Genomic DNA, 72,089 nt, shown 5'->3' on the forward strand with positions numbered 1-72,089 from the left:
GTTAATCCAAACAACCATCTTTCACTTATTCACGCTAATGAACCAACACCTACTACTCAAATCGGTACCTTCAACAACCAATACATACACGCTAATAAGAAAAATAACTATACATAAATTTATCTCTAAAATACACACTGTATATATCATCAGCCAAACAAGTTTTCTTTTTTTTTGGTTACCAATCAAATCCCTGCATATGACTTTTAAACCCATTGTGAATCAATATATATGAATTTTCAACAAAAGCAATAGAGACAATCCGGATTATCCAATTTAGAAGAAGATGCAACGTGAATCAATTTTCCAAAACACGCAGATAAGTACAAGTATATATATATATATATATATATATATATATATATATATATATATATATATATATATATATATATGCCAACTCAAAAGGTCTGATTCAAACATCAGTAAATCTTGTTCATCAGAATTAAACTTAGATTAGGAATAAACCTTGATGATAACCCACGTGAATCTGACCTCTGGACCGATTCTTTGGATTAGATCAAGAACCCAACCTGAATCCAATCAAAACAGGAAAACACAGACTCAAATGTTTGCTCAGTTTAAACAGAATTTATTTACAGCAATGAGAAATAAAATCTTTTTTGTTTAGGTTGATTAAACTCAATCACTAATGATCAAAATAGTCAAAAAATCCAAAATTTGGTAGATAAAAATCTATGTATAGAACACAGATTTGATCTTCCTTAAACTCATTTGTGATTCGATTCATGCTGAGTCCCTTTTATCAATCGGTTTAAGAGAAGAACCCGTACCGTGCTTGCAGATTCACGAAAAAATATAAAAGAAGGAGATGCTGATGAAGGAGGACGAACGGTGAAAGCAAACATGCTGAAGAAAGAGATTCTATTCACGCCTCTCTCTCTTTCACAGTTCAGCCCTCTCTCTCTCTAAGTCGATGTTGAGAGAGAGAGAGGGGAACACCCCTTTTATAAATAAAAATAGGACTCCTCCTATTGATGGGACATTCCTTATTTTTGAAATAGAAAGTCTTTTATTTTTTTATGAAAATAAAAGTCAAATAGAAGTTTCTCCTAAACCAAACTCTTATATATATATTATCTTCTTACTATTTTATCAATAATATAATTTAGTTTTAAAAATTAATTTACTTTATCATAAATGGATCATGGATCTTGGCAATGGGTCTAGTATTCATAGCGGGATCAACTTTAACGTCAGCCACTATATATTACAATATACATATATTATATATATTATATTAATTCCAGACATCAAAAATATAATTATTTAAATAAAAAATTATATTTATTAACTCTAAAAATAAATGAAAAATTGTGAGATATTACAATTTGAGCACAAAAGAATACATGTATGTATCTGATCATGATAAAAAACCCAGGGTAAAATAGTAAATTAATTATATGAGCTAAAGCTAACACAAGGGTTAAACTCACGGTAGCTCGGAGTATCGGAGGCATTTGTTTAACAGCAACAACCTTTGGACCGATATTGAAAAGATTCACAAAGTTAGGTGTGCATGCTAATTAGAAAGAAATATTTGGCGAGTATTTGAAAAAAATCTCATTTTTTTTTTTACAAAGAAAATTTCCCCGTTTGTTTTTTTTGGTAACACCTTACTTTGGCAACTCACTGATACTGTGTTTCCATCTCAATGCAAAGCTCCAAACAGAACCCTCAAGTAATTGTATGTGATACATGTTTTAAAATGCATTTAAAGGAATCATGAGGTTAATAACATTTACCTTGTAGGATGTTAGAGGGACTCATAAATAAAGTCAGATGGTCAATATATTTTACCACCTAGCATGCACTATAGTGAGCAATATTGAAACCCCAAGGTCCAAAAGAGTTCAATAATCTGCATAAAAATGAAAAATGCCAAGGGAACCGTATTGTACGGCAAAATGATGTATTTTTCCAAATGGCTTAAAACTTTCAAAATTTGACTTATAAAATAACCTTTTCACCTTTCATACAAACTAATTTCCTTTAGATATGCAAATTTCTTTTCACATGTGAATTTTCTCTCAAACATGAGCATATGCCAATTTTCTCTCAAATATGCAAATTTATTTTTTCAAATATGTGAATTTTCTCCTAAAGGCTTTAGCATCTCAGGTAGCACCCTCAACGAGGAAGTCCTGTTAGCCATTCATTGTTTACCCAATTTAGTTCCCCAATAAAAGTTTTAGATTCAGGTAAATCATTGGTGGACAGGGCGAATTCGATCATCGAATTCAATCATGTTCAAAGGTCAGGGCATTCACAAATGTGACAATATTTAGTTAAAAAAATGTGTGCACATTTTGGGAACCTTCACAACTCATGGTTGCCAATGTCCCAACAATGTGCAAGCATCCTTTAAATAAAATCACATAAGGGGGCACAAACAGGAGGACATTTGCAAATGTATAGAAAAAAATTCACGTATTTGAGAGAAAAAGCACATATTTGAATATTTAGGAGAAAGTTTAAGAAGGAAATTTGCTTGTGCGAAAGGTAAAAAGGTCCTTTTACAGCCAGAACTTTGTGAATTTGAACATGGGGCAGATTTTGAAAATTATGTCATTTCGGAAAACACATTGGACGAATCAGATTATTGATATCATGATCAAACTACTTTCATGTAACTCAAAACAGATGGATGAATTGCACAACCAATTACAAAGAGAAGAACGTAACCTACATTAAATTGTGCCAATTGCAAAATCTCATGTTGGTCATCCCACTAACATTTTTGGAAGCAGTGACATTTCTGGCTTAATCTACTTGGTCCATGAGATATTTCCTAAATGAGTGAAAGAAGACCTCGACTCCCTGATATCAGTTTGCATGTAAATCCCCAGTGCTGTAAGCTGTTTACCGCTGCAAAGCTGAGTGAAATCTGCACTAATGTAGCAAAAGTGCAAAACAGAATGAAGTAGCAGCACCTCCCTAGGATCCCCACATACATATGATGTGGCAGATGCCCGGGGCGAAAGCATCATTAGATAGAAAAGAGTAGAAAGGAAAACGTTTCATGTAAAATATGCACAGATCAGATTTTGACCCGAATCTGAAATAGCACTGACTTATAATCCAAATCTGATAAAAAAACACAAATAATCCAATCTATCACATCTGAGTCCAATTTGGTTCGAATGCACATTCAGATCTTACTTTAAGGACCCAAATTCGGAGATAGCATGTTGGATTCAAACCGGATATCCAACTCGTTTGCACCCTAAATGATATTCTAAATGGAGTCCCTCAATCAGATTCAGAGACACCTTGGAGCAGTCTAGCAGAACGTTATATTTATACAACTTCAAAGGAGTAGAAGACCAAGATGGCATGAATTCACCTTGTGCCTATACCCTTACCATAAATAAAATTTCTTTCTACAGAAGCAAATTTATATATTGTTGGTCTGATTCTCCTAAGCACCCTGTTCCCATATTTCTACTTGTCTTGTGGAAATCTCCTTCCTCTTCAAGAATGAACGCAGAGATGAGGGTTCAAAGGGAGGAGGCAAAGTACATGGGCCTGTGGTTGATGCGCTCGCGACCATCGACTCCTTCATGAATCTGTTCACAAGGCCTCTTGCAGGGCAGGCCATCAATTCCGAGCAGTAAAGAACTGCTTCAGCAGGCACCGTGGGCTTATACTTCAAGAGCTTTGCGTACTCCACTAAGAGATGAAACATGTAATCATAAACGTACTCCATCTTTAGCTCGTCCTGAATGAAGCTGCTTGCTGCCCTTCCAATGGCTTGCGCCTGCACCAAACTCCGTGCATCAATTCACAAGGTCAGAGTCCGAACAGGATAACAATCGTAGGCCTAAACACAACATTTTCATTTCCTCTGTGATACTTGGGACCAAAAGGCGTACGGTAAACCATGCATTCAAGAGATTTTGTCTAATTTGCAGACAACATAATTAATTTTCATGTTTACTTTGAAATAATCACAAAAGATGCCAATCAAATGTTTAACTGCAAGTCTATTTTCTTTTTCCCTTTTTTTGTGTATTTTTACAAGCATGATCACTTCCCTAAGTATATGGTCCATAAGAAACTACTGTTAGGAATGACCACTTGCGTATGCCACACATTGTAAAGTCCACTTAAAAAAAAAAATTGTGTCACAGACGTGCCGGGCATGTGCCGATGCCGGACTCGGATCCGAGCCCGACCCAAACCCAGGTTCTCGAACGTTCGAGACGCAGGCTCAAACAGGCAAGGGGCAAAACCCCTCGCAACCCTCTCTCCTCCGCTCCGGCATCCTATCCCCCTCTCCCCCTCTGAGTTTTTTCGGCAGGCCACCGGCGACCACTGTCGCCGACGACCTCGCCCGACACTCTGTCCCCTTGCGGACGCCGATGACCTCGTCGATGCCTCACACCATTCACCCCCTTTGTCACCCTCTTCCTCCTTGTGTCCGGCAGACGCCGTCGATGACCCCGCCCCGTGCCTGACCACCTCTCCCCCTACGAGCGACCCCGACTCCTCTCTTCTCCCATTGCTCCCCCCATCGGCGACTTGCGGCCAAGCACCACCATCGCCCGACATCCCCCTCACTGGGGACGTCACCGGCGCCTCAGCCATGGCCACCCCGATCTTTCCCCCCTCTCATCGCTATTCCCGACCCTCTGCCACTGTCCCTCGACCCTCTGTCACCCCTTTTCCTCGCCTGTTGTCCGCACCAGACGTCGGCAATCCCAATGCCTTTGCTCTCTCTCGCTTGTCGTGTCCCAGCAGGCGACACCTCCAGCCTTCTTAGGTGATTTCTTCCCCCTTCTCCGTTGTCTTCTTCTTCTACCTCTTCTTCTCCTTTTTCATAAGGGAGGGGCCTAGCTCCCTCCCTGTTATCTTGGGTTACGAGGGAGGGGTTCGGCCCCTCCCCCGTTCAAACCCCTCAAGGTAGAAAAAAATTGTGCAAAGTACAATGAACGAACTTAACTTAAGCAATTAAAACTTAAAATGAGAAAAAAAAGGACTAAGGACAATATGTATACGTATATTTATATATGTATGCATTTAACTCAAGGATGCAGTTTCACAACCTTTATCCTTTTTACTTTTTCTGTACTTTACTTTTTTGTTGCCCCGCGCTTTATGTGCCATGGCTTTTTACTTTTCGTTTTTAATTTCTGTACTTTCTTTTTTGTTGCTCCGCGCTTTATGTGCCATGGCCTTTTACTTTTCGTTTTTAATTTCTGTACTTTCCTTTTTGTTGCCCCGCACTTTATGCGCCATGACTTTTGCTTTCTGTTTTTAATTTTTGTATTTTCTTTTCTGTTGCCCCACGCTTTATGCGTCACAGCTTTTACTTTCTGTCGCTTTTAATTTTTGTATTTTTTTTTCATTGTCTCGCACTTTATACGCCTAGGCCTTTCTTTTTCTGTCTTACTTTCCTGTACTTTACTTTCCTATTGTCGTCGCACTTTATGCGCCCAGGCTTTTATTTAGGTCTTTCTTGCTTATATTTATACTCCTGCATTTATTTACCGCATTTACTTTTTTCTATGCATTGTTTCGTCCTTACCTTGCTGCAACACTTCACGCATATGCTTTGCTCTTGCATGTGCTATTTTGTTCTTTGTCATCGTGCTTTGCGCATAGGCAGTGCTCTTACATTTTAGTTGCTTACGTTTTATGTTTAATCGATGTACGACTTTGTGCCTCGTGAGTCACCTTTCACACTTGCTTAGCCAAGGTATAATTCTGTACCTCGTGTGTTGCTTATACATTGGTTTGCTTGTGTATTTGGATGGTCGAGGTATGATTTCATACCTCGAGTGCTGCTTGCGCGTCTTACGCTCGATGTGCAACTTTGCATATCGAGTCTTGCTCCTCGTTTTGCCATTTCACTGTAACATGTACGGGCTTGCTCTTTGTTAGCTTGCACTCGCTGAGTGCAGCTTTGAGCATATTCCATCTTGTTCATTTGTCTTAAAAGACACGATGCACACTTATGCACTTTGGTTCTCAAAAAATGATGATTTTTAGGCGCAAACCTATTTTCAAAATGCATAGTTTTGTAAAACAGATTTTGAAAGCCTTTTGCAAGATAGCGGCTAGATCTCTCAAATCGATGTATTTGAGAGAAGTGTTTTACAACTTTGGTTTGCATATTCGATACAACTCGGATAACCCTATTTAGGAGCTTGTGCATGGGTTGGTCAAGGGTTCTATTGAGGAACCTGCACCATTGCTAGATCATTGCTATATCCCTTTGGTTGTGAGACTTTGTTAGGTCATCTTGTCACTCCTTTTGTGAGTTTTTACTGTAAAAAATCCATGCCCCTCTCCTTGTAGTCATACTTTTAGACATGTACAATATGTTAAACTACGAGGAGTATGATGAGAGGTTTGTGGTAACCTCGAAATGTGTTTTGGCATTATTGTAACCATGAAATGTTGATATTCGCCTAACAGGCATGAGGCTCATGACGGTCTAAAGGACCAGAGCATGAAAAGTTTGAACTTGAATGGTTACACCATGTACTTTTGACAAAGCAATGTTTGAGGATTTCTTTTGAGAAATCCATACCTCTCTTATCATGGTTATACTTCTGAACAGGTACATTGAGAACTACGATGTGTAAGATGAGAGGTCTATATTTACCTCGAACGTGCAATGGCATGTGTTTGAGACCATAAAATGGTAACGTTTTTACCCTCACAATAAGTTGACCCCTCCCATCGTGGTTGTACTTTTGAATAGGTATGTTGCATACTGCGGTGAGTAGGATGAGTGGTGTGTGGTTGTCTCAAATGTGCAATGACGCGTATAAATCATATTTGGTGATGATTTCGCCTTCGCAGGCAACATGCTCAAGTAAGTCTAGCAGACCAAAGCATGTAGAATGGAGCGGTGGTTAAGAAACTCTCGTCGTGCTCATTCGATCTGCTGACTCCCACCAAGAGAGAGGATGAGATGGTACAAAACTCTGATGGACAAGCCATTAATAACTATTTTGGGCAAAAGACTCAGCTTCCTCAGTCATCAGAGTTAGGAGAAATGAGCTACAAAAGATAACTTTCAGGCCACTTCTACAAAAGTTTGGATGCATCTACGGGCTACTTATGCCTTTAAAGATTTACTCTCTTGGTCACTGATCATCCCCTTAGGAGCAAACTCAGCTAGTTACCCAGAGTATCTAAAATACATGGCATAATAAACCTCTCGATTAGTCTCAGTTGTTTCTACGTTCGTGCTTTACGCATACCCGCCTGACCAGCTAATATCAAAACATAAGTTAACCTATTCACCTCTTTTGAGATGTGTGTGCTGTGACAGAACTTACTTGTTTGCTCTAAAGTTTGGTATACTGCTCATTGCATTATGCACGCCTGTTGTAGTGTTATACTAGTTCTTTGCTAGTAATAATCAATTGCTTGTACTAGTTAAATGCTTATGATAATAGTATTATGCTAGATGCAATATGATGTCGGTGACTTGCTTTACTACTTGGTTGAATTATTTGTGCTTGTTGTAATGTAGTACTTGTTAGCTCGAGTCTCTTATGACTAATGTGACTGCTTATAGCTCGTAATATACGAACTGTTCACATCTTATGGTTAATGCAATTGCTTGATTATATAACTGTTTATAGTTGGAATTTACGCATTGCCTATACCTTGTTATTGGTAGAATTGTTTGTAATATAATTGCTTACAACTCGTAATTTATGAACTATTTACAACTAAAACTAATGTAGTTGCTTGTCTTATGAGCTGCTTACATTTTATGATTAATATCACTGTTGTCGTGTGATTGCCTACCACGTATAACTTATAAACTGCTTGTAATGCAATTGCTTATAGCTTGTGGTTTACGAAGTGCATGCGCCTTGTAATTAATAGAACTGCTTGTTGTGTAATTGCTTGCATCTTATGAATAACGCATTTACTTGTTGTGAAATTATGCATGTCTTAGGATGAATGAACTCTGACCCTCTGATAGTTAATTGCTCACATGATTTCATAATTTATTTCTCACTTGCTTAACTCATTACTTGTTATAATTGCTTATTTAAGTTTCACATTGTCTCACTTGTGCACCTACAAATTTTTTGTGAAACTGATCAATTTTATGGGCATATGGTGTTTTGGGTTGCGATGGCACGATGACGTGATGAGATCAAGATGAGACTATTTTTCTAATGTTTCGCTCCTGAAGACATTTTGATAATTTTGGTATAAAGTTTCTTTGAAAGCCTCTTTTTTTATTAAACTCTAAATTATTAAAACCGTGTTACCAAAACTTTGTTTCTTCTTTTTATTTTAATAAATATATTGAGTTGCAAATCTGTCTGTGAGGAAAAGTTTGCACTGTAATGTGCACAAGGTCTAGGGACTTGCTATTTCAAATATGATTTTTTGCTTAACCTCTGTTTCAAACTCTGATAAATGATCAATTTCAAAGCTTTCAACATTTTTCATAAAAGGTTTCAAGTTCAGGATTTTTGGGGCGTTACACACATGTATTTGATTGGTAGAGAAAGGTAAACTCATCTTTATATGATATTATGATGCTAGCACCCATGCGACCATACACAGGCACAAAGAGAGAGAGAGAGAGTCTTACATGTATATAGCTGCATTCACTGAGATTAACTTAAAAATAATCTTGAATTATCTATAGTAAAAACAAGCAGCTGTTTGACACTTTATATTCAGTTTCACAGTAGTAGTCATGTGTGAGTCTGGTTATGAACTGTTGTTACACAAGCTAACGATGTTCCTTGCATAAGAATATGAAAGATGCAATATTTGTTGATTCCGAAAGAAAGGGAAAGTATATAGATTTATTAGAACCTACAGAATATTTTGCCTAAATTAAAGAGTTTAAGATTATGACATGCCATGAGATATTATTTACCTTTTGTTTGTGTCTATTTCCCCAGTCAACTGCAAATTTGATGGAGCGGCATTTATCATCATCCTTTATAGGCCAATAGTGATGGACAGGCATAAGAGACCTGGTGAAGAAATCATAGTACTTTGGCTTCACTAGCAGAGTTGTAGAATCGCATGCCAAAATATACTTCTCGCTCACAGACCATGCAGACCCTTCTATGTAGATCTTGTACCTGTATGAATATATGTTCAGAATTCATCATTTAACAGAAGGGTTTAGGGCCTTGACTTAGCTTGAATTGAGGTCTTTGAGTTTTTATCCTGAACTCCCACGATAAATTTTGAGACGGCACCTAAGGGTCAGGTGCCGAATACCAGGATTCATACTTGAGATGTAAAATAAGAATGAGCAATAGGAAGAGAAAGCAATTTCATATCTTCACACCTGTGAGCACACTGGTCGGTCAGGTTAGACTGTTTATATCCTTGTTTGTATTCTTTGATCCAGTCCTGGAAGCAGACAGAAGAAACTAAAATATTAGAACAAAGGTCATTTAGAATCTCAATTTTTTTTTTTCCATATTTCGCCTAGGGAAACCGTGTCCGAGACTACAGACTTTCTCTCCATCCCAGTGGCGTAAAACGCCTGGGCTAGTACCCTCACTCCCAGGGCCTATGCTTGCTTTGCCTAATGCAAGGAGGTTAGCTACCGCGGGAATCGAACCACAACAGATGGTCTAGCAGCCAAGGCTCGCTCCAACTACGCTAACCCCTTTGGGATCTCATTGCGGCACAAAAACTTCCAGCTTTTTGTTTTTAATTTTTCTGAATGAAAGTAAAAGTTTATTCATAGGAAAGATAAAACATGCATGAGAAAGCACATAATTCCAAGGATGAGCAATCATCCCATTAACGTGAAGCATTCAAAAAGAGGAATGCATTTAGTGGATGCAAACAACAAGACTGGACTATTCTTAACCAATTCACTAAATCAATATCTTGAATATTCTTTTAACCAAGCACAAGACCAATTTCTTGGCAAAGAGGTTGGTCCAATATTACCATGTAGAAAATAAAAGCTTCATCAGAAATAAACATATGATTAATCTTAAAAAGGGAGAAATAAAATTTGGTATAAGTTGTCAGGGAGAAATGAGGCAACCAAAACAAGCTAATGCAAGCATGTTAAGGAAAAGACTTGGTAAAATTCACATTGATGAATAGAGTACCTGGGTGTATACACGAGCACCCCAATCCTTTGCCTCGGAAACATTGCACTTGAGAAGGTCCAGTCTAGTTTCAGCAACATAGGGATTCCCCTTCCAATAAGCGGTAGGATCTCTGTCCATCCATTTGATCTTTTGGTTGCCTTCTTTCAATTCCTTCAACAAATCATCCCATGGCTTTATGTTTATCTCAGGCCTGAATATATATACATATCAACTCGTGTAAAGAATTTATGAGGCTACACTTGACAAAAAAATTAGTGGTTCAAGTCAGGCTAAAAGGGTTGCTAGTCTTCACAGAATGAAACGTTCTGGGAGGCATGTCCTGGAAATATGGGCACTAGTAGGGGAGCCTAATCCAAAATTTCCATGTAAGTGGATGCATCCAGAGTTATTAAACGTTGCAGCAGAACCCGATTTATTACCCGAATAAAAAAAAAAATGCCCAAACTTTGAAACAGAGAAAAGATTAATTGGGTGGACTGGAGACCGAAAGATGTGTTGTTTACCAACCCCAGAAGGACCAATCCGGGAACACGATATCCAGCGTGCGGTTGTCCCCACAGTAACGAAACAGTGGGGGTGGGGCCAGCCCTCCACTGCGGTAGTTCCTGGCCCTGACCACGGGCCAGTCCACGCAGTCGAACATGAGGTCCAGATCCGGGACCCGACCGGGGTACCTACGGAGCAGCTGGAGCACGCCCCACAGGGTGAAGACGTCCCTCTTCTGGAACGACCGCCGGTACCGCTGCACGTAGGCTCTCCCTTCCACGACGACAAGCCGGAAGTTTGCCGTCCGGCGTGCCCGCTCCACCATCTCCAGCGTGATCCCGCTCTCTTTCCATGGCAGCAGGTCCTCATGGATCCATCGAAAGTACTCCGGGCAGGTGGGTCCGGCCCGAGACGGCTCCGGCGATGAGGACGGTGGCGGGTATCGGCAGAATTCTGTGCTGTTTCTTGGGGGGCAATTTAGTAATTTCAGAACCGCTGGTGCTCGGGTGCTGGTTTTCCTGTTGGGCTCCTGCGATGAGGACGGTGACGGGTAGAACTCTGTGCTGTTTCTTGGGGGGCAATTCAGTAATTTCGGAGCCGCTGGTGCTCGGGTGCTGGTTTTCCTGTTGGGCTTCGTGTTCAGGTTGGTGGCGGGTCTCTGGAGGGTCCGAGTCGCTACAACCACGGCCGGTTGTGGGGTGCGCGGCAATGGCATTGACTGCAAAATGCGAGAGGAATCAATAGGGTGCGACAATCAAAACAACCAACCAACCAACAAAATCAAGTGTAATCATATCGTGCACTACTCCAACCAAGTAATATGCAGCACTAATTATAATAATAGACCAAGATTTTAAAGGGAAGACCTTCCCACTTGACACTTTACAGAAAATAGCACCAGATTGAAAATCAAAGAGACATATTCCAAAGAATTCTGAGGGCGTGGCATATCAAAAAATGAGTATATCATGAGAGTGCGGTGTATCTTCTCCCCCGATGATGCACTGAATCCCACGTCTGAGTTCGGGGGTCTGAATGAGCACCACGTATACAAGCACATGGGGCTTGTATTCCGGTGTATGTTGACATCACTTAGCATTGGAGTCTGATGTGGTTGCAAAGACTTCAGTACCCTTTCTTGCTATTTTTCTCATAAAGCGATGGTTTGAGAAAATGACAAAAATGCTCTTCATTCAAAAAAGAAAAAATAAACAGCTCAAAAAAAGGACAAACATGTCCTCCATCCAGAAAGTCGATGATGATGTTGACTCTTCAAAGTCTTATTCTTCTTTTTTCGTAAAATATTGTAAAACCCTCTCTCTCTCTCTCTCTAAAGAAGAAATCAAGGAAGACAAAGAGTTCTCCCTGAAGAAGACCATAAACATCAACCATCTCACTCTCTCTCCCTTCTCTCTCTACTTCTGTGCACATCCAACAGACGATCGTACATTGCTTCATCAAACACCGACTGACCTGCACACTGACTGTAGCATCGTTCAACTTGATGAGTTGTGGAGCCTAATTCATAGTTTTTGCCCTCACAGGAGAAGTTTGGGGGCTCCTCCCAGCGTGGGTAACATCATTCAACTTGATGAGTTGTAGAGCCTGATTTATAGTTTTTGCCCTTACAGGAGGGGGGTCCGGGGGCTCCCCCCCCCCCCCGGCGAGAATCCCAACAACAATTTGTAGTATTATCGGGCTTTCCTACAGCGATTTATAGTATTTTCGGGTCTCCAACGAGCCCCACAACGATTTATAGTGTTATCCAGCTTTTCAACAGTAATTTGTAGTGTCTTCCACAAATCACTATAGCGATTTATAGTGTTTTTGGGTCTTCAACGAGCCCCACAACGATTTATAGTGTTATCCGGCTTTTCAACAACAATTTATAGTATCTTCCGCAAATCACTATAGCGATTTATAGTATTTTTGTGTCTCCAACGAGCCCCACAATGATTTATAGTGTTATCCGGCTTTTCAACAACGATTTGTAGTGTCTTCCGCAAATCACTATAGCGATTTATAGTATTTTTGGGTCTCCAACGAACCCCACAACGATTTATAGTGTTATCCGGCTTTTCAACAACGATTTATAGTGTCTTTCGCAAATCATTATAGCGATTTATAGTGTTTTTGGGTCTCCAACGAGCCCCACAACGATTTATAGTGTTATCCGGCTTTTCAACAACGATTTGTAGTATCTTCCGCACATCACTATAGCAATTTATAGTGTTTTTGGGTCTCCAACGAGCCCCATAGCGATTTATAGTGTTGTTGGATCTCACTATAGCGATTTGTAGTGTCTTCTACAAATCAATATAGCGATTTGTAGTGTTATTTAGTAAGCAAATCGCTACCCGAATTAGGACCAACTTGTCAGGGTCATATCTCCCTAACCGAAGGTCATATTCCAAATCCGTAAAAAGTGGTATCTTCGTTATTGAGTCTAGTTTATTCCTGTAAATTTTCAGTGATTTCTATTGTCATTTTATTCTCCATTTTAACTAAAAATCAGACCCCTATTATTCTGTGTTATTTGAGTTGCACAACACCATTCTTGCTTGACATCCACATCTTGATTCTGGCATGCTCTTTGTTGGATTTTCCATTGATTTCTTCCAACCTTGCTTGGAACAAACATATGTCTTTATCACCACGACACCCTGTGCATTTTTTGACCACAACACCTGGGACCCATGCCGGGGGGAGCCCCTGGACCCCCCTCTTGTAAGGGCAAAAACTTTAAATCAGGTTCCACAACGAATCAAGTTGAACGATGCTACCCACGCTGGGAGGAGCCCCCAAACCCCCCTCCTGTAAGGGCAAAAACTCTGAATCAGGCTCCACAACGAATCAAGTTGAACGATGTTATCCACGCTGAGAGGACCCCCCAAACCCTCCTCCTATAATGGCAAAAACTCCGAATCAGGCTCCACAACGAATCAAGTTGAACGATGTTATCCACGCTGGGAGGAGCCCCCAAACCCTCCTCCTATAAGGGCAAAAACTCTAAATCAAGCTCCACAACTCATCAAGTTGAATGATGCTACCCACGTTGGGAGGAGCCCTCAGACCAATCTTTCTGTAAGGGTAAAAACTCTGAATCAATCTCCATAACTCTTCAAGTTGAATGATGCTACCCACGCTGGGAGGCGCCCCCAGACCCCTCTCCTGTAAGGGTAAAAACTCTGAATCAGGATCTACAACTCATTTAGTTGAATGACACTACTCACGCTGGGAGGAGCCCCTAGACCCCTCTCCTGTAAGGGTAAAAACTCTGAATCAGAATCTACAACTCATTTAGTTGAATGATGCTACCCACACTGGGAGGAGCCCCCAAACCCTCCTCCTGTAAGGGTAAAAACTCTGAATCAGGCTCCACAACAGTCAATGTACAGGTCAGTCGGTGCTTGATGGAGCAATGTAGGATCTTCTGTTGGATATGCACAGAAGCAGAAAGAGAAGGGAAAGAGAGAGTGAGAGGGTTGATGTTCATGGCCTCCTCCAGAGGAGATTTCTTTCTCGGATAATCCTGCAGTGCAGAGACTGGGTCTTAAATAATCATCTTCGGGGCACTTAAGTCTTTACAACCACTTCTTTTCAAGAATCGTCAATTTTTTGGCACCAATGGAGGAGAGGGTACTTAAGTCTTTGCAATCGCATCAAACTCCAACGCTAATTAATGCTGACAAACATGAGGATACGAGACATACATGCTTACATACGTGGTGCTTTTTGGCACCCCGAACATGAGATGTAGCTAACTCCCCTGTTGGGGGGGAACATATAACTTGCTTCGGTATATCATCGGCATATTGTATAGCATGGAGAACTCTTCCATATCCTTGCAAGCTCTCTAAGAAGCAGCAAGCCAAGGCTTTACGAAATAAACATTAAGACTTTCACCCATTATACATTGAAGATGAGCTGAAAAAGAGGGCAACCTTGTCCGAGTTCTCTCTCCATTTTAAAGAATTCTCCAATTTCCCCCCTTTATATTAATGGCCACCTATGTCGTAGAGATAATTAGCTCAATAATCCAAATGTTGAATTGTTGATCCATACCCATTCCAATGGCACTGTAAAAAGAAAGACCAAGTAACCGTATCGAATGCTTTATGAATATCAAGTTTGAGAACGAAGGTCGGCAACTTTTATGCAAAAAAGAGAGTGATGCCAGGAAGAAATGTGAATTAGAAAGACGAGATAAGGTCTTGTAAGACATCTTTCAATCTTTGGGCTAGGATTTTAGCAATGAGCACGTAGAGGCTTCCAAGCAAAGAAATAGGCCAAAAACTGAGATGTCTTCTATATTGAGGTCTTTGGGAATCAAAATAAATTAACTTATTTAAATCCTTAAGGGAACATGTGAAACTCACACAACAAATCTAGGAGCTCTTTCTTGCAATGATCCCACAATATTTTATAAAAAATGAGACCGACCGTCAAGCCCTCACCATATAGAGTTTGTTTTTTACCCGGACATAAATTCATAATTTTCTACAAAATCCAACTTTACCCTAAGTTGACGGAATGTTGCGGTAAGGTGGGGGTTTGGGGGTGATAACTCCAAAGGTAGTTTTATAATTTTATCTTAGACTTCTTGTTATATTCAACTATACTAGTAGACTCTTTGTAAAATTAGTAAGACTCTTATTTAAGGAGGCATCATCCTTTTATATTGTGTATTTCAATTAATAAAAGAAGAAGATTCAGTATGATTGTGGATATAGACAGTTTTTGTCGAACCACATCAGATTCTTATTTTCGTGTATGATTGTTTTTTCTTTTTTTTCTTTTTCATGCTTATTTCTTTAATCTATCGGTAGGCCGAAGGGTCACTTTTTCCTAACAACCTTAACCTCCTATTTAGAGAATGAATTCACTAAAGAGGATGCCTTCAAATGGACCACTTGTCTACATGAGAGGTACGACCAAGAGTCCCAGATTGAGCAAACGATTTTTGGAAAGTGCTTATGCTTAACGTAGCCTCCTCAATTCGAAGAAAAGGAATACAAATTTTGGAGTGCTGGTCTCCATACCTGAGCCATTGAATACGAGACAGCTGTCGCCATTTAATTTCATCAGCCGATAGTTGTGTCACTTGTTGCTTTATGGAATCGTCCCCCTCGCCAAAGTCGACGAGCTTACTTTGCAAGAACGTGAGCTACTCTTCCATTTTCAGAATTTGTGAGAATTGATGTCCACAATTGGCTTTAATCCAAGACGGAACTGAAGCAAACTTTTTGAGCTTAGAAGCAAACCGTGGCCCATTTGATTAAGATAGGTTTGGACCACCACACCAGGATGAAACAAATTTTGTAAATATTGGTATATGAAGCTACCAGGTTTTGAAACGGAACCTCTTGAGAGAGCGAACAAATGGCAAAACGCAATAATCAGTGCACCATGATCACGTGATCAGATACCCATTCAAGTCCTGGAATTCTTCAACAAATTTTGTCGAGATGAAAGCTCGATCTAGTTTTCGCAAACATGGTTCAGACCTTTTGTTGGACTATGAGAAGGGATGCCACCAAGCTAAACTTCATATAGATTTCATTTTTCAACAACAAATTCGTTGAACGACCTCATGGATCTAAAGGCCCTAACCGGAAGATTACAATAATCTCTTGCGGTGCACTAGGGCTCAGTAGGGGTGGCAAAATCTGACCCGACCCGCCAACCCGCTTCTTAGCCGGGTTAATTAGGGTTTGGCTGTTTACACGAACCTGCCGACCCGTTTATATATATATATATATATATATATATATATATATATATATATATATATATATATATATATATATATATATATATATATATATATATATATATATTAACTTATCTAACCCTAACTCCAACCCGCCAACCCGTTTGACCCGTTTAATAAACGGGTTAGGCAGGCGGGTCAACCCGTTTACACAAACCCGTCAACCCGTTTATATATATATATATATATATATATATATATATATATATATATATATATATATATATATATATATAACCCTAACTCTGACCTGCCAACCCATTTAATAAACGGGTCGCTGTGTCGTATAATCATGTCGTGTTGACCCGACCCGTTTATTAAATGGGTTAACCGTGTCGTGGCGGGTTACCCGTTTAATAAATGGGTCATGTTTGTGTTTGCCACATCTGACCTGTTTAATAAACGGGTCGTGTTCGTGTTGAGGTATTCTGACCCGCCAACTCACCGACCCGACCCGATTGCCACCCCTAGGGCTCAGGCACCCCAATAGAAAGGAATTTAGTGCAAACCAAAAGTGCCACCCAATAGAGCGAGAAATCAGGCCATAAACAACAATCAATAGGGAGATGTAATTATGGACAATAGAACATGATAAAAAAAGAAAACTCACCAGCAGAGACTACATCTCCCTTTTAAAGGTTAATTGTGGCTCGAATGAGTTCATTTTAGACTAAGACTCACCTTGTTACATAAATAAGTTTTTTTTTACTCTTGTTCATAATCCAGTATGAAATGAGAAATAAGAATCATATGAAGTTCTTTAATGGACAAGGACTCTATCTTTGAGAGTTATAAATAAAAGGTATGACCTCTTGAAAAATCTAAAGAAATATTTTTTGACTTAAGAGATGAAGAAAAGAAAGAGTATCTCTTTTTGTGTAAAAAAAGAGTGATTTTGTTCTTTTGGGTGGTTCTCTCATACTTAAGGCTTCTCTTGAATATTGATAGAAGGGAATGTAATAGCTTCTTCTTCGTGATAAAGAGGAAGGTTTGGATTGGACACACATCTATCTTTTTGATGGGTTCAACAATAAGTATGGTTGTTTCTGTTTATCACTTTATTTGTTCTTTTTTTATCGATGACTGATTATATTTATAAAAAATTTTGATACTCTTTTTTTTATAAATGTAGGTCATTTTGTCGGCCCACGTAAAAACCTCTTGTCTTGTGGCTGTATTTATTGTGTTTGTTTGTTTCTTAATTACATTAATATTATATTCAACCTAGTGTGATCCCAAGATAGGGCCCCAAAATTACAACTGACATAGTTCCAACAAATAGTTATTCCTCCTAAAGCACCCATTGTAACGCCCCAAAAGTTTGACTCGAGAAAAGAAAAGATTTGAATCGAAATACCTTTAAGGAAGAATCAGAGTTGCAGCAAGGATTTTCAAAGATATCAAAGGATTTTTAAAACACGAGTCAAATCTTCTGGGTACTTTTAGCAAAAAGACTCATCACAAATACAAGTTCACTTTTTAAGCCAAAATAGTGAGCAGAGAGTAAAAAGTACATTCATAACAGAAAGAGTTTACTTTATAAAGGGCAGAGGGGTGTCCACCCCCAAAACAACAAAAAGGTACAAAACGAAATAGCCAAGCGGGTCGACGAGAGAGGCAAAGCTTTGACTACGTAGCTTCTGCACCACCGCCAATAAGAAGAGCTACCTGTCACCTACACCCATAAAGAAATGGGGTCAGTCCTGAAAACTGGTAGGTGCGCAAAAGAAGTAAAATGAACTAATCTAAAGCATGCTTGAACAAAAGCAAGCAGAAACAGATACAATCTACGCAAGTGAATAGCAAAGCTAACAGGTACGTCATAAACGCAAGCAAACTAGTAGTACAGTGATATCAATACAACTGTAAGCAATCATACACAGGCTTATCATGCATACCTTCCAACTATCGTAAGCACAGACAGATAGTAAGGTAAAAGCAAACAGTACGAGAATAAATAAATGTGAGCATGCCATACGTGTGATCTGATTATTATCTGGACATTGTGGGTACGCACAATGTATAAACGTAGAAACAGCCAAAAACCTTTCAGGGGTCCATTATGCCACATATCTTATTATACCCTGAAGGACTGACTGAGTCCGCTCCTAAGGGGACGACCTGTGGTCGAGAGAGTAAGTCCCCAAAGGCTAGAAGGGGCCCACGGAGGCATCCAACTTCTGTAGAAGTGTCGAGCAACTACCACCTAGGATACTTATGGTGACGCCAACTCTCCTACCTTCGATGACTGGGGAAACCGAGCCTTTGCCCGTAATGGCCATGAATGGCCTGTCCACCGAAGGGTTTGTACCATCCATCCTCTCTCTCGATGAACCAACCCGAACAAGCACGATGAAGGGTTATTCATCATCATCGCCTTGCTCTATATGCTCTGGTCTATTCGACCCACTCGAGCATCTTGTCTGTGAAGGCGCATGTTTATCGTTTAGTGAGATGTTCAAAAGCCGATCATAAGGCCCATTCACTTTGCTCTACGCATCATAGCGTCGCATGCTCAGAGATATAGCTAAGTTTATAGCCACAAGTCGCCAAGAATACACAAAGGAGCTCAAGTACTGACAGCAATTTCTAAAAGCACCTGCAAAGCAGAACAATAGCATAATCGAAGTCTATATAGCATAGGCAAGAAATGAGTCAGCATAAGTAAGCAAAGCAATAAGTAGAGTGCACAAATATAATAGCCAAGGCGCATAAAGCGCGGGGCGACAGAAAGTAAGGTGCTGTAAAAGGAAATAGGACAAGGATCGCGAAACCGCATCCTTGAGTTTAAAAGACAAAAAAAGGAAAGCCTGGGCACATATAGCGCGGCGGCAGCAGAAAGTAAATGCTGAAAAGTAAACAGGACAAGGATCGCGAAACCGCGTCCTTGAGTTAAAAAGACAGAAAGGAAAGCCTGGGCACATATAGCGCGGCGGCAGTAGAAAGTAAATGCTCAAAAAGTAAACAGGATAAGGATCGCGAAACCGCGTCCTTGAGTTTAAAAAGACATACATATACGTATATAAGCAGGTTGGTTAATCATCTTTCATTTAGTTCAGTTTAGTTCATTCAAATCCTTTCACGCAACTTTCCCCTACCTTGGGGAGTCGCGGATCACTGCACGCCTGCGGGCGTAAGTTTGAAGGGTCTCGGGCCACGAGACACGCGAGCGCTCCGTCGTGCAACCTGTACACGCTAAAGAGGTCAGCAAGCCAAAAAGCAAAACAATCCCAAACGGCAAGCGGCAGCAAGGACTGAGCCCTGCTGACAAACAAAAGAGACGACAGGGGGCCTCTGCTCCCTGTCGGCAAACAGAACAATGACAGGGGGCTCCGCCCCCTGCCAGCAAAAACAAAGGCAAGGGGCCAGGCCCCTTGCCGCCAAACAGATAACGGTAGGGGGGGCAGGCCCCCTACCGACAACCAGAGGTGACAGGGGGCTCCGCCCCCTGCCAGCAAACACAAAGGCAAGGGGTCAGGCCCCTTGCCACCGAACAGATAACGGTAGGGGGGCCATGCCCCCTACCGACGACCAGGGGTGACAGGAGCTCCGCCCCCTGCCAGCAAAAACAAAGGCAATGGGCCAGGCCCCTTGCCGCCAAACAGATAATGGTAGGGGAGCAGGCCCCCTACCGACAAACAGGGGTGACAGGGGGCTCCGCCCCCTGCCAGCAAAAACAAAGGCAAGGGGCTAGGCCCCTTGCCGCCCAACAGATAATGGTAGGGGGGAACAGGCCCCCTACCGTCAACCAGAGGCGACAACAAACGGGAGGGGGCCAAGCCCCCTACCGATAACCAGAAAAATGGCAGGGGGGCAGGCCCCCTACCAACGCAACAGACAACGGCAGGGGGCCAGGCCCCCTGCCGACAACACGCCGGCGACAGGGGGGCTAAACCCCCTGCCGACCAAACAGACCCCAGCAAGGGGGGACGAAGCCCCCTGCCAACAACCGGCCGACGATAGGGGCTAAGCCCCCATCCGACAAAACGTCGGTGTCAGGGGGCCAAACCTCCCCCCTGACACACCGACGATGGCAGGGGGGAAGACCCCCTGCCGACAAGGAGGCTCGGGCAGGGGGGCGAAGCTCCCCCTACCGACGAGCGGTCGGAGACAGGGGCTAAGCCCCCAGCCGATCCAAGCACAACAACAGCGGGGGGGGGGCGAAGCCCCCCCTACCGGCGCACTGTCGGCGATAGGGGACTAAACCCCTGCCGGCCGATGAGTCCGCAACCCACGGAAAAGGAGAAGAGGGGAAAGCGCGTACCTCCAACAGTCCGACGGCAAGTCGTCGGAGAAGAGGGAGAAGCCGGCGGCGAATGAGCACGAAGGGGGGGGGGGGGAGACAACACCAAAGTGGCAGCCGGAGGGCGATCGGACCTTCGCCGGTCGGTGCGCCGCCGGAGCCGAGAACGAGAGGGGGAGAGAGAGAAAGTGAGAGAGTCGAGCGAGGGCAAATGCCCTCGCCCGAGGCACCCTACCCCCTTTTAAAAAAGGGGGGCGCGTACCGGCTTCTCGAATATTCGAGAAGTCGGGTCCGGCACAGATCCGGGTTCGGCCCGGATCCGGGATCGCCAACTGACCGGGACACGTGTCTGACACGTGTCTGGCGCGTGTCCGACACGTGTCAGACTCGTTTTTTTTTTCCAGGTATTACATCCTTCCCTCCTTAAAAAAATTTCGTCCACAAAATTTTATTACGAAAAGTCTGAAGCATATAATTCAGGGTATTTATCTCTTACATCAGCCTCTGGCTCCCAAGTACACTCATCGAAGCCATGGTGTCGCCATCGAACCTTAACAAAAGGTATCGTCCTGGATCTCGTCACTCGCTCGCAACGATCAACAATCTCCACTGGTCTTTCTTCGAAGGTTAGGTCATTTCGAACATCCACGTCGCCAAAGCAAACAACATGGGATGGATCGTGGATGTACTTTCGCAACATAGACACGTGCAAAACGTTGTGAATCTGTGCATATTGCGGAGGTAACGCCACCCGATAGGCCGTCCCACCTATCCGCTCCAAAACCTCGAAAGGTCCAATATATCGGGGACTCAATTTCCCTTTCTTTCCAAAACGGAAGACACCCTTTGTCGGAGATATCTTTATAAACACCATATCTCGAACTGCGAAGGAAAGCTCTCATCGACGGCGATCGGCATAACTCTTTTGCCGGCTCTGAGCAGTACGAAGACGCTCCCGAATACGATGCACTTGTTGGGTATAGTACTGGAGTACGATGGGTGACTCAAGCTTTCGCTCACCTACCTCTTCCCAGTAAATCGGTGCCCGACATAGTCTCCCATATAAAGCTTCGTATGGGGCCATGCCGATACTTGCGTGGTAGCTATTGTTGTAGGCAAATTCGGCCAAGCAAACGTGAGAATCCCACTCTCCATGCCAATCAATCATACAAGCACGTAACATATCTTCCAGGGTCTGAATAGTGCGTTCTGACTGCCCATCAGTCTGAGGGTGGAAAGCTGTGCTAAACTTTAGTTTAGTTCCCAAGGCTTGCTGGAGTTGCCCCCAAAATCTTGAGGTGAACCTCGGATCACAGTCGGATATAATAGAAAGTGGCACTCCGTGCAAACGAACGATCTCCCGAATATACATATCCGCAAGGCTGTCGAGCGACTGGCCGAGACAGAAAGGCAAGAAGTGCACGGACTTAGTGAGTCGATCAACTATTACCCAAATTGCATCATGCTTTTTCTTCGTTCGAGGTAACCCGACGACGAAGTCCATAGCGATGTCCTCCCACTTCCATAGCGGGATCTCCATTAGCTGCGTGACTCCACACGGTCGCTGGTGTTCGATCTTGACCTACTGGCAAGTCAAACATCGAGACACGAACTCTGCTAATTCACGCTTCATGCCGTTCCACCAAAAACTCCTTTGTAGATCTTTAAACATCTTTGTGCCTCCGGGGTGGATGGTATACTTCGATCCATGCGCTTCGGACAAAATTTCATTTTTCAGGGCAGGGTCACTAGGGACCCAAAGGCGATCTTTAAACCAAATACTACCGTCTTCCTTCAGACGGAACGAAGAACCGTCCTGAGTCGCACTCGACTTAAACCCCTCATAGCGTGGATCAAGCTTCTGCCCAGCAATGATTCAGGTAGACAACTCCGGAAGGACTATGAGGTTTGATAAACGCAACGAACCTGTTGGAGAAAGGAAAGGTTTCCATGAAACAAAATCCTCGATCATCCTCCACTCAGCAGCCATCGTGCTGACCACAACTCCAGAGGATTTGCGGCTAAGGGCGTCCGCAACAACATTCGCCTTTCCTGGATGGTAGGAAAGCGAAAAATCGTAATCTTTAAGAAACTCAAGCCATCACTGCTGACGCATATTGAGATCTTTTTGAGAAAAGAGGTATTTGAGACTCTGGTGGTCAATGAAAGCCTCGAACTGCACACCATATAGGTAATGTCGCCATACCTTTAAAGCAAAGACTACCGCGGCTAATTCAAGATCATGCGTAGGATAATTCTTTTCGTGCGGTTTGAGCTGACGAGAGGCATAAGCTATCACTCGACTATTCTGCATGAGAACCCCGCCCAGGCCCGTGCCTGAGGCATCGGTATAAATCACAAATCCCTCCTGGCCAGAAGGCAAGGCCAGGATAGGAGCAGAAGTAAGGCGCTCCTTCAGAGACTGAAAGCTGGCCTCGCAACTATCGTCCCATACAAACTTAGTCTCTTCCTTCAGCAGCTTGGTCATAGGTTGAGCAATCTTGGAGAAATCCTGGATAAACCGGCGGTAGTATCCAGCTAATCCCAGAAAGCTTCGAATGTCACGCACATTTCTTGGTTGCTGCCAGTTCAACACGGCCTCAACCTTCGCAGGATCTACGGACACCCCATCCGTCGAGATAACGTGCCCTAAAAACATCACTTCCTCGAGCCAAAATTCGCATTTGGAGAACTTAGCAAACAAGTGCTCCCTTCGCAAGGTCTTCAAGACAATGCTTAAATGCTCTCGGTGTTGCTCCCAACTCTCAGAGTAGACCAGGATGTCGTCGATAAACACGATCACGAAGGTGTCTAAGAAAGGCCTGAACACACGGTTCATAAGGTCCATAAAAGCTGTCGGGGCATTAGTGAGTCCAAAAGGCATAACAGTGAACTCAAAATGCCCATACCGAGTACGAAAAGTTGTTTTCGAAACATCGCCTTCCTTGATCCGAAGCTGATGATATCCGGATCTAAGATCAATCTTGGAGAAGACCCTAGCTTTCTGCAGTTGATCAAACAAATCCTCAATACGCGGTAACGGATATTTATTCTTGATCGTGACCTGATTGAGCATTCGATAATCAATGTACAACCTCAAAGATCCATCCTTTTTCACGAACAGAACAGGAGCCCCCCAGGGTGACACACTAGGGCGAATAAACCCCTAAATCATAAGCTTCTGAAGCTGCTTTTTGAGCTCTTCAAGCTCAGCGGGTGCCATACGATACGGAGCCTTCGAGATGGGTGCGGTGCCGGGCAACAAATCAATACAAAACTCCACTTCTCGGGGAGGAGGAAGACCAGGCAATTCTTGGGGAAAAACATTGGGGTAATCACATACTATATCCAACTCGCCAATGGGGGTAAGTGTCTCTACTGACTGAATGAGATTCACGAGAAAAGCGGAACATCCCTTTCGTAAGAAGCTCTGCGCTTGAAATGCTGAAATCAATTTGGTCTCCCGTACCGATCGTGGAATCCGAAATTCCACCTTCGAAGAGCCTGGAGGAGACAAAACAATTCTACCCTCACGGCACAAAACCTTGGCATGGTATTTGTGCAACCAATCCATGCCCAGGACAACATCAAACTCAGACATTTCGAGCAAAATGGCACAGACTGGCATATGTCGCTCAGCTACAACCACATCTAAATCTGGCAAGTAGGTGACGCAAACTGTATTCTTCCCAATCAGATTATAAACATCTAAAGCAGAGTCTAATTGAGATATAGGCAATTTCAATTGTGCAGCAAAACTTGCAGAAATAAACGTGTGTGTGGCACCACAATCGAAAAGAACGAAAGCTGCACGATCTGCAACTAAAATCGTACCTTGCACGAGATCTCCTTTAGTCAACTGCTCGGCCGTAGCGGTATAGACGCGCGCAGGAGCTTTCTTCACGCCGCTGGTCTGTGGCTGCTCTGGCTGGGTCGACGATGGCGCCTGCAGCTGCAGGGGAGGCTGGGACGCACCGGTGGCCTGCTTGAATTCGTTTGTCGCCTTCTTGCGGCAATCGCGAATGAAATGGCCCATCTTGCCACAATATAAACAGTCGCCTGTCTCACGAGGGCAAGGTTGACCCGCGTGAAACCTCCCACACTTACCGCAAGCTCCACTAGGAGGTCGCCGTGGCGGACTATACTGGTTTCACTGCCTTTTTGCCAGGGGACTTGACGGTTTCTCTCCTTCCACCTTTACAGGCAGAACTGGCTGCTTACCTCCTTCAACCTTGATGGGCAACAACAGTTGCTTGGCCTGACCGCGCTGCTGCGTCCGTCTTCGATCACCACCAGTCGTAGGTGGCTTCCGGGTCTGAATGCTCTTGGAGCGCTCCCATTTGTCATTGAGGAAAGCAGCTGTCTCGACAGCTGCCGCTAAGGTTGCAGGCATGCTAGTAAGAACTTTGTGCTTGAGTCCTTCTTTCAGACCTCTAATAAACTTCCGTGCCCGCTCACGCTCATCCTCGAAGAGGTTGGGACAATGCCTCTCCAGCTGTTGAAACTTGGCCGCATATTCATTCAAAGTCGAGCTGCCCTGACACAGCTCCAAAAACTCCATCTTCTTTTTCTCCCTGGCATGAGGGGGAAAATAATTGTCGAGAAATGCCTTTCTGAAGGTTTCCCAAGGCACAGTGCCAATGCTTGAAAAACGAATCCTGCGGGTGGTATCCCACCAAATACGAGCCTCATCCTTTAAACGAAAGGACCCAAATAGAGTCTTTTTCTCCTCAGGAACCGTGAGGACGTCAAAGACTCGCTCAATCTCACTGACCCAGTATTCTGCCTCATCCGGGTCCGCTCCACTGGAAAAAACAGGAGGGTCCAACTTTAAGAATTTCTCAAAAGAGACCCCTTGCTCTGGAGCCTGACTTCTCTGCGTAGTCCCTTGATTTCGAATTGCTTCGGCTAACGCATTTAGAGAATCCATAATGAATCCCCTACGTTCGAGCCCGTCCTCCGACAAATCCTCATCTGGTCGACGAGCCATCCTTAAAAACACATAAAATACGTTAGAATGCACCAAGACAATTAAGAAACAAAAGATATTTTATAGATCTTAAGTCACCACATATACAAAAATTCCAGCGATGCTGGTATACAAGCCAAAAGAAAACTTTATCCGCATGAGAGTTCACATCCTCTCTTACAAAAGATTTACAAATACTCCCTTCTAGGGACGTTCAAACTGGCGAAGGTATTCTCTCTTATTCCCCGTACGCCTAAACCTGCGTCGAGGGACAAAAGGGAGTGGCTCATCCGAGGGAACTTCCACATCATACATCGGAGTCGAAGGTGTATAATCCAATGAAGCCGAGCCACTAGTAGATGAATCTGAAATTTCAATTGGAAAATCAACACCAGGAATTGGGAGAGCAGGGCCCTCAGAGATTACTGGGGGCGAAGGTTCGAGGACTGCTAAAGGTAAATCTGGCATGTTAAGGTCAGGGATGACAGCTTCAGCAGACTCCTGAACTACGATTGCTCTATCTTGTTCTTCCTTAAGGAGGCAAAACTCTAAGGTGTGTCCGAAATCGCCACAAAAGACGCACTCAAGTGGTACAAGAGCGGGACCACTACCATCAGAAAATTTCGGCGTAGCTTGCCGACCTGCCAAGACTTGCGAGGGTAGATGTGCTCCCATCCGAACATATACCGAAGACCAGGTTGCTGCCAAAGGTAACTGAAATTCTGGAGGCAGTGGGCTACCTGTCTCATCTGTGAAAACCGGTGGGGGTGGGCGATTAGCCCAACACTCTTCACAGAAAACCATGTGTTCTCCCCTCTCAACATGGAGGCCCCTACCTCTAACCGAACGAGCGCGCATTCAGCGCCCACCCCTGCCGTGGTGGCCACTCGGACCAGCTGACGGATCCATTACACACAAGTACTGTTCAAGGTAAACGTAATGCATTAATTTTATCAAATCAAGAAAATTAAATGTCTACTTACAGTGCGGTGGGAAGCTCGATGGTCAAGGCTCAACCGGTCTCGTCCCTGCTCTGATATCAAAAGTTGTAACGCCCCAAAAGTTTGACTCGAGAAAAGAAAATATTTGAATCGAAATACCTTTAAGGAAGAATCGGAGTTGCAGCAAGGATTTTCAAAGATATCAAAGGATTTTTAAAACACGAGTCAAATCTTCTGGGTACTTTTAGCAAAAAGACTCATCACAAATACAAGTTCACTTTTTAAGCCAAAATAGTGAGCAGAGAGTAAAAAGTACATTCATAACAGAAAGAGTTTACTTTATAAAGGGCAGAGGGGTGTCCACCCCCAAAACAACAAAAACGTACAAAACGAAATAGCCAAGCGGGTCGACGAGAGAGGCAAAGCTTTGACTACGTAGCTTCTGCACCACCGCCAATAAGAAGAGCTACCTGTCACCTACACCCATAAAGAAATGGGGTCAGTCCTGAAAATTGGTAGGTACGCAAAAGAAGTAAAATGAACTAATCTAAAGCATGCTTGAACAGAAGCAAGCAGAAACAGATACAATCTACGCAAGTGAATAGCAAAGGTAACAGGTACGTCATAAACGCAAGCAAACTAGTAGTACAGTGATATCAATACAACTGTAAGCAATCATACACAGGCTTATCATGCATACCTTCCAACTATCGTAAGCACAGACAGATAGTAAGGTAAAAGCAAACAGTACGAGAATAAATAAATGTGAGCATGCCATACGTGTGATTTGATTATTATCTGGACATTGTGGGTACGCACAATGTATAAACGTAGAAACAGCCAAAAACCATTCAGGGGTCCATTATGCCACATATCTTATTATACCCTGAAGGACTGACTGAGTCCGCTCCTAAGGGGACGACCTGTGGTCGAGAGAGTAAGTCCCCAAAGGCTAGAAGGGGCCCACAAAGGCATCCAACTTCTGCAGAAGTGCCGAGCGACTACCACCTAGGATACTTATGGTGACGCCAACTCCCCTACCTTCGATGACTGGGGAAACCGAGCCTTTGCCCGTAATGGCCATGAATGGCCTGTCCACCGAAGGGTTTGTACCATCCATCCTCTCTCTCGATGAACCAACCCGAACAAGCACGATGAAGGGTTATTCATCATCATCGCCTTGCTCTATATGCTCTGGTCTATTCGACCCACTCAAGCATCTTGCCTGTGAAGGCGCATGTTTATCATTTAGTGAGATGTTCAAAAGCCGATCATAAAGCCCATTCACTTTGCTCTACGCATCATAGCGTCGCATGCCCAGAGATATAGCTAAGTTTATAGCCACAAGTCACCAAGAATACACAAAGGAGCTCAAGTACTGACAGCAATTTCTAAAAGCACCTGCAAAGCAGAACAATAGCATAATCGAAATCTATATAGCATAGGCAAGAAATGAGTCAGCATAAGTAAGCAAAGCAATAAGTAGAGTGCACAAATATAATAGCCAAGGCGCATAAAGCGCGGGGCGACAGAAAGTAAGGTGCTGTAAAAGGAAATAGGACAAGGATCGCGAAACCGCATCCTTGAGTTTAAAAGACAAAAAAAGGAAAGCCTGGGCACATATAGCGCGGCGGCAGCAGAAAGTAAATGCTGAAAAGTAAACAGGACAAGGATCGCGAAACCGCGTCCTTGAGTTAAAAAGACAGAAAGGAAAGCCTGGGCACATATAGCGCGGCGGCAGTAGAAAGTAAATGCTCAAAAAGTAAACAGGACAAGGATCGTGAAACCGCGTCCTTGAGTTTAAAAAGACATACATATACGTATATAAGCAGGTTGGTTAATCATCTTTCATTTAGTTCAGTTTAGTTCATTCAAATCCTTTCACGCAACTTTCCCCTACCTTGGGGAGTCGCGGATCACTGCACGCCTGCGGGCGTAAGTTCGAAGGGTCTCGGGCCACGAGACACGCGAGCGCTCCGTCGTGCAACCTGTACACGCTAAAGAGGTCAGCAAGCCAAAAAGCAAAACAATCCCAAACGGCAAGCGGCAGCAAGGACTGAGCCCTGCTGACAAACAAAAGAGACGACAGGGGGCCTCTGCTCCCTGTCGGCAAACAGAACAATGACAGGGGGCTCCGCCCCCTGCCAGCAAAAACAAAGGCAAGGGGCCAGGCCCCTTGCCGCCAAACAGATAACGGTAGGGGGGGCAGGCCCCCTACCGACAACCAGAGGTGACAGGGGGCTCCGCCCCCTGCCAGCAAACACAAAGGCAAGGGGTCAGGCCCCTTGCCACCGAACAGATAACGGTAGGGGGGCCATGCCCCCTACCGACGACCAGGGGTGACAGGAGCTCCGCCCCCTGCCAGCAAAAACAAAGGCAATGGGCCAGGCCCCTTGCCGCCAAACAGATAATGGTAGGGGAGCAGGCCCCCTACCGACAAACAGGGGTGACAGGGGGCTCCGCCCCCTGCCAGCAAAAACAAAGGCAAGGGGCTAGGCCCCTTGCCGCCCAACAGATAATGGTAGGGGGGAACAGGCCCCCTACCGTCAACCAGAGGCGACAACAAACGGGAGGGGGCCAAGCCCCCTACCGATAACCAGAAAAATGGCAGGGGGGCAGGCCCCCTACCAACGCAACAGACAACGGCAGGGGGCCAGGCCCCCTGCCGACAACACGCCGGCGACAGGGGGGCTAAACCCCCTGCCGACCAAACAGACCCCAGCAAGGGGGGACGAAGCCCCCTGCCAACAACCGGCCGACGATAGGGGCTAAGCCCCCATCCGACAAAACGTCGGTGTCAGGGGGCCAAACCTCCCCCCTGACACACCGACGATGGCAGGGGGGAAGACCCCCTGCCGACAAGGAGGCTCGGGCAGGGGGGCGAAGCTCCCCCTACCGACGAGCGGTCGGAGACAGGGGCTAAGCCCCCAGCCGATCCAAGCACAACAACAGCGGGGGGGGGGGGGGGGGGGGGGGGGCGAAGCCCCCCCTACCGGCGCACTGTCGGCGATAGGGGACTAAACCCCTGCCGGCCGATGAGTCCGCAACCCACGGAAAAGGAGAAGAGGGGAAAGCGCGTACCTCCAACAGTCCGACGGCAAGTCGTCGGAGAAGAGGGAGAAGCCGGCGGCGAATGAGCACGAAGGGGGGGGGGGGGAGACAACACCAAAGTGGCAGCCGGAGGGCGATCGGACCTTCGCCGGTCGGTGCGCCGCCGGAGCCGAGAACGAGAGGGGGAGAGAGAGAAAGTGAGAGAGTCGAGCGAGGGCAAATGCCCTCGCCCGAGGCACCCTACCCCCTTTTAAAAAAGGGGGGCGCGTACCGGCTTCTCGAATATTCGAGAAGTCGGGTCCGGCACAGATCCGGGTTCGGCCCGGATCCGGGATCGCCAACTGACCGGGACACGTGTCTGACACGTGTCTGGCGCGTGTCCGACACGTGTCAGACTCGTTTTTTTTTTCCAGGTATTACATCCTTCCCTCCTTAAAAAAATTTCGTCCACAAAATTTTATTACGAAAAGTCTGAAGCATATAATTCAGGGTATTTATCTCTTACATCAGCCTCTGGCTCCCAAGTACACTCATCGAAGCCATGGTGTCGCCATCGAACCTTAACAAAAGGTATCGTCCTGGATCTCGTCACTCGCTCGCAACGATCAACAATCTCCACTGGTCTTTCTTCGAAGGTTAGGTCATTTCGAACATCCACGTCGCCAAAGCAAACAACATGGGATGGATCGTGGATGTACTTTCGCAACATAGACACGTGCAAAACGTTGTGAATCTGTGCATATTGCGGAGGTAACGCCACCCGATAGGCCGTCCCACCTATCCGCTCCAAAACCTCGAAAGGTCCAATATATCGGGGACTCAATTTCCCTTTCTTTCCAAAACGGAAGACACCCTTTGTCGGAGATATCTTTATAAACACCATATCTCGAACTGCGAAGGAAAGCTCTCATCGACGGCGATCGGCATAACTCTTTTGCCGGCTCTGAGCAGTACGAAGACGCTCCCGAATACGATGCACTTGTTGGGTATAGTACTGGAGTACGATGGGTGACTCAAGCTTTCGCTCACCTACCTCTTCCCAGTAAATCGGTGCCCGACATAGTCTCCCATATAAAGCTTCGTATGGGGCCATGCCGATACTTGCGTGGTAGCTATTGTTGTAGGCAAATTCGGCCAAGCAAACGTGAGAATCCCACTCTCCATGCCAATCAATCATACAAGCACGTAACATATCTTCCAGGGTCTGAATAGTGCGTTCTGACTGCCCATCAGTCTGAGGGTGGAAAGCTGTGCTAAACTTTAGTTTAGTTCCCAAGGCTTGCTGGAGTTGCCCCCAAAATCTTGAGGTGAACCTCGGATCACAGTCGGATATAATAGAAAGTGGCACTCCGTGCAAACGAACGATCTCCCGAATATACATATCCGCAAGGCTGTCGAGCGACTGGCCGAGACAGAAAGGCAAGAAGTGCACGGACTTAGTGAGTCGATCAACTATTACCCAAATTGCATCATGCTTTTTCTTCGTTCGAGGTAACCCGACGACGAAGTCCATAGCGATGTCCTCCCACTTCCATAGCGGGATCTCCATTAGCTGCGTGACTCCACACGGTCGCTGGTGTTCGATCTTGACCTACTGGCAAGTCAAACATCGAGACACGAACTCTGCTAATTCACGCTTCATGCCGTTCCACCAAAAACTCCTTTGTAGATCTTTAAACATCTTTGTGCCTCCGGGGTGGATGGTATACTTCGATCCATGCGCTTCGGACAAAATTTCATTTTTCAGGGCAGGGTCACTAGGGACCCAAAGGCGATCTTTAAACCAAATACTACCGTCTTCCTTCAGACGGAACGAAGAACCGTCCTGAGTCGCACTCGACTTAAACCCCTCATAGCGTGGATCAAGCTTCTGCCCAGCAATGATTCAGGTAGACAACTCCGGAAGGACTATGAGGTTTGATAAACGCAACGAACCTGTTGGAGAAAGGAAAGGTTTCCATGAAACAAAATCCTCGATCATCCTCCACTCAGCAGCCATCGTGCTGACCACAACTCCAGAGGATTTGCGGCTAAGGGCGTCCGCAACAACATTCGCCTTTCCTGGATGGTAGGAAAGCGAAAAATCGTAATCTTTAAGAAACTCAAGCCATCACTGCTGACGCATATTGAGATCTTTTTGAGAAAAGAGGTATTTGAGACTCTGGTGGTCAATGAAAGCCTCGAACTGCACACCATATAGGTAATGTCGCCATACCTTTAAAGCAAAGACTACCGCGGCTAATTCAAGATCATGCGTAGGATAATTCTTTTCGTGCGGTTTGAGCTGACGAGAGGCATAAGCTATCACTCGACTATTCTGCATGAGAACCCCGCCCAGGCCCGTGCCTGAGGCATCGGTATAAATCACAAATCCCTCCTGGCCAGAAGGCAAGGCCAGGATAGGAGCAGAAGTAAGGCGCTCCTTCAGAGACTGAAAGCTGGCCTCGCAACTATCGTCCCATACAAACTTAGTCTCTTCCTTCAGCAGCTTGGTCATAGGTTGAGCAATCTTGGAGAAATCCTGGATAAACCGGCGGTAGTATCCAGCTAATCCCAGAAAGCTTCGAATGTCACGCACATTTCTTGGTTGCTGCCAGTTCAACACGGCCTCAACCTTCGCAGGATCTACGGACACCCCATCCGTCGAGATAACGTGCCCTAAAAACATCACTTCCTCGAGCCAAAATTCGCATTTGGAGAACTTAGCAAACAAGTGCTCCCTTCGCAAGGTCTTCAAGACAATGCTTAAATGCTCTCGGTGTTGCTCCCAACTCTCAGAGTAGACCAGGATGTCGTCGATAAACACGATCACGAAGGTGTCTAAGAAAGGCCTGAACACACGGTTCATAAGGTCCATAAAAGCTGTCGGGGCATTAGTGAGTCCAAAAGGCATAACAGTGAACTCAAAATGCCCATACCGAGTACGAAAAGTTGTTTTCGAAACATCGCCTTCCTTGATCCGAAGCTGATGATATCCGGATCTAAGATCAATCTTGGAGAAGACCCTAGCTTTCTGCAGTTGATCAAACAAATCCTCAATACGCGGTAACGGATATTTATTCTTGATCGTGACCTGATTGAGCATTCGATAATCAATGTACAACCTCAAAGATCCATCCTTTTTCACGAACAGAACAGGAGCCCCCCAGGGTGACACACTAGGGCGAATAAACCCCTAAATCATAAGCTTCTGAAGCTGCTTTTTGAGCTCTTCAAGCTCAGCGGGTGCCATACGATACGGAGCCTTCGAGATGGGTGCGGTGCCGGGCAACAAATCAATACAAAACTCCACTTCTCGGGGAGGAGGAAGACCAGGCAATTCTTGGGGAAAAACATTGGGGTAATCACATACTATATCCAACTCGCCAATGGGGGTAAGTGTCTCTACTGACTGAATGAGATTCACGAGAAAAGCGGAACATCCCTTTCGTAAGAAGCTCTGCGCTTGAAATGCTGAAATCAATTTGGTCTCCCGTACCGATCGTGGAATCCGAAATTCCACCTTCGAAGAGCCTGGAGGAGACAAAACAATTCTACCCTCACGGCACAAAACCTTGGCATGGTATTTGTGCAACCAATCCATGCCCAGGACAACATCAAACTCAGACATTTCGAGCAAAATGGCACAGACTGGCATATGTCGCTCAGCTACAACCACATCTAAATCTGGCAAGTAGGTGACGCAAACTGTATTCTTCCCAATCAGATTATAAACATCTAAAGCAGAGTCTAATTGAGATATAGGCAATTTCAATTGTGCAGCAAAACTTGCAGAAATAAACGTGTGTGTGGCACCACAATCGAAAAGAACGAAAGCTGCACGATCTGCAACTAAAATCGTACCTTGCACGAGATCTCCTTTAGTCAACTGCTCGGCCGTAGCGGTATAGACGCGCGCAGGAGCTTTCTTCACGCCGCTGGTCTGTGGCTGCTCTGGCTGGGTCGACGATGGCGCCTGCAGCTGCAGGGGAGGCTGGGACGCACCGGTGGCCTGCTTGAATTCGTTTGTCGCCTTCTTGCGGCAATCGCGAATGAAATGGCCCATCTTGCCACAATATAAACAGTCGCCTGTCTCACGAGGGCAAGGTTGACCCGCGTGAAACCTCCCACACTTACCGCAAGCTCCACTAGGAGGTCGCCGTGGCGGACTATACTGGTTTCACTGCCTTTTTGCCAGGGGACTTGACGGTTTCTCTCCTTCCACCTTTACAGGCAGAACTGGCTGCTTACCTCCTTCAACCTTGATGGGCAACAACAGTTGCTTGGCCTGACCGCGCTGCTGCGTCCGTCTTCGATCACCACCAGTCGTAGGTGGCTTCCGGGTCTGAATGCTCTTGGAGCGCTCCCATTTGTCATTGAGGAAAGCAGCTGTCTCGACAGCTGCCGCTAAGGTTGCAGGCATGCTAGTAAGAACTTTGTGCTCGAGTCCTTCTTTCAGACCTCTAATAAACTTCCGTGCCCGCTCACGCTCATCCTCGAAGAGGTTGGGACAATGCCTCTCCAGCTGTTGAAACTTGGCCGCATATTCATTCAAAGTCGAGCTGCCCTGACACAGCTCCAAAAACTCCATCTTCTTTTTCTCCCTGGCATGAGGGGGAAAATAATTGTCGAGAAATGCCTTTCTGAAGGTTTCCCAAGGCACAGTGCCAATGCTTGAAAAACGAATCCTGCGGGTGGTATCCCACCAAATACGAGCCTCATCCTTTAAACGAAAGGACCCAAATAGAGTCTTTTTCTCCTCAGGAACCGTGAGGACGTCAAAGACTCGCTCAATCTCACTGACCCAGTATTCTGCCTCATCCGGGTCCGCTCCACTGGAAAAAACAGGAGGGTCCAACTTTAAGAATTTCTCAAAAGAGACCCCTTGCTCTGGAGCCTGACTTCTCTGCGTAGTCCCTTGATTTCGAATTGCTTCGGCTAACGCATTTAGAGAATCCATAATGAATCCCCTACGTTCGAGCCCGTCCTCCGACAAATCCTCATCTGGTCGACGAGCCATCCTTAAAAACACATAAAATACGTTAGAATGCACCAAGACAATTAAGAAACAAAAGATATTTTATAGATCTTAAGTCACCACATATACAAAAATTCCAGCGATGCTGGTATACAAGCCAAAAGAAAACTTTATCCGCATGAGAGTTCACATCCTCTCTTACAAAAGATTTACAAATACTCCCTTCTAGGGACGTTCAAACTGGCGAAGGTATTCTCTCTTATTCCCCGTACGCCGAAACCTGCGTCGAGGGACAAAAGGGAGTGGCTCATCCGAGGGAACTTCCACATCATACATCGGAGTCGAAGGTGTATAATCCAATGAAGCCGAGCCACTAGTAGATGAATCTGAAATTTCAATTGGAAAATCAACACCAGGAATTGGGAGAGCAGGGCCCTCAGAGATTACTGGGGGCGAAGGTTCGAGGACTGCTAAAGGTAAATCTGGCATGTTAAGGTCAGGGATGACAGCTTCAGCAGACTCCTGAACTACGATTGCTCTATCTTGTTCTTCCTTAAGGAGGCAAAACTCTAAGGTGTGTCCGAAATCGCCACAAAAGACGCACTCAAGTGGTACAAGAGCGGGACCACTACCATCAGAAAATTCCGGCGTAGCTTGCCGACCTGCCAAGACTTGCGAGGGTAGATGTGCTCCCATCCGAACATATACCGAAGACCAGGTTGCTGCCAAAGGTAACTGAAATTCTGGAGGCAGTGGGCTACCTGTCTCATCTGTGAAAACCGGTGGGGGTGGGCGATTAGCCCAACACTCTTCACAGAAAACCATGTGTTCTCCCCTCTCAACATGGAGGCCCCTACCTCTAACCGAACGAGCGCGCATTCAGCGCCCACCCCTGCCGTGGTGGCCACTCGGACCAGCTGACGGATCCATTACACACAAGTACTGTTCAAGGTAAACGTAATGCATTAATTTTATCAAATCAAGAAAATTAAATGTCTACTTACAGTGCGGTGGGAAGCTCGATGGTCAAGGCTCAACCGGTCTCGTCCCTGCTCTGATATCAAAAGTTGTAACGCCCCAAAAGTTTGACTCGAGAAAAGAAAATATTTGAATCGAAATACCTTTAAGGAAGAATCGGAGTTGCAGCAAGGATTTTCAAAGATATCAAAGGATTTTTAAAACACGAGTCAAATCTTCTGGGTACTTTTAGCAAAAAGACTCATCACAAATACAAGTTCACTTTTTAAGCCAAAATAGTGAGCAGAGAGTAAAAAGTACATTCATAACAGAAAGAGTTTACTTTATAAAGGGCAGAGGGGTGTCCACCCCCAAAACAACAAAAACGTACAAAACGAAATAGCCAAGCGGGTCGACGAGAGAGGCAAAGCTTTGACTACGTAGCTTCTGCACCACCGCCAATAAGAAGAGCTACCTGTCACCTACACCCATAAAGAAATGGGGTCAGTCCTGAAAATTGGTAGGTACGCAAAAGAAGTAAAATGAACTAATCTAAAGCATGCTTGAACAGAAGCAAGCAGAAACAGATACAATCTACGCAAGTGAATAGCAAAGGTAACAGGTACGTCATAAACGCAAGCAAACTAGTAGTACAGTGATATCAATACAACTGTAAGCAATCATACACAGGCTTATCATGCATACCTTCCAACTATCGTAAGCACAGACAGATAGTAAGGTAAAAGCAAACAGTACGAGAATAAATAAATGTGAGCATGCCATACGTGTGATTTGATTATTATCTGGACATTGTGGGTACGCACAATGTATAAACGTAGAAACAGCCAAAAACCATTCAGGGGTCCATTATGCCACATATCTTATTATACCCTGAAGGACTGACTGAGTCCGCTCCTAAGGGGACGACCTGTGGTCGAGAGAGTAAGTCCCCAAAGGCTAGAAGGGGCCCACAAAGGCATCCAACTTCTGCAGAAGTGCCGAGCGACTACCACCTAGGATACTTATGGTGACGCCAACTCCCCTACCTTCGATGACTGGGGAAACCGAGCCTTTGCCCGTAATGGCCATGAATGGCCTGTCCACCGAAGGGTTTGTACCATCCATCCTCTCTCTCGATGAACCAACCCGAACAAGCACGATGAAGGGTTATTCATCATCATCGCCTTGCTCTATATGCTCTGGTCTATTCGACCCACTCAAGCATCTTGCCTGTGAAGGCGCATGTTTATCATTTAGTGAGATGTTCAAAAGCCGATCATAAAGCCCATTCACTTTGCTCTACGCATCATAGCGTCGCATGCCCAGAGATATAGCTAAGTTTATAGCCACAAGTCACCAAGAATACACAAAGGAGCTCAAGTACTGACAGCAATTTCTAAAAGCACCTGCAAAGCAGAACAATAGCATAATCGAAATCTATATAGCATAGGCAAGAAATGAGTCAGCATAAGTAAGCAAAGCAATAAGTAGAGTGCACAAATATAATAGCCAAGGCGCATAAAGCGCGGGGCGACAGAAAGTAAGGTGCTGTAAAAGGAAATAGGACAAGGATCGCGAAACCGCATCCTTGAGTTTAAAAGACAAAAAAAGGAAAGCCTGGGCACATATAGCGCGGCGGCAGCAGAAAGTAAATGCTGAAAAGTAAACAGGACAAGGATCGCGAAACCGCGTCCTTGAGTTAAAAAGACAGAAAGGAAAGCCTGGGCACATATAGCGCGGCGGCAGTAGAAAGTAAATGCTCAAAAAGTAAACAGGACAAGGATCGTGAAACCGCGTCCTTGAGTTTAAAAAGACATACATATACGTATATAAGCAGGTTGGTTAATCATCTTTCATTTAGTTCAGTTTAGTTCATTCAAATCCTTTCACGCAACTTTCCCCTACCTTGGGGAGTCGCGGATCACTGCACGCCTGCGGGCGTAAGTTCGAAGGGTCTCGGGCCACGAGACACGCGAGCGCTCCGTCGTGCAACTTGTACACGCTAAAGAGGTCAGCAAGCCAAAAAGAAAAACAATCCCAAACGGCAAGCGACAGGAAGGACTGAGCCCTGCTGACAAACAAAAGAGACGACAGGGGGGCTCTGCTCCCTGTCGGCAAACAGAACAATGACAGGGGGCTCCGCCCCCTGCCAGCAAAAACAAAGGCAAGGGGCCAGGCCCCTTGCCGCCAAACAGATAACGGTAGGGGGGGCAGGCCCCCTACCGACAACCAGAGGTGACAGGGGGCTCCGCCCCCTGCCAGCAAACACAAAGGCAAGGGGCCAAGCCCCTTGCCACCGAACAGATAACGGTAGGGGGGCCAGGCCCCCTACCGACGACCAGGGGTGACAGGAGCTCCGCCCCCTGCCAGCAAAAACAAAGGCAATGGGCCAGGCCCCTTGCCGCCAAACAGATAATGGTAGGGGAGCAGGCCCCCTACCGACAAACAGGGGTGACAGGGGGCTCCGCCCCCTGCCAGCAAAAACAAAGGCAAGGGGCTAGGCCCCTTGCCGCCCAACAGATAATGGTAGGGGGGGCCAGACCCCCTACCGTCAACCAGAGGCGACAACAAACGGGAGGGGGCCAAGCCCCCTACCGACAACCAGAAAAATGGCAGGGGGGCAGGCCCCCTACCAACGCAACAGACAACGGCAGGGGGCCAGCCCCCCTGCCGACAACACGCCGGCGACAGGGGGGCTAAACCCCCTGCCGACCAAACAGACCCCAGCAAGGGGGGACGAAGCCCCCTGCCAACAACCGGCCGACGATAGGGGCTAAGCCCCCATCCGACAAAACGTCGGTGTCAGGGGGCCAAACCTCCCCCGTGACACACCGACGATGGCAGGGGGGAAGACCCCCTGCCGACAAGGAGGCTCGGGCAGGGGGGCGAAGCTCCCCCTACCGACGAGCGGCCGGAGACAGGGGCTAAGCCCCCAGCCGATCCAAGCACAACAGCAGGGGGGGGGGGGGGGGCGAAGCCCCCCCTACCGGCGCACTGTCGGCGATAGGGGACTAAACCCCTGCCGGCCGATGAGTCCGCAGCCCACGAAAAAGGAGAAGAGGGGAAAGCGCATACCTCCAACAGTCCGGCGGCAAGTCGTCGGAGAAGAGGGAGAAGCCGGCGGCGAATAAGCACGAAGGGGGGGGGGGGGGGGGAGACACCACCAAAGTGGCAGCCGGAGGGCGATCGGACCTTCGCCGGTCGGTGCGCCGCTGGAGCCGAGAACGAGAGGGGGAGAGAGAGAAAGTGAGAGAGTCGAGCGAGGGCAAATGCCCTCCCTCGAGGCACCCTACCCCCTTTTAAAAAAAGGGGGGCGCGTACCGGCTTCTCGAATATTCGAGAAGCTGGGTCCGGGTCCGGCCCGGATCCGGGATCGCCAACTGACCGGAACACGTGTCTGGCGCGTGTCCGACACGTGTCGGACTCGTTTTTTTTTTTAGGTATTACACCCACTAACGGCTTGAACAAGCTGCAGTCCCTCCAAACAAAATTAGCATCCACTTGGTTAAGATTTTCAATTTTTGTTTCAACCAAAACTTGAAAGTCAAGGTTCCGCGAGCTCCTCTAAAAACATCTAGAATCAGAGTTCGAATTGGTTGCACGAAAAACTTGCCATACCTCACGATATTTACTTGAGAAAATATTAAGAGGTATGAAATTTTAAAAAATTATGCAAGCACGTGAAATATAAAAAGAAAAAACATAAAAAGCCTAGGCAATTTAAAAATTCTTAATAACCTGGGGATACAGCGTGTATACAGAATGACAGTCAAAATATTTGATATAGGGTCAAAGTGAGCTGGATGTGCACAGAAGTAGAAAGAGAAGGGAGAGAGAGTGAGAGGGTTGATGTTCATGGCCTTCTCCAGGGGGAACTCTTTGCCTCTCTTGATTTCTTCTCTAGAGAGAGAGAGAGGGTTTTACAGTGTTTTATGAAGAAGGAAGAAGAAGAAGAATAAGATGATGGCTCAGGTTCATTTCGCTAGATGACCATCGGATCGTCGGCTCACCATCGTTTCGCCGGATCACCATTGGCGAAACAATTAAGGTTTGTTTCGATGCTACTCACGCTGGAAGGAGCCCCCAAACCCCCCTCCTGTAAGGGCAAAAACTCTGAATTAGGCTTCACAACTCATCAAGTTGAATGATGCTATCCACGCTGGGAGGAGCCTCCAAACCCTCCTCCTGTAGGGGCAAAAACTCTGAATCAAGCTCCACAACTCATCAAGTTGAATGATGCTACCCACGCTGGGAGGAGCCCCCAAACCCTCCTCCTGTAAGGGCAAAAACTCTGAATCAAGCTCCACAACTCATCAAGTTGAATGATGCTACCCACGCTGGGAGGAGCCCTCAGACCCCTCTTCTGTAAGGGTTAAAAACTCTGAATCAGGTTCCACAACTCTTCAAGTTGAATGACGCTACCCACGCTGGGAAGAGCCCCCAGACCCCTCTCTTGTAAGGGTAAAAACTCTGAATCAGGATCCACAACAGTCAATGTGCAGGTCAGTTGGTGCTTGATGGAGCAATGTAGGATCTTCTGCTGGATGTGCACAGAAGCAAAAAGAGAATGGAGAGAGAGTGTGAGATGGTTGATGTTCATGGCCTCCTCAAGGGGAGATTTTTTTCTCGGATAATCCTGCAGTGCAGAGACTGAGTCTTAAATAATCATCTTCGGAGCACTTATGTCTTTACAACCACTCCTTTTCTAGAATCGTCATTTTTTTTAAACCAATGGAGGAGAGGGTACTTAAGTCTTTGCAATCGCATCAAACACAAATGCTAATTAATGCTTACAAACATGAGGATACAAGATGCAAATGCTTAAATACGTGGTGCTTTTTGGCACCCAGCATGAGATGCCCTGTTCGGGGGGGGTAACATATAACCTGCTTCGGTGGAAAGAGACATAATTTTCCGCATTTAACTCTTGAGTTAAAAGCACCACTACTTTTCAATAGATTTGCTTTTTCTACCAGCAGATGCTGAGGGGACCATCTTAGTCTAAACAGTCCTATACTATTCATCAACCATTCCAATTAAATTGAACAGAAAGTAAAACAATTAGTTATCGTCTTTTCCTGCAGAAAGGTCCAAGGTGAATCATGGACGATCGTGGCAAGGGAGAAGTAGACAATTTAGCACCTAACGTGGTTGCTCCACCTTGGAGATATACGGAGGCAAATGGTTCTCTCCTCTCCCTGGTGGTGAATTGATATTCCTATAAATATCATTTCTCAAAGAGTTCAAGATATGCAAACGGGTCGGATACTGAACGGATCTTTGTGAGATCCGAATCCTGATATGCATTTTTAAGCAGTAGATCCTAATCCGAAAATAGATCCGATGGATCTGAACTTTGCCTGATAATAATGGAGCCAATAAAGAAGTGACGGAAGCAACAATTTTTCCTCTACATGTAAAAGGTAAATGCAAACAGGCTGGATCTTATAAGAAACCGACAGGGGTCTGACAGGAAAGGAAAAGAAGATCTAAATCTGCATTCAGAGAGTCAGGAAAATCAGATCCGAATCGTATTTGGGTTTAAGATCCATATCCAAGAAGAGGTCCAGTATACGTGTATGAGAGAGAAACAGAGAGAATCTTGGAATTAATGGAAAGAACGAGGGGGTTTTGTTTTGGAGAAACACCTCAACTTCGTGTGTGGGCATCAAAGATGCGAGGGCTTAATTTTTACAACAACAACAAGATTCTTCTGCAACTCCACTTCCCTTCCCTGACTAAAGGCCGTACGGAGAAAAACGAAGGCAGAGAAGACAAAAGAGAGGGTCCAAGTGGGTCGAGATTCAGACTGGGGTCCGAACGTGTAGTTCGTATCTGAATCTGGCTCGTATGGAACATGTATAGTTGGTTTTATTCTAATCAGCGGAAAAGGATCCAAAACCGGATAATCATTTAACCGGAAAAGCAACGATATAATTAATCATATAAGGTTTTGTTTTTTTTTTTGCTTTTTCTGTGTTGGTTTTTTTTTTTCTAACCAAAGGCACCTAAAATATACAAGCATGCAATTGCAATCAATGGAGAGAGAGAGAGAGAAAGAGCGAGGGGAGGGATACTTACAGCGTCCATCCATCGGACGGTGAAGATGGCACCGAGGAGCAGCACGATCCCGAAGAGCAGGGGCGTCCTAGCCGGGGCTGCCCAGAGACGCTTCATCACCACCTGCCCATGTCCTCCCCACACCAACTCACTCACCCCCATTTTTCTTTTCTTTTAATTTCTACTCCCCTCCCCCACAAGAAAAGTTTCGATTTTGTCCCCAGCTAAAACTCAGAAATTCCGGAAAAGGAATGATTTTTTTAATGTCAAATGGCAAAATTTCAAAGATTCATCTCAGAAAGAAAGGCTTCATTTACTAATGCATAGCGAATTTCGAGATGGAAAAAAAAATACTATGACCATTACGCAAAAGTATTGGGGGAAGTGAAGGAGAGAAAAAATTCCGCTCACGAGGAAGAAATTATGCGCATGCAAAAATTTCCAGCAACTTGTTTTTGAAACATATATAAAAATTGATTTTATATAGAGGAAAATTCTGTAAAAATGAAGAGAAGAAGAAGAAGCTCACAGATATCTCTTCTAAAATTGACACTAGGTATTCAAAATGAGATTAACTTCAGGACGAAAACCTTTGGTCAAACAATATTTCCCACCAAAACTCTTGTGGCCAAATATGTGACGATCTCCACTGGAATCTTTCAGTGAAAATGTTTCTACCGGACAGCAATCGATAAGTCAGTTCAAGATCTGCGCCCAGAGATTCAGATCATGCCAAAACATTCCAAGAACGCGACGTCACTCGAGTTCCCAGCCTTTTGAGACTTTCCAGGAACTTCTTCAAACCAGGAAATCCTTTCCACGCCTCTTCTCCCTCACTTTTCCCATTCCCGAACATTAACACCCAAAAGATGCACAAATTTCAGCAAGCAATTGATCCTTGAACTCTAGGAGCTCCCTTTTCGGCGTCATGCAATAGATTTCTCAACATCCTCTGATTTTCCTTGCATGAACATGCAGGCGTCAAAACCACAGAGAGAGAGAAAGACTATTTATCTCTCCTTCAGTATGCCGGCCGGAGCGTCGTTTTCCGGCTAGAAAAGAAGGTAGAGCGGACCCGCGAGCGTCGTTTTCCTTAGAGTCAAAAGCTAGAGATTGATCTCTCTCTCTCCTTCTCTCTGGAATTCTTACAAGAGCTTTCCGGCGAGTTAAGAAGCCGAGCTAGCTCATTCTCGACTTCGGACTCCGGTTTTCCCGATCGAAAGACAGAGAGTCGTTCTCGGGAATGTGATTTCCTCTCTCTCTCTCTCTCTCTCTTTCTCTTCCAGAGGCTGCCACTGATCAGGGTTTCAATATTCTTTCCTGTAGTTGAGGGTCGCTCTCCGGCAGCAATCCTTATGATGGAAACTATTAAATAATGTCTACGCACTCCCAAATTTGTTTCCCTCGCATGCACAATGTCGAAAATACCCCTAATCTAATAAAGGCTTCTTCCCCTGGAATTCCTTTTCTCCTCTTCTTCCGAGTGTTGCGGTTAAAATGGGTCGGTTCAGGACAAAAATCCGACCCGAATATCAAAAAATCCGACCCGAATATCAAATGGGTATCACTGAGATGGAACCGTCCAACTATGATCTAAAACTTTACCAGACCCACTACACAAATGGACACAACTTTTCTTCGGACGTGTTCCCGTTCAGATTCAGTTTGTTTCCCTTGAGAATTTTCGATGGATCATTTCTAGGTTAACAGGCACATAATTGACTGATAACCAAATTAACAAGATACAGTAAGCCTTCCTTCCAAAATCCAATATGATAAATTCTCATACTGGACAGAACTTTAATCTGGATCTTTCATATTGTTTTTGTACATGGATCATTAATTAGGATCCAAATATGCAGTGGGATCAGATTCTAAGTTTATTCCGTATAACTTTTCATATTTGGATTTGGAACTTTATCAATGTTTACTGCTAAATCTGAAATTCGATCCACATTAAATTCAATTGTTTCTAATTTTTACATGTAAAATTGCTTGTTTTCAACCACCGTGGGGTCGCTCGCGTGGCCAGCAAGGTGGTTATGAGGGTGCTGAGATGAAGGCACCAGCAGATCAAACCCTGCTGGTGCACGGGTGTGTCCATAGCTTTTAGAGAATTTAGTGCATCTAGTAAGTATTACCATATGAAATTCAGGCGCCGATTCAACTCTACCTCATTGGATCACATCTGAATCCAGATTTGCATTCAGACCTGTTGCTTAAATTCAGATTTCAATGATTCGTCCATGTGCCATCTGGTGCCAAACGGGTCAGATATAGCTTGATCCTAATCTGAATATTTGACAGCAGTTAAGTTCGGTTCTAAAATCTGAATTCAAATTAGATCCAATGTAGTATCACATTGGAATCTCATCTATAAGTAGGGCTGGTAAACGAACAGAGCAGCTCGTGACTAGGCTCGGTTGGGCTCGTCACAAACTCGTTCATGATCGGTTCATATAGTTGGCGAGCCAAGCCACGAGCAGCTCATTTAGCTTAAACGAGTCGAGCCTGAACACATGAACACAATGTGTTCAGCTCGGCTCGGCTTGATAGTGCTCGTATAGATAAAAAAATATATATTTTGTGTAATATATAAAAAGAAAATGCATAAAATATATATAAAAAAGAAAGATGCTTGAAAATATATACATAAAATATGGACTATTATGTGTAATTCATAAAAAAATATTTATTTTCAAGTATAATATATAAAAATGTATAAATAATATGAAATGTTTTTACATGAGCCAGCTCGTGTTCGGCTAGTCTCATTCAGAGACTAGGCTCTGCTAAACATGAACACTATCTGAGCCATGAGCTCAATCCACTAGTAAATGAGCCGAGCCCGAACATGCCCTGTTCGGTTGGTTGGGCTCGTTTACCAGCCCTATTAAGAAGTGCAAATCGATAGAGTTTGATCTGGATCCAAGCCAAGATATGGAAGTCGGCAGAAGGTTTCGAATGCAAATGAAAAAGGTCCGATCATGTTAAGCCCGAATCCCAATACGTTCCATATTATTATTTTAAGACGGACGTTCCAGAATAACCTGAAGGCCGTTTGGTTTGGGCTTGGGAGATCCGACGGAGTCTGATCTATTTTCCACCGCTACTACGACAAACGAACCGTCTGCAGAAGATGGTGGAAACAAAATTCCTGCCAAAAAGACCATCGAGGAAAATCTTTCCTCCCCTAAGCCAAAAAGCTCCGAGGAAAATCTTTCCTGTCCTAAGCCAAAAAGGCTTGTGCATTTTGGTAAGGTGAAGAATCTCGGGAAAAAGCCAACGACCTTTTTTTCTTTTGTCTTTTTCTTAGCCTAGGCCCGGAAATGGTGTGTCTTGTTCAACACATGGGATACCACCTCGTTTGTATATCGTTAATTAATCTGTGTTTTGTTCTATCATTTCATAATTGTTTTTCCTATTTTTATTCGGAAAAACCACTTTCTCAACCTACCATACATGGGTTCATGTCAGGGTAAAACTCTGAGGGCCTAACCCTCGAGCCCAGATCTAGTAGCCAAGCTTCAGCTTAAGCATGAGTGACGCCTATGAGATTTGAACCTAGACCGTCCTTTACAGGTCTAGTCCACGTCCCGCTATGCCAAACCCCTTGGGTCAATCATTTTCGTAATCTTCGATCGTTGCTTTAGGCAACCCTCAATCGTTTTCAGTTTCACCGCCCTAATTATGACAGTCGGTTTTGTAAATCTTCAGTTCTCTTGTTGTATATGGTCATCACCAAATTCTGCTTAACGCTCCTTACCACCACCCAACCTGGCACACGGGTAATCTGTGACGACCCCCACCAGCCTCTCTCTCTTTCTCTCCAACAAAGTGACAAAGACAACATCAAATAGGGCTGGGAGACAAGCCGAACTGCTCGTGACTAAAGAGCTTGTAGCAAGCTGAATATATATGAAAAATAGGTACTCAGCTCAGCTCGACTCGCATAAGCTTGTTAGGTATATTTTCAATATATTTTACTTACATTTTTTTTTCAATCCTATTTTCTTCAAGCTCTAAAAAACAATGTATTTTTCCTATAAACAAGTCAGCCAGAGCTTGGTTTATAAGCTCAAACTCGGCTTTGCTTGGCTCACCACAAGAATGAGCCAAGCTTGAACATTTCAAGCTGGTCTCATTCAATTTGTTTGCAAGCCCTAACTTCAAACTCTCTCTTGCTATATATATATATATATATATAGAGAGAGAGAGAGATGAAAACCGGCCTACTACCAAACATGTCAAACCTACCCACCATGCTTGGACCGACTGATCATTTTATGATCAAACGGTCCAAATTAACATGTCAAACCTCTCCCTCTCCCTCTCTCTCTCCACGCTCCTCTCTCTCCGGCACTGTCTACGCCTCCCTCCCTTCGATGTTGGTGACCGCAGATCCCCCAACCTTCGGAGCCAAGCAACTGAAGAGTCCCCATCATATCCCTCTCCCTTCTCTTCATCTCCCTCTCTCTTACAATCGTAGATCCCCCTCCCTTTGATGCTGGCGATCATAGATCCCCATCCCTTCAGTGTCGATGACTACATGTCCTCTCCCTCTCTTGCAACTGCAGATCCCCCTCCCTCTGGCTCCAACAAAAACAGATCTTCAGCCCTCTGGCATTGACGACTTTCGACCTCCTCTCTTTCTCTCTCTAACGATTGCAGAGCCTCCTCCCTCCAACGACGACTACAAAGCCTCTTCCCCCAGCGATTTGCAGTCGACAGTGCTGAAGGTAGGGAATCTGCAGTCATGAGGGAGAGGGGGAAAATGACTAATGTATGCTAAAATTGATACATTTTTTGAAATGCTCTATAATTTTTGAAATACGTCTGATGTCCAAATTCATAAATTTCAGGTTGTAAAATGATTTTTTTGCTATCTGCCTAAACAATTTTTCTCTCTATATGCAAACTTCCTCTCAAATATTCAAACAAGTGAATTTTCTTTCGCATATGCTAATTTTTTCTTAAATATGTGAATTTTCTCCTAAATATGCAGTTTTCCTCTCAAATACGAGAATATGTAATTTTTTTCCTATAATGTATTTTTCAATATATTTTACATGTAAATTTTTTTTGCAATCCAGTTTCTTCAAGACCTAAAACAATGTATTTTTTCTATAAACAAGTCAGCTCAAGCTCAGTTCGTTTAACTTAGCTTAGCTTGGCTCGCCATAAAAATGTGGCAAGCTTGAACACTTCAGGTGTAGAGAAATTAAGATAACAAAAAATATGCGGAAGCAATATAGGATCTAACAAAGGCACAATCAAATCACAACAATAGGGTTTACGTGGTTCGGTCAACACAACCTAGATCCACGGGGCACGGAGAGAATAATCCACTATAATGAAAGTAGATAGTACAATGTAGAGAGTACAACATCCAATAGTTTGCTCAAAGCTAAAGATAATAACAACAAAGAAATCACAGGAAGAAATGAATACAAGATTACCTCTCGGGTGCACAACCAGAGTCAAAACCCACACCACAACCAACACCTCTCTCTGAGGATCAATGCGTGGTGACGAACCTTCTTCCTTCATTTTCTTCTTTCTACTCTCACTCTCTTACTTCTTCTTTCTCTGCACACTGCACACAACAACTCTTCCCTTCTCCCTCCATCACACAACCTCTGCACCCCTATTTATAGATGACATAGAGTCTTCTAGATATGAACCTTCTAGAAGTGAGCCTTCTAGACTCGTTCCAGAAACCGAAGGGGTTTAACCCTTCAACTTCCTGCATTAATGAGAGTTATGTAGCTATTTCACTTCACCACATCATTAATGAGGGGATAGGGCTGACCCTTCAACTTCTCCTGCATTAATGAGAAGTGAGTGGCTATTCCACTTTCCCACACCATTAATTAGGAATAAGGTTGGACCCAACATTCTCCCCCTCCAGCCCAAGGGGATACTCCAATTCAACTAATCAACTGAAGTTCATGCCGACCAATTGCCGACATGTATTTTGTTTCTCTATCGGTAAGGCCTTTGTCAGCATATCTGCACCATTATCATTTGTGGAGATCTTTGCAAGATGAAGCAAATTTTTCTCAAACACATCTCAGATCCAATGGTACCTGATATCTATATGCTTTGACTTTGAGTGAAAACTCGGATTCTTGGCGAGATGAATGGCACTCTGACTGTCGCAGTATACCAAGTACTTGTCTTGCTCAAAACCCAACTCCATCAAGAATCTTTTCATCCACAACATCTCTTTGCAAGCTTCTGTAAGAGCAATGTACTCTGCCTCAGTAGTAGACAAAGCAATACACCTTTGCAATTTTGACTGCCACGACACAACTCCCCCTGCAAAAGTGAGTACAAAACCAGATGTGGACTTCCTCCTATCAATATCTCCAGTCATATCTGCATCTGTGTAACCTGTCAAGACAGGTAATCCACCACCAAAGCTTAAACAAACTTTGGAGCTCCCTTTGAGATATCTAAAGATCCACTTTACTGCTGCCCAATGCTCTTTTCCTGGATTTGCAAGGAATCTACTAGCAACACCTACTACATATGCGATGTCTGGTCTCGTACATACCATCGCGTACATCAAGCTTCCGACTGCTGAAGCATAAGGAACTTTCTTCATTTTCTCCTTCTCCTCGTCACTTGATGGACTCTGCTCTGAGTTCAGCTTAAAGTGACCTGCAAAAGGAGAACCAACTGGCTTTGTATTGTTCATACTGAACCTGTCCAACACCTTTTCGATGTATTTCTCCTGTGATAACCATATCTTCTTGGTTTTTCTATCACGAGAGATCTGCATGCCCAATATTTCCTTTGTTGGCCCCATGTTCTTCATTGCAAAGGTCTCACTCAGTTCCTTCTTAAGCCTGTCAATTATAGACATATCTTTTCCAAGGATAAGCATATCATCAACATATAACAAGAGAATAATAAAATTCTCACCGAACCATTTTATGTAGACACAATGATCTGCAGTCGATCTATTGTATCCATTTTCAGCCATAAATGAATCAAATTTCTTGTACCACTGTCTTGGAGCTTGCTTCAACCCATACAAGCTCATTTTCAACCTGCATACAAGATTTTCTTTACCTTTGACTTTAAAGCCTTCTGGTTGCTCCATGTATATCTCCTCCTCCAAATCACCATGGAGAAAAGCAGTCTTCACATCTAGCTGCTCAATCTCCAAGTCTAGGCTAGCAGCAATACCTAGAGCAACACGAATAGAAGACATTTTAACAACAAGAGAGAAAATCTCTTCAAAGTCAATACCTTGCTTTTGACCAAAGCCTTTAACAATCAATCTGACTTTGTACTTTGGTTGAGAACATTGTTCTTGAGTCTTCAACCTGAAAACCCACTTGTTCTTCAAGACCTTTCTGCCTTCTGGTAGTTCCACCAAATCATAAGTGTGGTTCTTCTGCAATGCATCAATTTCATCGTGCATAGCTATTAGTCATTGCTCTTTCTGCTCACACTCTTGTGCTTCCTGGTAACTCTCTGGTTCACCTGCATCACTAAGCATCACATACTCATGTGGAGAATATCTTCTGGAAGGTTGTGACTCTCTAGAAGATCTTCTCAGTTGGGGTTCTGGAAGAGGTTGTTCTCTAACTTCTTCCTACTCAACATGGCCTGCAGGTAAATCAACATCCGCCTCTGCATCATCTTCTTGCATTGTTCTTCCTTCAACTTGTGCCACTAGAGGAGTAACTGGATCTAAGTGGATAGATCCACCTACAAAAGTCTGAATTGACACATCTTTCTTGATATCTTCAAGTGTCTGGTCTTCAAAGAATACCATGTCTTTGGATCTGAATACCCTCTGCTTCTCTGGATTCCATAGCCTGTAGCCGAATTCGCATCGCCATATCCTAGAAAAATGCATTGCCTCGTCTTATCATCAAGCTTGGACCTCTCCTCCTTGGGGATATGTGCAAATGCCTTGCATCCAAATACCCTCAGGTGCTTGTAAGACACATCATTTCCTGATCATACTCTATCTGCAACATCATTTGCTAAGGCATGAGCAAGAGACAAGTTGATCACATCAATTATTGTCCTTAAGGCCTCACCTCATAATTTCTTTGGCAGCTTGGACTGTGCAAGCATACACCTGATTCTTTCTGCAATTGTACGATTCATCCTTTCTGCAATTGCATTGTGTTGTGGGGTACCTGGAACTGTCAACTCATGGCGAATTCCATGAATTTTACAATATTCATGGAATGGACCTGTGTACTCGCCATCATTATCTGACCTGATGCATTTCAGTTGTTTTCCTGTTTCTCTCTCAACCATAGCATGGAATTGCTTGAATACATCAAGAACCTGATCCTTGGTTTTCAGAGGGTATGCCCAAACCTTCTTGGAGAAGTCATCTATAAAAGTAACAAAATAAAGTGTACCACTGAAAGTTTTCACATCAGTAAAACCATTAACAGTTTTTGTTCTCAGAGGACCACAAACATCAGTATAAACTCGCTCCAGAATGTGAGATTTTCTATGAAAGGCATTTCTAACAAAGGATACTCTATGTTGCTTACCAGCTAAGCAATGAACACACGGGTTTAGACGTGTACCTTTTAACTCTGGGAGTTGCTCCCTCTTAGCAAGAATCTGCAAGCCCTTCTCACTCATGTGGCCTAATCGACTGTGCCACAAATCAATAGAAGAGTCCTCAGTTATATTCAACTGTCTCTTGCATACCTTGCCTTGCATCTTGTAAAGAGTACAACATCTCTTTCCTCTGGCTTGAACCAATGACCCGCTGCTGAGTTTCCACTGTCCTTGGCTAAAAACACTGCTTCTGCCCTCTTCATCAAGCTTTCCTACTGAAAGCAAATTCAACCTCAAGTCTGAAACATGTCTGACATCCTTGAGCACCAACATGTACCCAAGACTGGTCTGGAGATGAATATCTCCAATACCTACAATTTCTGACGTTCTTGTGTTTCCCATTCGGACAACACCAAAATTATCGGTCCTGTATGTACTGAAATATTCTCTCTGTGGTGTAGCATGGTACGAGGCTCCTGTGTCTATGACCCAATCTGTATCCTGACATACACAGATACATGGATCATTAGTAGTAGACAAAATCACAACCTCACCTTCAACTGTGGCTGTGATATCTTCTTTGGTTTATGATGATTCTGTCTCTTTCCCTTTTTTTGATTTTTTTTTTGCTCTTTGCACTGATTCTGGAAGTGCCCTTTCTTTCCACAATTGTAGCAAGTGATGTCCTTTCTTGACCTGGACTTGCTCCTATATCTGCGGTCATTTTTCCGTCCTTTGACCGACCCCTGCCTTTGGATGAACTCACCATCAATCCTTCACCAAAATCCTCATTCGGTGATGGTCTTCTCCTAATTTTATTGGAAATGAGCATACATATGACCTCTTCCATATCCAATGTTTCTTTTCCATAAATTATAGTTGTCACAAGATGCTCATAAGATGGTGACAATGAGGTTAATAACAACAAAGCTTTATCCTCATCTTCAAGTTTAACATCCAGACTAAACAGACCAACAATAATCTTATTAAACACACTAAGATGGTCAAAAATGAGAGTACCTTCCTTCATACGAAGACTATAAAGTTGTTTCTTGAGGTGTAACTTGTTGGACAAGTTCTTGGTTATGTAGAGGCTCTCTAGCCGCAACCACAATCCCGCTGTTGTCTTCTCTTCCATCATGTTACACATGACTTTATCTGATAGACACAACTCAATCACACCAGCAGCCCTCAAGTCAAGATCATCCCATTCATCATCGGTCATGCTTTCTGGCTTATTCGCCTTCCCGACAAGAGCCTTGTGCAACCCTTATTGTGCAAGTAGAACTTTCACCCTTCTTTGTCATAAGAAAAGTTTCATTTGCCATCAAATCTCTCCACCTCAAACTTAGAGCTAACTGACTTAGAAGACATGATTTTCCACGAACCTGCTCTGATAGCACTTGTAGAGAAATTAAGATAACAAAAAATATGCGGAAGCAATATAGGATCTAACAAAGGCACAATCAAATCACAACACAAGGGTTTACGTAGTTCGGTCAACACGACCTATATCAACGGGGCACGAAGAGAATAATCCACTATAATGAAAGTAGAGAGTACAATGTCTAATAACTTGCCCAAAGCTAAAGATAATAACACCAAAGAAATCACAGGAAAAATTGAATACAAGATTACCTCTCGGGTGCACAACCCGAGTCAAAGCCCACACCACAACCAACACCTCTCTTTGAGGATCAATGCGTGGTGACGAACCTTCTTTCTTCCTTTTTTTCTTTTTACTCTCTCTCTCTTACTTCTTCTCTCTATGCACACTGCACACAACCACTTTTCCCTTCTCCCTCCAGCACACAACATCTGCACCCCTATTTATAGATGGCATAGAGTCTTCTAGATATGAACCTTCTAGAAGTGAGCCTTCTAGACTCATTCCAGAAACCGAAGATGTTTTAACCCTTCAACTTCCTGCATTAATGGGAGTTAGGTGGCTATTCCACTTCCCCACATCATTAATGAGGGGATAGGGCTGACCCTTCAACTTCTCCTGCATTAATGAGAAGTGGGTGGCTATTCCACTTCCTCACACCATTAATTAGGAATAGGGTTGGACCCAACATCAGGCTCATCCCATTCTTTTGTTTACCAGCCTTAACCCCAAACTCTCTCTCTCTCACTATATATATATATATATATATATATATATATATATATATATATATATATATACACACACACACACCGTCCAACCAAAGAAAGATTCAAAATCTACAACCAACGATGATGCTTGAGCATCTCACTGATCAAACCTCATATATTTGTTCGTTATAATTTATTTACATGTCAGTTAACCAAAAATTGTTAACGGTGCTAAAACAAGTCAAAAAAATGAAAATGAATCCTTAATCGCTCACAATGGTCAATCCGAAATAGAAATTCTCTAATAGGCCAAGAAAATTTCATTAAAATTCCTAAAATTTTGTAAGTCTTATAGTTACATTTAGTTACTGAGGTCATGAGTTTGAATTGGTAAATGTAGAGAAATTCCAAGTTAAAGGAGGGTGACAATTGGAGGAATTGATTAGGTGGAGGGTTTATATAAAATTGCTCTGTTTTTATATAGCTTGAATGTATTATGAAAAATAATATGTGACAATTTGGAATGCTCATTTATTTTCAAAGTAAAATACTTTCTCCTTGACACATTTTTATCACAATATGGAATGAAAAGAATAAGGAAATGACATCCTTTATACTGACCTGTGAGTTGACAATCTATGAACAGTTACTAGTACTTTTCAAGTTCAAGTTGAAAGGGCATTGACTATTGCAGCATGATGATCTGTCATCATATCTTCTAACTGCATCCTGGTCCAACTGATACCATCTCTTTTTTCCTTACTCCACTTATGTTCTTAATTGTGCTTGGGATATGTCATAAGGGCATGAATAAACGTTTAGTGACTTCAGCTAATTATTTACTATGTTTATAACTTACATTACTAATTAAAATTTAGGTCATGTCTTATCTTCTCCTTTTCCCCTTAGAATGTTATATTTGTTCTGTCACTCTTAATGTTTCGATAAGTTTGTATGGAGCATCTTTCAATTTATTGCTCAATATCCCCTGTGCTTTGTATAGTTTTAGCCCCTTCAAGGTATTAGAGGTTTATTGAAAATCAAGAATATATCAAGTTGAATTTTTCACAGTAATTACAACTTTTCAAAAAATATTGAACATTTTCTGCATTCTTATGATAGAGCTTGTCATTTTCACTAATTATAAATGTTTGCATGTTTGATCTGATGACAATCTGCGAATTCTGAGCAGATTCTCAAAGGCTAGCATCGAGATTGACCACTACATCAGAGACAAGGACTAGAGACCATTGTTTACCAATACTGATAAAATTCTCAGAGCCTGTTTTTTATTTTAATGCTTCTGCTATATAAATTTCAGGAGGTCATTTGCTAAGGCAAGTTATAATGATTGTCAATGAAGTGTTCAACATATACTTAGGTTAGTAGCTTTTTTCTACAAGACATTGCATAGATTCGTACATTGTATGTGAGATCTAGAAGAAAACAAGTTTGAAAGGAGGAGTCATCAAAACTTAGAACTATCACAAAACTTGAAAAAATACATAAATAAATAAAATACAAACAAAAATAAAAATAGAATCTCACATTGGGTTTAGGTAGCTCTTTCTACATTATTGACGAGCACAAGGGAGCACTGCAACACTTCGGTTAGGAGCGAGCTCTAAAAAGAAATGAGACGGGAGGATTTGGGTTCTAGACAGAGCTTGATGAAGGCTTAAATTAAGCTAGTCGGCTAAGCCAAGTAGGCTAGGTTGGGGTATGTCGGGATTCCGTCTAAGTGACAATGCTAGGAGGGATGAAGACCAAATCTAAAATAGGGTAGAGAGAGCCCCTATTTATAGTTTTCTAGGTGAATCAAGATATATTTTCTAGCCATTATATTTATGATTTGTATCTATTATATATTGTCAAGAAATATATAATTTTAAAAAAATAAAGGTTTTTACTGGCGTTGTGTTAAATTGCGACAGTAAACACTTTTTGCTGGCATAACAAATGCATTAGTAAAAAGCCCTTTGACACTCTGAAGGCCTTTTAGTGACAGTTTTTGCAGCATAAAAGAGTGTTTACTGGAGCAACTTTGTGCTAGTAAAGCCTTCAGTTTTGTGAAGGTTTTTTATTGGCACAGTTCTGCGCCAATACTGAATTTTTTACTAGCGCAGAACTGCGCCAATATTATATTTTTGTTGATGAAGAACTGCTCCTGTAAAAGTTATTTTCAATTTTGTGAAAGAATTTTTTTGGCACAGAACTATGCCAATATTACAGTTTTGTTGGAGCAAATTTACGCCAACAAAAATAGTATTTTCTGGCGATGTAAAGTTGCACCGGGAAATACATTATTGGCTACACCTTTCTTGGTGCTACTGCTGGAAAATTCTTGGGATAGTAAAACCCTTATTTCTTATAGTACCACGAACCCTTGATCTTTATTTTTGAGACGACAACGACACATAGATCCATACCTTGTATGTGAGATCTAGAAGAAAACAAGTTCGAAAGCGGGAGTCACCAAAACTTGTGGAAAAAAAATAACACAAACAATATATGAACATTAGAATTATCACAAACTTGAAAAAATACAAAAATAAATAAATAAATGAATCTCACATCGAGCTTAGGTAATTCTTTCTATGTTGTTGACGAGCGTGGGAGAGCACTGCGGCACTTTGGTTAGGGCAGGCTCCAAAAAAAAGTGAGACAAGGAGATTTGGGTCCTAGACTAAGCTCGATGAATGCTTAGATTAGGCTAGTCAGCTAGGCCAAGTGGGCTAAGTTAGTCGGCTAGGCTAGGTTGAGATATGTCGGGATTTCGTCTGAGTGATAGTGCTAGGAGAGACGAATACTAGATCTAAAATAAGGGGGAGATAGAGCCCCTATTTATAGTTTTTTAGGCGAATCAAGATATACTTTCTATATATTCGAGATCCATCTAGATGGACAATTCATAGATGGTCTGTTTTTGAATGGATGGTTGAGATTCATACAAGGTTTATTGCCTTAGATGATTTTTTTTTTAAGAAAAGTGGATGTTAGGGCTTAGAAGGTTTCCAAATATGATTTTGAAAGGCTGAGAAGGCAAAATCTCATCCCAAAGTCTCCCAAAAATGATGGTTGATGATAAGTTGGTGTTGGCAAAACGCTGCAACAACTTGCTCTAATGACAATTCATGAAAGACCTCTGGCGACAAGTGGCTCTAACGATAAGTCATGGACCTTTGATGATAATTCTTAATAAAAAAAGTCTCTAATGACAACTTAGATGTCATCTGCGTCCTTAGGTAAAAACAACAACAACAACAACAACTACGCCTTCATCCCAAAACAATTGGGGTCAGCGATATGAACCAAAAAAGAAATTCATTTTGGGTCTTCCACATGAATCCTTTTCCTCCAATCATTTCTATCCAACGCCATGTCCTCGGTGAGGTTCAAAGCATTCATATCCTTTCCTATCATCTCCATCCAAGTCTTCCTAGGCCTACCCCGACCTCTTTTAACTAATATATTTTCCCATTTCTCCAACCTTCTAACTGGAGCATCATTAGGCCTTCGCCGAATATGTCCAAACCACCGTAAACGATTCTCTCGCATCTTATTTTCAATGGGTGCAACACCTACCTTCTTACGTATCTCTTCGTTCCGAATCTTATCTTTTATTGTATTTCCACACATCCATCTAAGCATCCACATCTCAGCTACACTCATTTTTTGAATATGATGTCTCTTGGCAGCCCAACATTCCGTACCATATAGTAAAGCGGGTCTAATAGTCGTCCTATAAAACTTTCCCTTCAACCGCAATGGCATTCTACGATCGCACAGCACTCCAGTAGCACTTTTCCATTTCATCCACCCAACCTTTATCCTATGATTTACATCTCCATCAATTTCTCCATACTTTTGAATGATGGATCCCAAATATTTGAAATAATCATTCACCGGTATATCTTGCTCACCAAGCTTCACTACACTCCCATCACTACTTCGTTGCTTACTAAACCGACATTCCATATATTCAGTCTTACTCTTACTCAACTTAAAACCTCTAGCTTCCAATGTCGGTCTCCATAATTCTAACTTAGCATTAACCCCAGCTCTAGACTCATCAATCAAAACAATATCATCAGCAAACAACATACACCACGGTACATTTTCTTGAATTGATCTCGTAAGCTCATCCATCACTATCGCAAATAGGAAAGGGCTTAAAGCAGATCCTTGATGTAACCCAACCGTTATCGGAAAATTGGTTGTCACCCCTCCACAAGTGCGGACATTGGTTACTACTCCTTCATACATATCTTTAATTATACTAATGTACTTAGGTAAAAACGCTAATGACAATTTGACTTGTCGTGAGCGAAATTGGTACAATAGGCTCGACATGCTAACTTATTTTGGCCATAACTTTTTATATTGATATTTTTTTTAGTTAATTTTTGATGTGTTAAAAAACTAACATCCTCGACATCAATTAACTTTTTTATTAAAAACTTAATTCAATCATTTTAGTGGTAAAAAATATGTTCAAAGTGAGCCCTAACTGAAAAAATAAGTTTTTTTTACTAAACAAGTCACATTGTTTTGGACAACTTTCTATTATGATGGCATATTGACTAGATTTTTATCCCGTTGAAAAGCTGAGATCCTCTAGTTTAATTGATATTTTAGATAAAAACCTTGAAGATATGGTTTTGAAGGCTAAAAATAAAATTGAAGCCAGCAAAACCTTATAACAAGCTTAAAACACTGAATTTTGGTAAGCTTTTTATAACATAAAAATGACTCGATCAAAATTTATGTGTCTATAAACCCCGACTTATACAGACCTGCATAGTGGGTCCAACACTTATTAGCTAAAGACCGGTAGGGTCCAAACTCTTTGGCTACCTCATAATCCCATTTGTATCCAACCTACCTCTATTCCAGCACATTTTATGCGTAACTTTAAAAATAAAAAAATAAAACAAAGATTATGATTCAACTGACCAGGACCCTCCATGGCCACGCTTGGTCTGGGTCCAGACCACCTACAAGGGGCCTGATCAAATCCACGCTGGATTCACTAAAGCTCAAATTGTACGTGGGACGGTCAACAGGTTGGTCTGATCCAATATCCCAACCCAGTTTGGCATGTCCCAATCGTACCACACGATCTTAGTAGTGGATGGTCCTTGCGGTTTGGTTTGAAAATTTATAGATCTTCTCTGTCTGATTAAAATCCAAATTTTTTACAAGTAGGATATTTGGAAAAATGATATGGTTTTTGCTATCTGATCCTTCAACAAGGTCCAATCGGTTACATGGACCAAGACTTTTTAATAGCACATCAGAGCAGGTCCGGATCATGCCCGATCCATTGACCGGAAAATCGTATCAGACGCAGTTAGGCCATTATGAGCCTTTCATGCCCTTTTGAGCCCCCAACTTAATGTATCTGTTAATAGCTTCTTTTAATTTGTGATGAAAAATGTTTCTCCTTTCTTTGGAATTAATAATTCAAGCCAAGCAGCCAAAACGGCTCCTTTCTTTTTGTGCCAAAAAGGCATACATCCTTTCCCACTGAATTTTCCTCTTTTGTTTCAAATTTCAAAATTGTGAGACGCTCCAAAGTTTCTCAAAAGAGTATAAGTAAACAACGTCTGAGGCCTTGGTGACTCTCATATAACATCTTCCCACATACAATTCTATAGGATCGCTTTTAGATATGGCAGTAAGTTCACCTCTGCCCAGAAAAATCTTCAGGCACATTCATAAGTGACTTGCAGGCTGAGTTTGATGAGGTCTTGTGGTGGTTGCAGGTGGTGGAGGTTAGAGTAAGGAACCTTGACTGCGATGGTTGCGCCGCGAAGATCCGCAGGGCACTCTTCAAGCTTAAGGGTATGATCCATGTTTTGGTTTGATCTCAAACTTGTTTTGATTTGCTGTTGGGATAATTTTTCTATTCCATGCTTGTACAAGTTAAGGATTTGTAGGCCTTTCATGTTGTGTGTATTAGCCATGGCCGCAAATAATATGAAAATATCACAATCTTATCATGGTATATTCATCAAATGAAATCATTCCAATAAAATATCATGTTTATTTTTTGAAAAATTTGCAATTTTAATGCTTTTTCTTTTTTATTTTTATATTTTCTTGACATACTTTTTATTTTTTCAGCTTAAATTTTTTTTTTAAACATGTGAAGATTTTCAAGGAAAACAGTGTTTAATTTGCCATGAAATTTTTATTGCCAAGAAAATCCTGACATCATGATTTATGACATTGTTTTGGAACATGTAAAGCGTAACCAAGTTTATCACCGAGGTGGTATCTCATCCCATGTGGTAAGCGGGATCCTGTGTCAAGCTGATGAGAAGTCCCAGGATCGAATCCCTATGCCACTGCCACATTTGTTCTGGTAGCGGTCCGCCTAACCCCAGCTTGCCTTCCAGAAAAAGAAACGTAACCAAGTTTTTGTGAACTCATTATTTCTTCAACTTGTCTTGCTGGTGGTGAAGTCAGTTCTTGTGAATTTGGTCATTTTCAATTACTTTTTTGCCATGAAATCCAATTTCTTTTCTAAGATATGGTTATTTGGCATAAGAAATTTGGATGCTAATTCATCCCTATGAAATTGGCACCCTCCTGAATTGTGTGGTCAGCTTCAACTTTGGGTGAGATCGAATCTGGATCCAGGTTGCAATGTCAAACACGAGAGGGTAACATAACAGCCTTCAGCATCTCCTACCTGGTTAGGGCTGCAGTCTGTCAATGTGTAACCAGTCCTGACCAATATTTGACTTATTCTGGTCGTAATCGGGTCCGATATCCATCGGGTTTGGGTTCGAGTTATGATGGGTTGACAAATAAGAGCCCAAGTTAGAATTATGTAGTTTGAAGGCAATTAAAGAACCCTTGCCGAAGCGAGAAAAACCTCGGGTGAGGCGAGGCCCCCACGACTACCCTGCCCACCTCTGAAAGCTACGGACACACCCGTACGTGCGGCAGCAGGGTGTGATCCGGTGCCTTCATCTCAGCACCCTCACAACCACCCTGCTGGCCATGCGGGTGACCCCGCCTCATGGTCTAGAATTCTCTAGTTTAAAGGGTGTTCAAAACATGCATTTTTGCTTAAAGGTACATGCAAAATACTTGGGTAGGATATAGACAAGTTGGATTTCGGACAAAACAGATACATCAAAAACATGATCCAAAAGATCATTCAGCTCATGGAGGGTGCCAGTCATCTCGAACAATATTTGGGTTGTATGTGGTTTTATGCCCAATATCCAGAAATTCAGGCCCACATTGATTTCAAAGACGGATCTAACACATTTCAGCCCCACATTGATTTCATAAGTTAGGGCACTTGCAAATGATCCAAATTAAAGTATATTTATAAATAAAAACAGAACTATTTATAAAATGTCTTTTTATTTACGTCTATAAACAATTAAGTAAAAAGACATCCAGGCCCACATTGTTTTTGTACGTGATAAACATCTTTGTTCTTGTTGTAGGAGTTGAAAATGTGGAGATTGACATGGAACTCCACAAGGTCACCGTTAAAGGGTTCCGGATTGAGGAGAAGAAGGTGGTGAAGGCGGTCCGAGTTGCTGGAAAATTAGCTGAGCCATGGCCTTTTCCTGGATACTCCCATTCAACATCGTTTTACATGTATCCAGACCAGATCTGTAGTCAGTATTACTATGATCATGGCAGAAGCACTGCCGGGGTTCGTTCATTCTTTGAGACTCCGGCAACGTATGCCATGGTCGTCGCATCAGATCAAGCCGCTGCTTCTCTATTTAGCGACGAAAACCCCCACGCTTGCTCCATCATGTAATATGGATTATGGTAATCCAAATCACTGTTTTAAGTATTTGTATGTGAGCCATGGCATTTGCTAGTGTTTAAAGGTAAAAGAAAAAGAATAGGAATTATTCGTTTCCAAAGTCTCTCATGGAGGCTCCGGCCCAGATCCAAATTAAATGGATTTGTAACTGCATCTGGGTAAGATTAGATCTGTGTGTGGATTTGTTTTGAATAGTTTAATTTTTCATATTTGTATGAAATTGCATGTTTTAGTTCCACAAAGTTCAGGGAAGATGTTGTCCAAGTCCAAGAGAGAGAGAGAGGGACTAACATGTTGGATCCATTTAGACACGGATCTAGATCTATCTGGCATCTGGCATTACTGGATCTGGATACAATATGAAACGGAGTCGGCATCTCAGGTATTTGGAATTTGAGTCAAATGTAACTTCCATTCTAAATGTTTTATAAGGTAAACTAGTATAACTTGTATGCATCGGAATTTGGACCCATGTGGAGCCTATTGATCCTTCTGCAATAAGTAGGAGCGTCAACGGGTCAGACCTTCACTGGATCTAGTGGATCCAGATCACGATCCAACTCTGGGGTGCTGTTACCAGCTCCAGTTTCTTGTCTGACCATACCTATCAAAGGCAAAAATGATACCCTAGTACTGTGAGCATTACGTAATATTGACATAGTAAAATTGCTTATGTCACAGTGACACGCCATTTTGGTAGTGTGTCCTCCATGACACAAGCAGACATGATCGGACATGTGGACACTGATACTGACACTTAAGGTTAATTAGTTTTTTATTGATTAATTTTTTTTAAAATTTGTAGTCATCGTGTCCTAATTTTCAAAAAAAAATATTGAACTTTCGCACCAAATCCGCGTCACGCATCCCCATGTCCATGTGTTTTTGTGACAGCATTTTACATTGAAAAATGGGGATATTATTTGGTACACGAGTTGAACCGGAAGTCTGGTATGTTATTTCTCACAAACTATACCCTGATTCCATTTGTTAATTGTACCTCATGGATCTGATCCTGGATAGCCAAGTGGACTTTTTTTTTTTTGTTATCAAATCCTGACAACCTTGACCCTATCGGATCGGATACAAGTCAGGATCGAGTCATACCCAATCCAATGGCAGCCCGTAGCATTTGGGTATGCGACAAAATCCATAAGGAACTGAATGAATTGGGCTTGGCTTATTCAAACTTGACTTGTTTCAGCTTAATATGAGCAAAAGTTGACCCATTTAAACTACAAGTACATATGCTTCCCAAAGATGGACAAATTAAGAAAGTTTTTTTTTTTTTTTAAATTCTAACAGACTAATTATGTGATATGCATGTCTGGACAAAGAAGGAAACGAAGGAGGATATTATTAGGGATGCACACGAGCTGAGACTGGGCTGTTGGCTCATCGTTTCAAGGATTTCAATCCCTGACCTTCCCAAACATTGCACAAACGACCCACGCACCAAACCATGCTTGTTAATTGTGACCCAGAGATAAACAAATACTAAAACCCTTAAATTAGTCTCCAGAAAAAGAAAATGTGAGGGGCGAAACTTGACACCGCTTGCGGAAGAAGCTAACACACTACCCAGTAACCTAATAGTAACTCTTAGGTTTTAAGTTAGAAACATATTATATATATATATATATATATATATATATATATATATATATATATATATATATATATATATATATATATATATATGTATGTTTATGCGAGCCTAATCAAGATTTTTGAGATTAATCAAGTTCAGCGGCTTGATCAAGCTTGACTCGTTTATGCATACTTAACCTAGACTTTTGTTCAAGCCCGGCTCATTTATGCTCACGGATGAGCTTGAAGCGAGCTTAAATGAGTCAAGCCTGAGTGAGCTCGGCTCGTTGTGCATCCCTAGTTGTGATGAGCCTGATATCATAGTCATTGAGGAACTGAAGCAGGCCAGGTCAAGTTCACATGGACACAATGGATTTTTTCAAGAATTTACACTACAAGAAAAACGCTAATTAGCGACGAAAATTTGCGACGGATTTTTTTTGTCGCAAATTTATGATGGACTAGCTAGAGAAAACTATTCGTCGCTAACATTCAAATGATTTGTAGAATTAGCGATGAAAAAAATTCTGTCATGAATCCGTCGCTAATTAACGATAGATTCGCGAAGAAAAAACTTTCATCGTTAATCTGTCGCTACTTAGCGATAGATTAACGACAAAAAAATTATGTCTCAAACTCCATCGCAACTTAGCGACAGAAAGTTTTCCATCTCTAATCCGTCGCTAATTAGCGACAACATTTTTCCGTCGATAATTCTCAATACAAGAAAATTGTTAATTAGCAACAGAAATTTACGACGAAAAACTTTTGTCCAACTTTGCGATGGATGAGTGACAAAAAAATTTTGTCGCTAATTCCGTCGCTAATTAGCGACAGAATTAGTAACAAAAAAATTCTGTCGCTACTTTTCGATTTAAACCGACCCATCTAGGACACAAAATTTTTCCTCTCTCCCCGTGTGAAATTCAAACCGACCCAAAAGTCGTTCGATTTAAACCGGTTGTTGGCAGGATGGCCAAAGCAGTAGAGGGGACGACTTCTTCATGGAGGGCCTCCTTGACTTCTCGAACGAGGATGACTTTGTGGCGGAGGAACGCAAGGAAGAAGAGGAGTCAGAGTCAGAGTCACTGGCGCTAGAGGACCAGGCCGGCACAACCTCTCCGGTCTCGAACAGCTCTTCTTTCACCGGTTTCACCAACGTTCTTAATGGCAGCGAGCTTTCTGTCCCGGTAAGTGGTTTTCTTTTCCGAGCGTGGCTTTCCGTTCCCGACCTCTATTTTTTTGACCTAACCATTCTGTTGGGGGTTCTGGTTTCAGGTCGACGGACAAGCAAGGGAACCAAGTCGGGAGGGCGCCGGAGAGCGTGCTGGTTCGGAGGTGTAGCCACTGCCTTGTGCAGAAGACCCCACAGTGACGGGTCGGTCCGGACAAGCAGAGAACCAGGTCGGGAGGGCGTCAGAGAGCGTGTTGGTTCGGAGGTGCAGCCACTGCCTTGTGCAGAAGACCCCATAGTGGCGGGTCGGTCTGGACAAGCGGGGAACCAGGTTGGGAGGGCGCCGAAGAGTGTGCCGAATCAGAGGTGCAACCACTGCCTTGTGCAGAAGACCCCGCAGTGGCGGACCGGACAAGCGGGAAACCAGGTCGAGAGGGTGCCGGAGAGCGCACCGATTCAGAGGTGCAGCCACTGTCTTGTGTAGAAGACCCCGTAGTGGCAGGCCAGGCCGCTCGGGTCTAAGACCCTGTGCAACACCTGTGGGGTGCGGTACAACTCCGGCCTATTGCTGCCAAAATACCGCCCGATAGGGAGCAATTTTTTTTTAAAGTTTTTTTTTAAATTTAGTGATGAATTAGAGATAGATATTATCCGTCGCTAAATTAGTGACGGATAATATCTGTCGCTAAGATAACAACAGATCATGTCCGTTGCAAAACCAAATTTGTGCTTATTTAGCAACGGATTCAGGACGGATCATGTTCGTCGCTAATCCGTCGCAAATTAGTGACGGAAGTAGCGACAAATCAGTTCTGTCGCTAATTACCGACCAAAAAATTGTGATGAACGCTATCCATCGCTAATCTATCGCTAAACAATTTAGCGACGGATTAGCGATGGATAGCGTCTGTCGCTAATCCATGACTTTCTTGTAGTGTTAGTTATTTTTCGATATAAATGAACTAAAGAAAATAACTATGTTCCATTTCAGTTAGCTAGGTTAGGAGTACAGGGAAGTGACAGGGTGTGGAAGGATAAACCACCAGATTAGTTTCCTTCCAAGTTTATTAATCGAAAAATAATCATACTATACGGATAATTTAACTCGATTTCCTAAAAACCCTACAATTACTGATATTCTCATGATGTCCCAAATTGCAAATATCCGACATCGTTAGAATATTTTTACCCTTCGCAATTGTGAATTTAAGCTTTTTGTGATGAAATTATGTCGCTCATTGAATATGTCCAACACCCACTTAAATCCAGAATCATAGTTTTTTTATGCAAATTTAGATCTCACTAACTCGCATAAATTTATTTGTGAAATCTCGGTGAAACTGAAACCACTAAAATAGTAAATGTCCTACTCTTTCGCATATATTTCATGAAATCACAAAAATATATGTATGAACTCCACTTTTTGAAATTACATAAATTTATGTGTAAAACTGCACTTACCACTTACCACTAAATTTGTAAATATCTTACTTATTTGCATATATGATGTGATATCACATAAATTTATAACATTGTTCTATTTTGCAAAACCCCACTAAATTTGCATATACTACACATGCTTAATAGCGTAAAATACCATCCTTAACTATTTGTGAAAGCATGACACATGTGATATTGCTTATTTGTTGTGAAATATTTTCTTGACTCATGTATAAACATGTTATGATCCCCAACTTGATTGTTTTTGCATAATCTAGGGTTTTTTTATCTTTTGTCCCCAACTAGTGGTCCACAACCCGCTTTCCTTCTGTTATTATTTTCGTCAAATATTTTTGGCAACTATTCATCGGAGGCATTTATTCCAAATTAGATACGTAAGAAGGTAGGCGTTGCACCCATTGAAAATAAGATGAGAGAGAATCATTTACGGTGGTTTGGACATATTCGGTGAAGGCCTAATGATGCTCTAGTTAGATGGATGGAGAAATGGGAAAATATATTAGTTAAAAGAGGTCAAGGTAGGCCTCGGAAGACATGGATGGAGATGATAGGAAAGGATATGAATGCTTTGAACCTCACCGAGGACATGGCATTGGATAGAAATGATTGAAGGAGGAGGATTCATGTGGAAGACCCAGAATGATTTTCTTTTTTGGTTCATATCGCCGACCCCAATTGTTTTGGGATGAAGGTGTAGTTGTTGTTGTATTCATCGAAGGCATTTTATTACTGTTGAACCATTGATGACATATTTTTTTTGGTAAGCACAATGTGTCCTTTTTTAATGGCTAAATCAAATACTGTTCTATTTTGTTTAATGGCTGAATCAAACATTGTTCTATTTTGTTTAATGACTGAATGAAATAATATTTACTTTTTTTTATGTTTTTCTAAACAAAAATATGTTATTTACTTTTTACAATGCGTGTTCAATATTCCCTTTATTGTTATAGTAGAAAAAATTGAATCTATTTATTAATACAATATGGCCAATAAGAATAAGAGGATTACACCCATATCATCAAAAATTTCTCAAGAACAACAACAAAAGCCAATGAAGAATTATGAACTAGGTCATCCTTTTAATTTAGAAGCACGACTTAGTGTTCATAAGTGGGTAGAGAGGAAGCTACACCTATTGTAAAAAATGTGGGTGTCCAACGTTTACAACAAAAAATGCACCACCAATAATTACATATAGTTACGTTCATGCAGTGAGCTAGATGCACAACATAAATTATCGTACGATGAAAGACTACAAGTTTCAAAGTGGCCCATATCTAAGGCAAAATGTATAAAAAAAGTTGAGTAGTTTGTATGCACAATCTTGTCTCTCATCCTAGAAGCATCTAAGAAGGAGAAGAGTGACCCATTGGCTAGGTATGAGGTTGTTGCTAGTCTCAATTAACGAAAGAAGCGAAGGAGTTGTTGGATAAAATGCATTTTCACAAATTCTTTGAGATCACACCATGAAACATCAATCACTTTCTTTTTAAGGTCGTTGTGCAGTTTTAGAATCCGACAACCAACATATTCTATTTTGAATATCTTGAGATGACCATCACGTTGTAGGACATGGCACAAATAAACAGACTGAAGTTCCATTAAGAGCCAGTTAGTGGAAAGTGGTGAAGAAATTTTAAGCAGTTGTGTGATATTTATTTACAAGCAGATGATGATGCGTTCGAAACCGATAAGATCAAGTTTTCATAACTTAGGAGTAATTATGACTCTAGTAAGGCAAGGATGATGAATGTGAAACTACCGTGTATTGAAGAGAAGGGCAGTAGGGTGAACAAGATGGTGAGAGCATTATTGCTATACTTCTTTGGCTCATGCATATTCATCGACATTGGTGGGAAGTCGGTCTTTGCATCATACATCAAACTATTGGAAAACCCGGATTATATTGATTAATACGCATGAGAACTATCACCTTGCTGAGATGTTCATGTTGTTGGCGGTATTTACTCCTTCATTGCACCTAAACTTTTGATTTAGAGTTATTCTTATACTTATATATTGTGTTTTGATACATACACTATATTAATCCTTGTTAATTATTGTTATGCAAGTTTGGATATGGGAGCACATATCGATTGAAAGACCCCAGATGTGTGACGTTGCCCATGAATTTTCACGTGCCACAATGTAGAGTTGGTCATACAATAAAGAGGGCCGTGATCGAAGATTGGTGGGTCCTCGCATGTCATGTGCCGACTATGCTACATTATTTTGTTGGCTGATTAAGGTAGACGTAAGTATTGTTGTTGATATTTTATTTATTTATTTAATAAATGCATGTCTGTAGGCCTAACCATAAAGAAAATATAAGTAAGCTGATGTCCCTATGAAAGTGCATTGGAGGAGGAGAAGAATGCTCGTATGGTTGTGAGGGCGAAGGACATCGCCGGGAAAGACATTTGGATGCACAACATGAATAAAATTGAGCACCAAATGGCCAATTGAGTCATTCGATAGTTTGAGTTTGTTCAACAATCAATTAGTCACCCTCGAGCAGTTAGCAAATTTCTATCGCATGCCATGAAGGATCAAATCTTACAATATTCCTCTCTGAACTTCAACATTGATGTGAGGGCGATGAAGACATTGACTTGTCATCCATAAAATGTGCCACCAATGACGATTTTGTAGCCGTCCAGTAGGTTGTATGTTCTTTAATGACAAAGAGGGTCTTTCAAGGAGAGAAGAAAGTTGGAGAGAAGCACAAAAAGACTGTAAGTGGATTTGAGGGAGAGTTGACTCTTGAACTTGAAGAAATTCACATGCTGAAGAATATGGTACGTACTCAAGCTGACCTTCTGAAGAACACAAATAAGGTTATCGAGGAGCTACAGTAGCGACAATCACAATGTTCTCAACTATAAAAATTTATTTGATTATTTTTTGTTTTTTATATATATTTGAGGATCAACATTATAACTCATTGATTATTCATTGATTATTCATTGATTTGTATATAATGTCATTTGAATGTTTCTATGAATGAATTTTTATATAAAATTGTTTGTTAGTCATTGATTTATATATAATGTCATTGATTAAATGTTTAAATGTAAAACTGAAACCAATGTTGATTGTTTAAATGATTTGAATGTAACACTGGAATCAATTTTGATTGTTTAAATGCTTTGAATGTAACACTGAAACGACTTGTGAATGTTTAAACTGAAACTACTATTGAATGTTTAAATAATTTGAATGTTCAAACTGAAAGCATTGTTGAATAATTTGTATATAATGTCATTGTTTATATGTTTATATACTTTTAAATCATTTGAATGTTTAAATGACGTGGATGTCTATTTGCTTACATTCACTGCTATTTGGATTGTTATATGCAAAAATTCATAGCGGATTTATATATGATTCGAGAAATTCACAAAAAAATAAGAAATAGCATATATTTGGCATAATTTCATAAATAATTAAGTATGATATTTGTGATATCTAGAGATTCGCAAATAACTTCATGCGAGAGTGTTCAATATATGTGAAAAAGTAAGATATTCATGAAATTGGTGGTAAGTGTTTCACAAATATATTTATACGAAATATTAACATATATGCGAAAGAGTAGGATATTTGTGATTTTTGTGGTTTCAGTTTCATCGAGATTTTGTAAATAAATTTATGCGAGTTTGTGAGGTCGAAATTTACATAAAAATACTCATGATTCTGGATTTAAGTGGATGCTAGACATATTCGATGTGCAGTATAATTTTATCGTAAAAAAGTATAAATTCACAATTATATAGGGTAAAAGTGTCTTAACGATGTCAGATATTTACGATTTTAGACATTGAAAGAATATAAAAAATTATAAGGTTTTAGGGAATCAAGTGAAATTACCCATACTATACAGTCTAAATGCTTTGTAAGTGTTGGGGGTATGCCTCATACCCGCTTGCCTATATATATATACTAAAAATTAAGGGTGATTGGTTGCTCTTGCTAACTTAGAGTAACGACTGATGAATGGACAGCCTAGTTTTCAATATTGCTAGTAGTGTTGGCTTAACCTGAACATGCAGATATATATTTATAATTGCTTGTTTGCTACAAAACATGCATGGATAAATGGCATGTGAGGGGCCTTGACATCAGGGGTATCTCTCACACGATCCTTTTTTCTTCACATGCAGTTCAACGTGTGGACCCCACCCACGGCATTTTCCTCTATTAAAAAAATTTATCGTGAAGAGGGCATCTTCATCATTATAAAATGTCAGTGCATGTGATTTTCTGAGATCATGCTGCTCGCTGCTTTCAACATCTCCTGCACCACTACTCATTACTGCGAGCACAACGTATCCTCAATTACCCTTTTATAAAAAACAGGAGGAATCATTTTCCATATTAATTATCTTTTGGTAAGTGTCAAGAAAAGCAGGTTGATCAGCTATTGGCAAAAAATAAGGTCCAACATTTTAGTTGTTACATTTGAATGCCACTTTTTTTTTTTAAAGACAAGCTTGATCTTCAAATCAGTCAGATGACCGTTAGCGATAGATCAAGTGATATAACTAAAAAATGTCCCCCGACTTTGCTGCTTTAATGAACAAACAAAAGTTGAGGTTTTATTTTTTCACATAAGAAAATAAATATGCATTCAATTTTAGACTATGCAACAAACATCATAAATATTTTTAAAAATGTCGATTTTTTCAAAAGATGATATAATTCCAAACATATCATATTTTCAAAATATTGACTTCTTTTGAAAATATCACGATATTAACATTTGTTTTACTTTTCAATGTATATAATTAAATGTTATATATGCTGATATTTTCTAAAGATTTAAAAAAAAAACACAGATTTTGTTTAATTTAAAAGGAATTTTTTCCTCATCGACAAAATCTCAATGCCATCATATACGGCAAGAATTAAGAAAGTGAGCAGTTAAATGTAATAACCAAGAGGTTAGGTTGGGTAGTTTTTTGCAAATATCAGCCAAGTTTGTCCAAATATCAACCAAATACTTTGCAATTTCTCCTTTTTTTTTTTATTCTAGGATCAAGATTGTATTATAAAGGATGGCAAATTGGACGACACACAACCAGGCTACCATCAGATGTTGGGCCCCACAATTGACAGGTTGTCAACCAAATTAAGATGGAGGGCAACCAGTGCAGCGGCACACTCAAAGTGTGTAATGTGATTACACTTGATCCACCCTCGGCTAATTGTTGGGACCCAGATCGAACTTGAGCAGGACGTAAATTGGATATAGCCTCATCGGATTCGAGGCATGTAGACACACCAATTTTTCTACTGATTTTTGGATTCACAAAATCCTGTTAGAACGGGTCCAATTCATAAATTGGATAAATCCGTCTTAAAGGGTTAGAATTCATGAGAAGGAGGGCATAGACCTCAACCCATGTGTCATGCCTTAGATTGGCTAAAAAGCACGTCTTTCCCCGACAAGTTCCAGACTGCTCCAAAAAGTGTAGTTTGATTGGTCGGACTACACTTATGAAAACTGCATTGTGAAGTTCGAAAAGTGCAGTATGAAAGTGTCGTTCGACGACACTTATGAAACAACAGCCTGAAAAAATGCAGTCGGACAAGAGATACTTCTGAAAATTGTTGTCCGGATAGCACAGTCGGGACAGGGGCAGTCCAATTGCAGTGGGTAATCCAAGCCAGGATAAAAATTATTCGAAAATGGAAGCTCTTAGCTCCAACTCAATGGAGTTCCTGCTTATAGAGTCCTTTTGGAATACTGTCTAGGAGTCTTCTTTCGCAAGAAACCTTATCTTGAATCACCCAGGAGTATCATTCTACCATAATGGTTATCCCAAACCATTTAGGAGTATGTTAGAACCCGGTCCCATGAAAGGACATCGTTAAGGAGGAGGGAGAATATCGATCCTTTTTGGTCTGCATCCTGCATAGAAAAATAGGTAAGGGCTTGTGGAGGAAGAATTTTTATCTTTCAGGATTGAAAATCGAGAACAAGAATAAAAAATAGAGATTCACTCGATAAACTTTATTGATGAATAAATCAAGATTAAACACCTATATGTTGACTAACTCAGAGTATAAAAGGAATTAAGAGTGCAAGGTAAATAAATAGTTCAAGAGAGAGAATAAAAAAAAAGAAGGGCGTCCTAGTCCTGCTCCAGTTGAGACTCTTGGATGACTTGTCTGGTGGAGACTCTTGGTTGGATCAGATCTGGAGTCATGGGAATCACGTCTTTTTGGATGGATCAGGATAGTCTCCAACATTTCACTCCTCTCAAACTTGTCGTGTCCTCAAGACAAGAACTCTAGAAAGCAGGTCAAAATCCGGTCTTCTTCTTCCTGTGTTGCATCGTCTACTCTGCTTCTGCTCTACTGCACTATATAGTATCTCGAAGACTAGACAACCGTCCCATCGGCATTGACGTTTTCCCAATATACAAGTTGGCTAGGGTTGTGATGCTTTCCCAAAGTCAAGCAGGACGAAAATTTTATTTGGTGGCTCCCCCTTATAATGTTTCAAACATGAGACATGGAACATAGGCTGAACCTGAACTCCTACAGGGAAAACAAAATGATAGGCCACCGTACTGATTCGCTTTAAGATGGGAAAGGGTCCATAGATCCACTCTAAGAGGCAGTGTACCATTTATGCATGTACTTTCATGCCTTCACTAAAGAAATCACTCCATCCTTCAGTGTAGGTCTAGAGAGTTTAAACTCTACTTTTGAAGATTCAGGTCGAGACAGAATAACACTTTCTTCTCGACACAAGACTCGAGTATGATACTCAAGCAACCAATTCATGCCCAATATGACATCAAAGTTAGTCATACTAGTAAGATAGTATTAGTAGGCAAATTTTGCCCTTCTATCAATACTTTTATGTTTGATACATACGTTACACATAAGGAACATTCACTAGTCGGAGTATGTACTTCTAATGGGTAGTTCAAATATTCAACATGCACATGTAATTATTTCACAAATTCTATAGAAATGAATGAATGAGAGGCGCCACAATCAAATAAGGTAAGAGTCGCTTTTCTTGCAACTAACACAGTACCTTGCACCAATTCACCCTTAGTCAGTTGTTCCACTATAGTGGCATCAATACGTCCCACCACTACTTTCTGTCTGCCTGGCTTCTGTTGTTGCTATTGTTGTAGTGGTCGTTGAGGCTGTTGATGCGATGTTTTGAGACCTTTCCTCCACTCATCATATTTCTTCTTACGACACTCCTTGACATAGTGGCCCATTTTGCCACAATATAGGCATCTGCTGGTCTCGCGAGGACAAGGTTGCCCCAAGTGATCGTGTCCACACTTCTGGCAAGATTGTGATGATTTATGTTGTTGAGGCTTCGTTCTTCTTTGTGGTCTTTGCTTCTTCACTAGTGGAATGAACATCTTTCCACCATAGTTCTTCTGGAAAGACTTTCTTTTTTACCAGCTTCTCTAGCCATTTGACGACTGCATGTTCTCATTAGGTTGGGCCTTTTGGAACTCTGTACAGTCATTGTCCAGGAGAGTAGCCACCTCGATGGCCTCATCCAAAGTTTTCGGTCCACGCGTGTAGACCTTGGTCTTCAAAACTTGCTTTTGCCCACATGTGAACTTCATCGCACATTCCTCTTTTATGGTATATACATTGGGGTAGTAGTGTTCTAAGCTTCAAAATCTGGTGATACAATCCACCAATATTTCTCTGCCATATTGCAGGTTAAAAAATTCTTACATATTTCGACTTTTCTTGTATTTTGAAAAATAGGCCGCATAGAACACTTCCATGTATTGTTCCCATGATACCACTCAAAAATTTGACCTCAAGGGTCATAGCCCACCATCTTTCCACATTCTCTTTAAGTCGATATGTTCCAAAG

The 72,089-nt window shown here is 42.4% G+C and overlaps 2 protein-coding genes across 3 annotated transcripts; one reads left to right on the forward strand and one right to left on the reverse strand.

Moving 5' to 3' along the window:
* Positions 1–3,305: 3,305 nt before the first annotated feature.
* On the reverse strand, positions 3,306–42,865 carry LOC149845071 (uncharacterized). Of its 2 annotated transcripts, none has more exons than XM_089995487.1 (6): positions 41,562–42,865; positions 10,607–11,307; positions 10,101–10,293; positions 9,317–9,381; positions 8,894–9,104; positions 3,306–3,781 (listed from the first exon to the last, which is right to left on the reverse strand). In XM_089995487.1, exons 1-6 carry the CDS (start codon positions 41,700–41,702, stop codon positions 3,443–3,445), a joined length of 1,650 nt encoding a protein of 549 aa, XP_089851613.1. In that variant the 5' UTR covers positions 41,703–42,865; the 3' UTR covers positions 3,306–3,442. The 2 variants fall into 2 exon arrangements, with proteins under 2 accessions (XP_089851613.1, XP_089851614.1); XM_089995488.1 differs by having other exon boundaries at positions 3,306–3,791.
* Positions 42,866–57,858: 14,993 nt separating this feature from the next.
* On the forward strand, positions 57,859–59,982 carry LOC149845072 (Heavy metal transport/detoxification superfamily protein). The gene is made up of 3 exons (XM_089986969.1): positions 57,859–57,864; positions 57,953–58,031; positions 59,657–59,982. The coding sequence occupies exons 1-3, from the start codon at positions 57,859–57,861 to the stop codon at positions 59,980–59,982; spliced, it is 411 nt and encodes a 136-aa protein (XP_089843095.1).
* Positions 59,983–72,089: the final 12,107 nt, after the last annotated feature.

The sequence above is a fragment of the Nuphar pumila genome, chromosome 2 (assembly GCF_984573655.1).
Source record: "Nuphar pumila chromosome 2, dmNupPumi1.hap1.1, whole genome shotgun sequence".
NCBI classification, from domain to species: Eukaryota; Viridiplantae; Streptophyta; class Magnoliopsida; order Nymphaeales; family Nymphaeaceae; genus Nuphar; species Nuphar pumila.

Excerpts from the sequence above, each read along its gene's own strand:
- LOC149845071 (XM_089995487.1), bottom strand. The coding sequence starts at position 41,702 with ATGGGGGTGAGTGAGTTGGTGTGGGGAGGACATGGGCAGGTGGTGATG. Across the intron at positions 9,382-10,100 it reads GTGCTCGTGTATACACCCAG|GACTGGATCAAAGAATACAA; the intron begins GTACTCTATTCA and ends GTCTGCTTCCAG. Across the intron at positions 3,782-8,893 it reads GAAATAGACACAAACAAAAG|GCGCAAGCCATTGGAAGGGC; the intron begins GTAAATAATATC and ends AGTTTGGTGCAG.
- LOC149845072 (XM_089986969.1), top strand. Across the intron at positions 58,032-59,656 it reads GGCACTCTTCAAGCTTAAGG|GAGTTGAAAATGTGGAGATT; the intron begins GTATGATCCATG and ends TTCTTGTTGTAG.